Here is a 72,089-nt window from a genome sequence, read left to right as displayed (position 1 = left end):
AGGGGGGTAGGGAGGGTAGATCGTGAGAAGGGGGGGTAGGGAGGGAGAGGGTAGATCGTGAGAAGGGGGGGTAAGGAGGGAGAGGGTAGATCGTGAGAAAGGGGGGGTAGGGAGGGTAGATCGTGAGAAGGGGGGTAGGGAGGGAGAGGGTAGATTGTGAGAAGGGGGGTAGGGAGGGAGAGGGTAGATCGTGAGAAAGGGGGGGTGGGGAGGGAGAGGGTAGATTGTGAGAAGGGGGGTAGGGAGGGAGAGGGGTGATAGTGAGAAAGGGATAGATGGGGGGGCCCTTAACAGATTCTCGCACCGGGGCCCTGAGGTTTCTAGTTACGCCCCTGGTTGGACACATTGTTCATTTTTGCTACTTCTACCAGTCACTCATTCTGTCCTGTCCTAGACACAGTCCATTTCCACTTTACCTCCTGTAAGAGCACCAAAAAGTTACCTGTGAAGGTTTTTTAAATAAAAATATTAGGTCATATTTTTATAGTTTTTGTTATTTTTTTTAAATGTATTGATTTATTTTTTCACAGTTTTAGTGCAATACGGATAGAGATTCCTTGTATGTGTGCCAAACTTGTAGCTCCCAGAGGATGCCTGGACCTCATCTGCTCTGCCGGGTGGACTTAGAAGTAGGCGCGAGGAACATGTGGAAAAATAAAAAGAACTAATAGTGTAATAAGTAAGTGCACTGTGATAAATATAAGTGTTGAATGCACTTACGAAAAAAGGATTGGAGAAGGCTCATCAAGAATCGCTGTGGCTTTAAATCTTCTTAAAGTCTGGAATATATATAGACATACCCAAATGGTGCAGTATCTTAGAATCACTTTTAATAAACAAAGGTAAAAAACTTACAAACAAGATGGCATAACTATAGAACGTTATGCATACAGGCAATGTGTATAAAAAGTCCTGGGCATCCGTTGGTGAATGTGAATGTGAGTCCGTAGATCTTTCTGATCCAAGAAATCTCGGTTCTGTCAAGTCTCAATGCGTTTCGCCGCAGAATAACGGCTTCCTCAGGAGAAAAAACTTTAAAATCGAGTAGAAATGCTCAATGCGTCACCACTACACTACATAAATCGGGAGCCGGACACGGAACATCCTACACTGCACCATTTCTACTCGATTTTAAAGTTTTTTCTCCTGAGGAAGCCGCTATTCTGCGGCGAAACGCATTGAGACTTGACAGGTAGGGTTTTTATCTTTTAATTTATGTTAACCCCTTCCATCTCAGAATACTGGAACAAGGGATAGGGTCCATGCCCTTCCAAAGGGATTTTTATTAATTCTTAACTTACCTCAATGCACAGGGAGTAGGGGGCTTAACCTTCCATCCTAGAGGGAATGGGAAGGATGCTGAGGAGGAGGACATCATGCCCATGCCTTCTATAAGGTGTTTAAAATATATTTTAACCCCCCCACACACACACTTTCATTAGCAAGGGGTGGGAGAGGGAGTATAAATGGACATATGGTGACCCATGCCACCACCTTGATTGATATGAGAACCCCGTTTTTTTTATACTTAAAAATAAACTTACTTAAAATAAATATATCTTACATATTGAATAACCTAAATAAAAATTCGGATTTTGCTAGTTACAGGAAAAGACATACAATTTCACATAGCACTTGCTTACCCTCACATGCGCCCATCTGTATACAACTTACATATTGTAGAGTCTCTGGTTCTTGCATACCCTCACGAACTGTCACACTAGTGAAACTTCAAGTTGTTTCGCGAGTCTCACTGTGGGAGGGCATGCATCTAAAATCCGTAACCAGTTGACCGCAAGGAAATGCTACTTTTATTTCTAACTTATTTTTACAATTACCAAAGGTTCCACAAGATGGCAGCATTGTACATTACATCTTACATTTGGCATGCTCTCCATTTTTGATGTTCAATGTACAAAATACTTTTATATTTTCATACAGTGTAAAAAGCATTTGTAGATATTTTGGCTGTACATCATTAATGGAAAGATGAATGATTAATATGCTGTTGAATATACTCCTGAAACAAGAATGTTTTAACTACCTAGACTCCTCTAATGAACTGTTATATGATTAATAGTGTATTGTGTAGTAACAGTATCTTTGAAATTACTTACACATTTAAATATTTTAAAATATATAAATATGAATTTTATTATAAAAATTGAATAGCATAAATAATATAGGATATATATTTACACTATACGGTCTATAAATACATGGTTGGATGAGTTTTGTCTGAAAGAACTTGACTGGCCAAGCAGAGCCCTGACCTCAACCCCATCGAACACCTTTGGGATGAACTGGAACAGAGATTGAGAGCCAGGCCTTCTCATCCAACATCAGTGCCTGATCTCACAAATGCTCATTCGGGGGGGGGGCGTTCCCAAAGGGGGGGATCCCTGACACCTTCTGTGCTCCCCTTTCATTATAGAGATTTTAAAAAGCTTCCCCTATAGAAAGGACGATCAAAGAGGTGCAACAGTAGTAGTAGGGCATCGAGGCTAGGCAGGCAGACACTGGCAGGCGATAGGCACATGGAGCAGGACTGAATTTCCCCAATATAATATATCATACATATTGAATGCCACCAATATTTATTTATTGTTGGCGTTAGTTAAATAAAATATAACAATAATAATCAGTGAATAATAATAGATGATATGACAGAAAGATAATAAAATAAATAACTTGTCCACAAATGACAGGTTTGGCTAGTAGCTTAAATGGCCCACTGTCTTAATCAACTAAACTCTAGTCAGCAACAGGTAAAAAAAAACAGTCCCTGTAAAACACTATAGTAGTCACTACAGCTTCTCCAACTCACCCCAAAACAGTACATTTTCTGCACTAAAACAAACAATTTAGGTAACTGTCACTGTCTCGCATCCCAACTCTCATCAGTCTGTAACTGCTGCCACGGACAATTTAAAATGTAGTCAGTCCACTTATCTATCTATTGTTTGTCCCTTCTCCATGTAAATGCTGATTGACCAGAGGGAAAAAAGTAAGAAAAAACTCCCACAGGTTGTTGGGCCCATCAATCACAGCCATAACAATCAATGAGACCCCCCTTTTTTGGCTACTTCTATCTATCAGTTATTGATATGTCCCCCCGCTTTATCTTATCAACCAGCGCCAAAATGGCTTGTAGTGGCGGCTAAACATGGAGACAAATGGAGGAATCATGATAAATTTTCAGCACTTTTGCAGTTCGTTTTCGTCAGTTTCGTCCATGTCTTTGTTGACTCGTAGAAACCCAAATTAAAGCTCATACGGAAACGATTGCACAAGTCTAATAATTATTTCATTTAACTTTCCTAAAGGTTGCACATCAGTACTCAATTATTCATGATCCTCTGGTACTCTCCAGGCTTGGACCTCGTGACCTGGCCTCCTGGAGACTTGAACACTGCAGCGATTACACATGCACTATAGCGTGTACTGTAATGGTGTATATATGGATGCCGCTAATAGTGGTCAATATCCCATATGGAAGCTGCATAACAGCTGCAACATATTGCCTTATTTTTGCAATCATGTGTAGGGTGTCTGACATCAGCACAGGTTCACACCAACGCATTTAGTCCGAAGCCCAGCTTAAGTCCCGCATAGTACTGTAGTACTATGGGTCACAACTCAATTGCTAGTATCTGTCAGTTTAAATAGTGTATACTATAGGCTTTTGTATAGGGTTTTTTTTATCACACCATTCCTTAAAACTACAGAAATTACCTTAATTTAGTAAGCAGATGTTAACAAGTTAAGAATAAAAAAAAGTCATTTCATGACTTGGAGTCTTTCCCAGACTGTATAGTGTAGAACAATGGTTCCCTTTTATTAAAGGGTTTATTCATTATGGCTTATGAACCATGACAGTGGGTCAAATGTTAGTTAAAATCCAAGTTTCTCCTGACAAACAGAAAATCTAAAATACATTTTGGAAACGGTAACACTGTTACATTCACCTGGAAAGGGCTGATTTTGCTTTATTAATCCTTTCAGAAAAGGAATATAGAGAGCACCCTCCTTTGGCTAACATAAAAGCCTCCCTTACATTGCCACATTATTTATGAACAGTCCGTTGCCTCATTATGGCCTAATTTCTGTTAATAAAAATCTGATGATCATCTTATTTTGTGACCCTTTTAGGTTAAACATCATCTCGATATGAAGCCTTACTGATATCAGATGAACATCCCTGGGAACTTGTGGGATCCAGCTACTCGGAGCCTATTCTTGCGGGAAGCGGCCATGACATCAGTTGGCAGTCCTGCTGACAACAGTGGGCATTCCTGTCGATGTCAGTGGGCGCTCCCGCTGATATCGTGGGAAATACCACCATTTAAAGGGTAAATGGGTGGTGAGTGGCGCATGTCAGGACCCTGCACCCGCAACCCGGAGGATTCCGGTGTTGTTCCGGAGAATTGGAGAAGCGGCGCTTCCTGGAGAGTTCCCAGACATGCAGCTGAAGTCACCTAGAGGTGGCAGCAGTGATGGGGGCATAATCTGGATTGCCTTCTGGATACTATGGTACTGAAACTGAAACAAATGGGGGTATAAGGGATTTGAGTTGGCACAACTTCTTTGATTGAGGTGGGGTTAAAGTGCCCAATAACACTTTGGTGGGGTAAAGACCTTGTCTGTGCCCCCCTTCTCCTATATGTAATGCACCCTGTGAGTGCCACTATCTACCTTGAAGTAAAACTTGTGGGGGGGGGGTATAAAAGCTTGACTTGAAAAAGAACCATCTCCATTCCTAGGGATTGTAAAATATCCCCCTGGTTATGCAGGATCACTTTTTTTACATATTTTTCAAATTTTGGGGTAATTCAGTGTCCTGCTGTACCATGCGTGTATCTGCCAGTTTCTACCCATTGCCATACTCATACTGTTGTGTCTTATTCCCTTAATCTGAGGGATCAATTCATCAAAATTCAGTCATAAATTTGTTGCACTAAAACATATCCAGGAAAATCAAAACCAGAATTATGCTTGCCATGCATTTATCTAATTAACACGAGAGTGAAAGTAATAATTTTCTCTGAAAATCCTAAATTAAGCATGTGTATTATGCGTAACTGCATATCATCCTTCAAATTTAAATGTGAGGCTCTATATCACTTAGACATAGAGGAAGTAGGTGGCACACATTTCCTTTTATACTCCAACACATAGTGCCAAGATTCCCAATGCAAGGAGCTCCAATATATTGCCATAGACAAAAGCATCTATTCAGGTGATGGTGCAGCACGAGGGAGCCGATACAAAGAGACCTCTACAAGTAGAATCACAGATCTCAATGTCTTTCACAATCAAGGTTGGGTGACCAGGGAGAGACTAGTTCTCTTGTTCCAAAGATTCCTTCCACGGTAGCAGGAAAATGCTCCAATTGAAATCAATTGGAGCACCTTCTGAGCATGTACACAGTCATCTAAAAAGACCACTACCCACAGTCTTCACAGAGACAGCTGACAACGGGTAAGTATACAAAGTACAAGGAAATGTGTTTGGGAATAAAATAGATGGGGGTCAGGCTAAGAGGTAATTTCATATTACTATACCCCCCATGGAAATTTAAAGGGACCTCTTAGCTATCATATGCATTGGAGTGCACATGATGGCTGGAGTAGCACCATTGCTGACATTGATGAAATTATTATATACTTAAAGTGGGACCATGAGCTAACTGACCTATTATTTTAATTAGTAGCTTGATCACTTTTTGAGCATGCCTACACTGGTGTAAGTGATTTTTAGTTTGCAAAAGAAGAAATAAGCCTGTATATACAACTTATGTGTTCCCTTTTGAGCATTGTTTGTGTATGTCTGTAATCATGGTATCCTGTTAGCTGTTCCTTATTATTATTATTATCTTTTATTTATATAGCGCCAACAATTTACACAGCGCTTCATACAATACATATATTCAAGGGGTATGACAAGACGAGAATTGCCAGACTAAGACAAACCGATACATTAGGTGGAGAGAGCTTGTTGATGGGCAGGATTGTGCAACTTTGTACTTAACAATATTTAACAGGTAGATGGAAATTTTGTTGCTAACCCCATGATTGTCAAGACCTGCCATTCATTGCTCTTCTGCTTACATGGGAAGCGATACAAATTGGCTGTAATCATGCCACTTATGTTGAAGCACTAGCTGTTGCCATGGTGATATTTTTACTAGACATATAGTGATATTATGTCATTTTAGTCTCTGCTAACAGTAAAACTCTAAGTAGCTAAAGAAAAAGCCTTGCAAGTGAGTATTTCCATTTGTAGCATGCAGACACACATTAAATAAGTTTGACACAACTTGATTACGCAGCTTGATGGTAAAACTGGAGATGTTTGGTATATCACAGGATACTCCTTAAAGGAAATGGATATACCGTATGAAATGGCGGGATTTTTAGAGCTTTAGCATCCTAGGGAAATTCATAAAAAAGGCAAGGCGCTAACACACAGCTTGTATCTTACTGCTATTTCGCCAAGATACAGGAAGGGCATCGTGACGAAAACTAGTACTATCCTACCTCGAAGATTTGAAAGGCATCTTTTAGGAGGGGTAGATATGTTTACCCATTTGCAGGGAAATTTTTTAGCTTTTCATGTTCTAGTAGCTCTGCACTATACAGGGATAAGCCGTTAAAAATATAGATTTTCTTTTCATACCACTTTTATTTAACAGTTGAAACGTGCAGGGCATCTGTAGCCCATGTAAATATCCAAAGACCTCCATAAGCCTTGTCATGCACACGGATGTGCCTGTACAGACTCTTTGGGGGTTTATTCACTAAAGGGAGAATTCACAGAGCTGCCAGGAGAGTTGCCATTTTCAACTCCCACGTTTCATTATGAAGACTCAATAATAACAAGAGTCTCCAGCAATTAGGACTGAGCTCGTCCTATACAGGGTTAACACCACAACGCTCCTGAAAAAAATTCTCCTTTTAGTGAATAGACTTCTTTGGCTACCCTGTGTAAAACGATAACCGCAAGGTTAACAGCACTCGGAAGTAGATATTACACCAAACAATGGGCACCCGTATTGTTGACCTCAAACACAGTACTGGCAAGCAACCAAGATGTGATGTCCAAAGCCACAAATTGTTGGCCCTATAAAAATAAAAGCTAATAATATTAATAGATTAGTGTGTTTACCACTTGGCAGGTATGAATAGAAAAGCCTTGGTTCTGTCAGATGTGGGTGGTGAGATGAGGAGGATTTTTTATTATTAGTGGTTCAAGTCAGCAACAATTCCCCATCATTCTTTATTGAAAATGGAACCTCAGATTCCTTATGAGAAATAGGAACAGGGGACGTTTCATAATACCACATAAAAAACAAGATGGAATTAGGCAAAAGGGGGCTATTTCCACATCCTGATTTGTATGATTTACTGCTGCATTTTAGACTATGTTGTGAAAACAAACTATTAAAAAGAAATCTTGATCTTTCAAAAACAGAATGGGCAATGTTCACTATGGTGCATGGAAACATTTCAAAATGCTTGTATTCCATAGCAACTCCTCTGTATAAACCAGAGATGGCATCAGTTTTTATCCCTCCAAACAACCTATTGTTTTTTGTCTCAGTGTTTAAACGTCTGGCTGCTTTCCACCGTTCTTCTGCCGGAAAAAGGTCTTTCCTGACATCTGTTCCCCGCTTTTGTGTTGAAGGAAGAAAATAATTACATGTGTCACAGCTCTTCTTAAAGATTTCATCTTGTCTTTTATCAGAATCATCAAACGTTATTTTAAATCATAACCATGAAATACATAACCTTTAAAGGCATCTAATAATGTAAGAAAAATATGGCAATGATTTCTATCTTTTAACTCCTGAAATTTAACAATAAATAAACTATAAACAAACCTATTTGTATCCTCCATTCAGTAATGGGGGTTAAATAAATTTGGCATGTAAAACGGTCTAGACATTGTTGGAAAGTATACCGTTCCACACTTTTCGAAATACCCACCCAGTAGCACTGATTCCTGAGCCTTTATCTTTATGCTCAATGCAAAATAGTTTACACTTGTCAGCAATAAATTCCATTAATCACAGGTCAGCCGAGCCAAGCTACAGAGCAGATCCAAATCCCACTGTGTACCATCGTTTCATGCGATCAGCAGATTTAACTAGCACAATTCATGGCTGAAATCCTTTTTTAGGTCACCTATATTGTCATTAAAATAATTATCCACATCACGCAATGTTAAACCGGTCAGTACGAGCCATACATCTAATTAGATTACTGATGTCCTTGTTTTGTAACCAATTATTTAATATTACATTTCTTTCTGTACTGGTGACTCACTGGTTCTGCTATGTCCCTGTCTGCCAGTTTTGCAATAGCATCATTGTTCCACTTTGCATCTCTAAAATCATTTAGGATACCCTTCCACTGACCTCCACCATAAAGACACCCTTTTTATTTTCATTCACTCGGACAGAAAACGTCCGATGTTTAAAACGTGCCGTCTTGGTAATTCCCTCAAGCGCGTATAATGTACATTGATCTTTAAGTTGTCACAGCAAATATGCGTAACAATAATTATTTGCTTTAGGCGACAAACTGTTTTTTTTTTTAAACTGTTCTAGATTTGTCAGTACCAGAAAAACAAGACTTGTAGAATTGTTGTTACGTAATATGATAAGTGCTGTTTTTTTCATATGTTAAGAATAAAGCAAAAGTAAAACATATCTTTAAAGAGGTAGCCATTTTTTTTATTTGGAGAAAAGCAAATGGGTCTGCTGCTAATATTTTATAACTGGATAACTAAAAAAAAGACCAAGGAGGGGCAGTAGGTATAGCCTTTCTTGATTTCAGTAAGGCCGGTGACACTGTTCCTCACAGAAGACTCATAAAACATTTTTAGTGTTATGGTTTGAATATTAACGTTATTGAATGCATGGTTTAAGGCAATGGTTGTAAGTTTTTCTTAGCAATCTTACAAAAGTTCTCAAAGATAAGGTATATGTTTTTTGCACATGACACAAAGGCTTGGAATAAGCTAGTGATTTAAGTAAATTAGTAGAATGGTCAAGAATATGGCAGTTGCAGTTTACCATTAATAAATGTAGAATAATGCTCAAAAATCCACAGACAAAATATAGACTTGGAGATCCTGTGCTGCCAGCAATAACAGAGAAGAGGGATTTAGGAGTTATTGTTTCTGATGACTTGGTAACAGTAAAAAGACAAAGCAATAAAGCACTAAAAAAGCAAGCAGGCTACTGGGCTGTACAGCCAGAGGGATTATTAGCAGAAAGTGGGAGGTTATGCCACTCTACAGATCTCTGGTAGATTATTGTGTACATTTCTAGTTACCAGAGAAGGGCTATTGAAATGGTTTTCAGGATAAAAATCATCAGGAAAAAACTAAAGGAATCTCAATATGTATAGCCTGCTAGAAACAAGAGACATAATGCAAGTGATAGAAACATTTAAAGTTAACAAACAAAATATAAAAGGGAATTTATTTGAAACGGGGCAAAATGTTACGACAAGGGGTCATAATCTAAACTAGAGGATCAGAGGCTAATATGTAATGTAAGGAAGTGTTAATTTACTAAGTGTGGTGGATAAGTGGAATTGCCTCCCAGCAAAAAAGTGGTAGGGGTTAACACAGTAAGGGGATTTAAACATTCATGGGATGGACATATGGCTACCATGAATCTAAGACAAGATAAAAGGTTTAAGGTTCAAGTTATAAACCACTAGATGGGCCACATGGTTCTTACTTACAGTCAGATTTTATGCTTCTATGGTAGGAGAGTTGCCAGTAATATGCACTTGAGACATGGCTCACCTCAATTATAAAACCCATTTGTTGGGGATCAGCACGTGCTCAATTGTCCCTTTTATCTGGAGCTTATGTGCAGTCTGTTACACATCCTGATGTACATACTCGTCCTGATGTACATGGTTTGACCCAGAGATCTCCGGGTGAAGCACCGCTTGACACACCCTGCACCCTGTCCATTTGCCCTTTAAATGGGGGTCTTTCCCACTGACACCAGCGGGAATTCCCTAGACATCAGCAGGAACTCCCACAGACGTCAGTGGGCAGTCCTGGCCCCGTCCCACAAGGGATGGGCTCCAGGTATGCTGATGTAACCCTTGGCATGTTCCTTGGCTCCCTACTACATCTGACTTCTTGCTTGGTGACTCCCTGTATTGACCCGGCCTGTTTATTGCACTTTTGGTTCCTGATTTGACTTTTTTATTTAGTGAATCTCTGGTACTGATGTGGTATATATATATATATATATATATATATATATATAGTGGACTCTGAATATGCTATTCTGCGTGTAAGTTTCAGTTGTACAATTACTGGTTGCTAATACAAATGGTTCCAGCTAATATCAATTAATGAATGTTCCCAGACCCAATTAGACATTAGAGCTACCTCATCCATTTGTTAGCAGCCCATATGCAATGCAAAGTCAGGATAAGGAGGGGGTTACAGAGAGCTCAGAGACAGATTCTGTCTAATGCTACTAGTTACAGAGTGGCTCACTGATCACTAGATTTTCAGATCTTTTAGTCTGACCTGTGTGGCCACACTTGCTCTATACCAGCATATAAAGCAGTACTTGGTGTCAGAATTAAACGTGTTATTTAATTCCTGGGTATTAAAATTAACAGTTATTATTATTTTCTTTAGATACTTTCATTGTGTGGCCAAGAGCGACTTCAAGAGCTCCACCTTCCACAGGAGGTGAAAATAAAAATTGCTTAAATAACCTTTTTAATTTTGCTAAATTTCATGATGTCATGTATTCTAACAAAATATCCAGGTCCTCTCACAGAAAAACAGTCCCAAAAAAAGAGCCACCTGATACACTATATGGACAAAAGTATTGGGACAGCTGACCATTATACCAACAGGGGCTTTTATGACATCACATTCTAAATACATAGTTAGCCTGTCATAAGGACACAGAGGGGTAAATAAAGGGGAAGTCTCATACAAAATTATTTGTTTTTCACATGCACATACCCAAACTCATACATGCACACATACCCATTCTCATACACACACTCAAAACAAATACTTGCTCGTACATGCACACACTCCTTTGTTTACACACACACTTCCTTACTGATATATGCACTCCCGTACATATATATATATATATATATATATATATATATACAGTATCTCACAAAAGTGAGTACACCCCTCACAATTTTTTAAAATATTTTATTACCGTATTTGCCTGAATATAGGCCGTACTTTCTCCCCCCACTTTAAGTCTTTAAAGTGGGGGTGTGGCCTATATTCGGGGTCTAGCGCCCGACGCCCGGGTCATGCAGTTCCGGGCGCCGGGCAGGCAGCAAGGTTAGGATACAGATCCCCCGCAGCATATCTCTGGGGTGGGGGGGCAGAGTGGCAGCATATCTCGGGTGTGGGGGGGACAGAGTGGCAGCATATCTCGGGGGGGAGGAGGGCAGGGTGGCAGCATATCAATTACAAAACTTTTTCTTTAAAAAAGCACCAAACTTTTAGGGTGCAGCCTATATTCAGGTGCGGCCTATATCCGAGCCAATACGGTATATCTTTTCAAGTGACAACACTGAAGAAATGACACTGAAGCTACAACGTAAAGTAGCGAGTTACAGCCTGTATAACAGTGTAAATTTGCTGTCCCCTCAAAATAACTCAACACACAGCTATTAATGTCTAAACCTTGGCAACAAAAGCGAGTACACCCCTAAGTGGAGTCATCTTCCACCCCTCCATGACGAAATCACAGAGCTGGTGGATGTTAGAGACCTTGCGCTCCCCCCACCTTCCGTTTGAGGATTCCACACAGATGCTCAATAGGGTTTAGGTCTGGAGACATGCTTGGGCTGTCCATCACCTTTACCCTTAGCTTCTTGGTGGTGTGTTTGGGGTCGTTATCATGTTGGAATACTGCCCTGTGGCCCAGTCTCCGAAAGGGAAGGGATCATGCTCTGCTTCAGTATGTCACAGTACATGTTGGCATTCATGATTCCCTCAATGAACTGTAGCTCCCCAGTGCTGGCAGCACTCATGCAGGCCCAGACCATGACACTTCCACCACCATGCTTGACTGTAGGCAAAACACACTTGTCTTTGTACTCCTCACCGGGTTGCCACCCCACACGCTTGACACCATCTGAACCAAATAAGTTTATCTTGGTCTCATCGGACCACACGACATGGTTCCAGTAATCCATGTCCTTAGTCTGCTTGCCTTCAGCAATCTGTTTGTGGGCTTTCTTGTGCATCATATTCAGAAGAGGCTTCCTTCTGAGACAAAGAACTAATTTGATGCAGTGACAGATTTACCCCCCCACCCCTTCAACCTCTGCAGAAATGCTGGCAGCACTCATACGTCTATTTCCCAAAGACAACCTCTGGATATGACGCTGAGCACGTGCACGCAACTTCTTTGGTCGACCATGGCGATGCGGTCGGGTTTCAGCCTTCAGTACCGTGGCCATGTCTCTGAGCACTGAACACCTTGTACTTCTGGACACTCCAGGTAGGTTGCAGTTCTGGAATATGACAGCACTGGATGATAATGGGTTCCTAGTTGCTTCATGATTAATTCTTCTAAAAATTTCCGGCAGTTACTTTGCGTTTTTTATTCTCAACACATTTCTTGCGACCCTGCTGACTATTTGCAACAAAACGTTTGATGGTTGTGTGATCACGCCCCAATATTTTAGCAGTTTCGAGAGTGCTGCATCCCTCTGAAAGACTGTTTACAATTTTTGACCTTTCAGAGTCTGCTAAATCTCCTTTTCTGCCTATTTTGCCATGGAAGCAGTAAGGGTGTACTTAGTTTTTCACACATGGCTTCAACATTTTGGCTTTATATTTGTTGAATAAATCATGAAATGGTATAATGTCATGTGTTGTTCATCTGAGGTTGTACTTACCTAATTTGTAGACCTGCTAAGGAACAGTGGATTGTATATATAAGAACAATTCCTAGTGACTTCATGACGGTGTCATCAGCATACCTGGGAACTCTCCGGGTTTGACCCGGAGATTGCCAGTGAAGCACCGCTACTCAGGTTCAAGACCCAAATCCTCCGGGTCGCAGGGTCTTGACACGCCCCGCTCCCCGCCCATTTTCCTTTTAAAAGGGGGTGTTTCCTGCCCCCAACGTCAGTGGGATCGCCCCCGACGACAGTGGGCAGTCCGGCACGTGTCCCGCAAGGGAGGTCTCTGGTCATCAGTCAAGTCGTCTCGAAATGTATGATAAGAAAGCACTCCCTTACATGCCCGAGGCGGTCTGACTACAGCCCCACCCACAGCGTTCGCCAAGCCAGAGATGGAGCTGATTGGAGGGGAGTATATCACATGTACTTAAATGAAATATAGAAATATGTTATAAAGTTATTATTTATCCAACTTTTTGCGACAAATATTACATAAATCCCTTATAACAGCTGCAGCCCCTTTCCTCTTCGCTGCTTCTACAGTCTACAGCTTCCCTCACAAAGCTTATTTTGTTAATCCACCCCAGCGCCTCCAATGATTCACTTCACCGCCATGGGTCACAGCCTGGTGACGGCAGGCCATTTCCACAAGACTGACAGGGCAGCTGCTTCCTTCACACCACACCGAAAGCCCTTAGCAACCTGTGACGCAGCGCCTCACAGACCGGCCCACTATCCCGCCACACCCCCTGTACTGCGCCTGCGCGCACTCGGCCCCTCCCCACAATCCGACAGCGAGAGCAACGATTGGCGTCACGGCGCATGCGCAGAGGTTTGTCTAGAAGCAGCGGCAGCAGCATCCAGACCAGGCGGCAGCAAGACAGGAGTAGCTCGCAGCATTTGACCCGAGCGCGAGACAGTGAGTACCGGCGCTACCGGTGTTATTGTATCCCTCCGCACCGTAGTTAAGCGGCATCTCCTGTTCCGTGTTGCGTTAAACCGCGGAGTGAGCGTGTGAGGGGTCGCAGTGTGGATGTAGTCAGCGCTCCACCCACTCACACGCTGGGTGGTGGACAGTCGTCCAGCTCATCTCCACCGGCTTGTTCCTCACTATCTGTAATTATCTGTGTATTACTCGTTCTCCGTGGGATTCACGGGGTTAACGACCTATCTAGGGTCTACAACACCGGGCAGCAGTAGTAAGTGCCTCCCTCCGTGTGCTTGGGGGTCATGTATCGCACTGCATGTGCCATTTTTTTAATCTTTTGCTCCCAAACATTGGAGTGTCCGGTTCCAGAGTGGGTTCCTCACCCTGGAACTCATGTACTAGATGGGTCGTTAGGGGCATTGCCGGTAAAATTGTTTAGGAGATGAAAGGGTTAATCCAGCCACCCCCTCAGTGTAAATCAATGTGATGTTCTGTAACCGCTCATCATGCTTACTACCCACATGCCACCCGTTATATAACCCAGCCTGGTGGCGATGAAAGGGCTTCTCATTTATTTGTATAACTACCTTGGCATGAGTGTCACCTGTCTGCCAACTTTATCTTTGGGCCCTGAGGCCTCAAAAAGATTTACTCGATTCCTGTTGTGTGTGCCGCGTCGCTAACGTTATGTTTTGCACCTGTTGTATGAACGCCCGTGTTATACTCCTCCTTAGATAGAAGAAAGGGTTAATCGGTTCCCCCTGTTCATGTGATGTCACCCATGTCGTTTACCCGATCCGAATTCCTGTTCATTGAGGTTTTCTTTGAACACGCGTGTAGTTCGACACCGAACAGGTTTACTTTGCTGACTCTGACCCCCCCCCGTTTGCGTCACAATTACCTTCTTTCAGTGTCCATAATTTTACACATGGCTTAAAACCTATACTGTTGATCATCGTGGCCCCGAAAACATTTGTTGCGTCGCATGAGCCCCCCTTGCGTCGCATGAGCCCCCGTTGCGTCGTATGAGCCCCTGTTATTTTAGCAGCACGAGGCATGTGATTGGCGCTCTCATGGACTATCTGTTTGAGAAGCCAACTGTCTCGGAATGGAACCTTCGCTTTCTTATTTGAGAAGTAACACTTTCTGCGTTTCTTGTTAAACCCGCATTATTGTACACGAACACAATCGGCGATTGCAACACTTACTCTCGGATAAAATTAAGTACGTGGTTGCGGGTGTTAAGAAACCAAAGACCCCAAAGTACTAAACATCTTATGGCTGTTATAAAAAAAATAAATTATATTTTATCTAAAAACTAAGCCTTAAGTTGTGTGGTTTGTCCATCGGGGGCATTGGCGCATGTCTGGGGTCCGAGAATTCTTTTATACTCGCTGTTCCCAATTTTAGTGTCCTGGGTACCTGTGAGAATATTCGGTATCTCTTGTAGTCATTCTAAACATACGATGTGTATAGAGCAGAATGTAATAGTGGGGTCTGCCTGTGTTGCTGAACTTTTAGGAAAGATTTTGGGATGCCCGCTATGAAAAGCCGTGTTTGTTATACTGGGGGTTTTATTTGGTATGTGTCTATGGAGTTGTCCATTATGTATTTACTTTTCAAGCCGGGATAATGCCTCCTCCGCTGGGAGCAGATGGTGGGAGGTTGGTCACACTCGGCTCCATTCACCCCTTTGCATTTCTGCATCTCTAAAGAGCCTTTGTTTAGGGATTTAATTGGGGGGTCGTGCCCATCATTATTAGTGGCGGAACTGATGTATGCATGTAAAATATTCACCATTTATTTTTCCACATTTTATTTCTTTTTGGGAACCGATGCTAACAGCGCACATTTGGTACATGTAATCACTGCTTTGGATACCAAAAGTTTGTATTCGTTTTAGGCGACCATGTAGTATACTTGGGTGTGAGTTTAATAGATTTATTAACGTTTATAGTAAGTTTTTTTTTTTTCTTACGTAAAACACCTGTATTTGTGCAAATGAAGCCTAGCGTGGTGTTTTCACTTAGTTATTTATATAGCATGGCCTTATTCAGTAGTGCTGTACAAAGGATAAACAGTAGCATAATGTTGCATGCATAATACTATGGATTTACAGAAACAAAAGGTAGGGAGAGCCATCATCGACCATGAGTTAAATGATTTTCTATTGAGGATTTCGTCTTCTCGTCAGATGTCTTCTGATCAATATTATATAAGACATCTGGAAAAATGAAGATAATCTGAAATCTTCAGATTGGGCAAACGGCTAGTGGATTGTACAATAACAGCCTCTCAGTGTGAACTTATAAAACTGTGAAATAAAATATATATATTAATATGTTAAGCATTTGTTAAGAGTTGTATACTATACTTTTTCATCTACCACTGTGTCTTTTCTTAGATATCACTCTTAACCACAAAGTAGTTGATCAGGACCCTTCTGTTAGTTGCTATAGTGATAAGACTGTTTAAACCTTGAACCAGACTAAGAAAAAATTCTTTTTTTTTTATCAAATGTCATTTTTGGTGGTGTTTCCTTCGTGAGTGTAACATGTAACTTCACCTACAGACTCATCTAAAACAGGAAATGATAAAAGGTGAAGAATTAGAGTTAACTAACAATCTACAGGTTTGCAAACCATGGCAGGTGGTGTAAGGAAAGCCCAACGCTTCATGGGTTTAGTCTGAAGCTTAAGCATCAGTAGTGTAAATTGTGATTTAGAAATGACGCATGAAATATGGCCTCTGCAGTTTCTCTGTGCCTGATGTTTGTCACCCCATTCCCTTAAGAGCCGGGCTCTCTCCACCTAATGTATCGGTTTGTCTTAGTCTGTCAATTCTTGTCTTGTCAGACCCCTTAAATATATGTATTGTATTAAGCGCTGTGTAAATTGTTGGCACCATATAAATAAAAGATAATAATAATAATAATAATAATAATATGCAGGGCTGAGCAGGAAGACATTCCACCATTGAGCGAGTACAGCGCTGACCACATCCACACCGCGACCCCCTCGCACGCTCACTCTGCGGGTTAGCATAACACGCAACATTTCATTAGTGAACTGTGCACCGCCATATCTTATTAAATGACTTTTTAAAAAGCCATGCTGTAAAGCACCATTTGATATTTTGTTTTTGAATTTTTATTTTCACCCAAGTTTTGTTTTTGTTTTTTTTGTTGACTGTTTTTTCATGACTGTAACTGAAAAATGATTAGAGATCACCTTAGGGTCTCTAAAAATATATTTTTTTTATTACTAAAAAAAATTATTTCAACCCTGCTTTGCTGACCTCAGTATGTAGCAGGGAGTCCAATTAAGCCGCCGGAAGCTTCAGCGATCAAACAGAAGAGAGACCAGGCTGTCGGACAGCCTGATCTTCCATGCAGCATGTCTGAGCGCCTCCGTCAGCTTGCTCGGGAGGCACATGTCGGGCAGGCCTGCTGTAAAAGCTCTTGATAGTCCTTGTTACCCCATATATCCCTGTGTTCAAAAACAACCACACAAAAATGCTCTTGTAATAGCTGAAAACTTTCTTCACACCAAGCCTCAACTTATTACTCACTTGTTTGATTGCTTGAAAGGCTTCTGTTTAATGACTTTCGAGAGCTGGTAGGTAGGTGCTAACTTTTCATGTTGTGTGTGTTGTAGAGACGGTTTGAGTTCTGCTGTCTATATATATGTGGTTTTGAGGGGAACAATAATAGTTTGCTGCTTATATGCTAAATGTGAATCCTTGGTTTTGTTTTAGTTGCACTTCTGTGTTAAGAACATTTGGCCAGGTTCTTGGAGGAAAAGCAGTAGGTATGCCTATTTCACAAGACGTATCCATTGACCCGCTTTCAGAAAAACCAATGCAAGAACAAACACGTTGACTACTCTCAGCCACACTGATGGAAATTTTAGCCCACCAATAACTCTTATCATCCAAGGCGGATGGACAATCAGGAGCCCCACTACACATAGTAATAGAAACATGTCAAGTGATTCGACTTGTTCTCATGCTGGACGCTTATATGCCCCATGTGGATTTAAAATAAAGCACATATGGCGATTAGACTAACTTCTGTGATATTTTTTCCGTTCTGTTTCTATAGAATTAATTTAGGTGCTATCCTCCTACAGGAAATTCTTGGACCAGGTATTCTCGATGTAGACCAGTGGGCTGTTCTCTTACTTGTTGTTCTGCCCCACTACACATAGAAAAGGTCATTTTCAGGAATACTTTGGGAGAAAAAGTGCCACCGCGCATGGATTCGTGCATTCGTTTCTCTTCGATCACATATCTGCTGTGGTTGGCAGTCAAATGGTTAATATATGCTATTTATGGATTGCCTTGGAAGAAAAATGTGCAGACCAGATTTTATGGATGCTGGTAGGGCCAATGACTTGAGTTTGTATGATGGTCATATGGACCCTCTTGGCACGCTAACAGGACCTACACCTGTTTTACAAACGTTCGTTCCATCTGGATGTTGCATCTACACAGAGGATACTTTTAGAATACATTGTGACACGTATAGCCAGTTGGGCTTTTATTTATCAAGTTATGCATCGCTAAGACGTGAGAAATTCTGGATTCATTTTATATTCTTACAATTTAAAACCAAAGACTCCTGACTTGCCCCATGAACATCAGAATTTACAGGACTCAAACATTCTGAGTTGGGTGTGTAGAAAAATACTTATTTACCTGGAAAGGGGAATTGATTTAGATTTGTATGCAAATAAAATTACATAATCTAACAGCACAATTTAATGACTTTCAAGGACATTTTAAATACAAAAGCATATCAGAAAACTGAAATAGATGTGGATGTAGGGGTTACAATCCCTTTAAAAGGTCTTGTTTGTCTTGGGGATGACTTACTTGATTTTGTCCTCCCTGTGTTATCTTTACTGGCTTTCTTTTCATTTTGTTTCCAAGCTTTATTAGACTGGATGGCGAGTGTTTGTTCTGTTTTATTACTGGACCACTTGCACCCCTCCCCTGCATTTCTGTCATTTTACAGTGTTCATAAACTTCAGTTTGTATCCACGCCGTAGCTATGATTGTGATTTTTGAGCGTATGCTTCCAAGTGAATGCCCTAGTTTGCCTTGCATTGGGTTTTGTTTTTTTATGTGGTATACGTTTCTATCCCAGAGCTGTTGTGTAACCTCAGGCGTCAGGGAACACAAGGATCTGGTGGCATGGAACAGATCACATTTCACGGCAGACAAGATGCATACCTTGTTGTAATATACACACATGCATTTTTGAGAGCTTGTTTCAATGCCTGATTTTGGCATTATTTTATATTTGCTTAATATCAAAACAATAAAAAGGGAAGATAAGTGGCAAACCGCAACACACAACTGTGGTCACCATCACACGTTTTTGATACTAATGTCATTATTATATTAAATGAATGTAATGGTCAGTACCTATGTGTGAATACCTATATGATTTAAAACCCGGTAATGCCACCTTTTAGCAGCAGTAACTTCTTATTGTAGTTAATGGTCGGTCTCTTTCATGGTTTTATGACACCATACAGAACCAGTTCAATGCTGTGGCGTTTGGGGCCTTACATCCCATTGGGATTTAGGTTTAGGAGGGTATTCCAAAACTTTACATTTATTGTTTACGCGTTCTGCCGGATCCTGAATCGAAGACAAAATTAAGGACAGATTAAGGTCTGAGTCTTTTTAAATCAGGAAATATAGTTAGACTATATGGGGCTGGATTGTTCGTATCTACCATCAAATTTTATGTTTCAATGAAGACTTGCGCTTGTGTTCTTGATGCTTTCTTGCTTTGTGACGCGGTTTCATTTTAGCTGATGGATAATACGCCTTATGTTCTCCTTTTTTGTTACAAAGCAGAATTTGATTCCTTTAGTTATGGCAAGTTATCTACTATTCCTTAGTAATAGTACTAACAACACGATAATGGACAGTTGGTTTGAGGTTCTATGTTCTACAGTATTTCTGTCTGTCCTCTCCTCTAACGTCTACTTCTCATGCGCGCTTACAAGGTTTCTCAGGTGCTGCCCCCTGTCCTCTTGAATGCTCTCCCCTGTACTATCCATCCTTTCCACCTGCCTTCGGTCCTTCAAAAATCCTTCAAAACACATGTTTTTAAGGAGGCCTACAAACTTGCATTTTAACTCCTTACCTCGCCTGGTCATTTCTTCTCCTGCAATACTTACACTAGTGTGTCTGGTCCATCCCTAACATTGGCACTTTTAGATTGTAAGCTTGTGTTTAGGAGGATCTTCCTCACCTGTTTCTGTAAGTCAAATTGCTATGTTATATACTACCTGTTATGTCTTGTCTACTTGTGCAGCGCTACCGAATCTGATGGTGCCATATAAAACAAATATATGACATTGACAGTGGTTCCATATTCTGTGTAACCATTTTCAAACTGACCTGCATTAAAACTGGAGATGTCTTTATGGACCTTGCTTTGTGCACTGGGGCACAGTCATGCTTCCAATGCATTTTAGAGGAAGCTATGCTTCCAACTTTGTGAGAACAGTTTCGGGAAGTCCCCAAAACTTGTTGAAGCCTTCCCAGAAGAGTGGAAGCTGTTATCGCTGCAAAAGGGGGGGGCCAACTACATATTAATGTCTATGTATTTGGCATGTGATGGCATCAAAGTCCCTGTTGGTGTAATGATCTGGTGTCCTAATACTTTTGTCCATGTAGTGTATGTTGTATGCTGACACCTGATAGGGGCCACTGTTTGTCAGTTTTAAATTGGGCAAGGATGTCTCTGATCGTTTACCAGGTTTTGGAAACCTCTAATCGTAATAATCCCTTCCTTTAGGCTCACTTTACTAAGGGTTTTTTTTATTTTTTTTTGTATATACCATGTCTGATTACTCAGCGCTTCACATAGTGATCTGACCAAAATCAGTGTGAGAAATATGCAAGAATGCCGAAGATCAAACCGTTGCACTGATTCACAAACAAAAATCACACGCTTTAGGTATCTTTAACAGATGACATATGCTTACAACTGTAAAAGTGACAGGCTTAGTCATGGCTGAATCATACTATATCAGGAGTTTGTTCTTTATATTGTAGTAAACACTTGTTTATATGTGTTCTTTACTATTGTTTAAGCCAATAAAACTGCATTTAGCTAGATTTATAGTTTCGCTTTTATGCAACAATGTTAATCTTGATTTGTCATAATTAAAGGTGCATCAGCTGCGTTCCAATAACTAGCACTGTTTATTTTTTACTCATATATCAGAATAGATATGGTGTTTTTTTATGTCTTTAACCCTGAGTTCTAAGGTTTGCCGGGGACGGTGGTATATATTTTTTTTAGTTATGTGTTCTATACTCAGTCTCTGGCTATGAGGGTCTCGTTGTCTGCTGCTTGTAGCAGGGGCACGCTGCGTGACTGCAATATCCATCTGATAAGAACTGGATAGGATGTTCTGCTGCCATGTGCGAGAGATTTCATGACCATATATGGTAACTGCCATAGACACGCACTTTCTACTGGGACCGTTTCACTGTCACCAGGGTTACCTTGTGCCTCTGATATGGTGCTTCTTTATCACAAGCAGAGGGAGAGGGGCATACTAAATGTGAACAAGTGGCACCATGTGTGTATATATTTTCTTCTTCTTCCCTACATTAAGCTGGCTTAACCCTTTAGGTGTCTGCGAAGGGACACATGTCTTCTACACCCCCCCATTTCTCTGTGATATTGTTTGATACCTCTGTGGGGGAAGTGTGAGAAACTGAATACATGACGTGAAACGACTGAGGGCGTATGACATGTTTTTTCTTTTTTATCTATTGGTTTCTAGGACTCATGGTAGAAGGGGGACTATTGTAAAGCGTTTCATTCGGAGACAGCTGCAGCAAGAAGGTGAGTTCGGATTTGTGGGTTTTTATTCATTTTTTTTTTCTCCGATTTTAACAGATTTAGTAATGTGAATTAAGCGGTTGTAAACTTGACTGTATCTTTGTGTTGTGATGCAAATTTTCCACATGATGTGTAAAAGGTGTATATAAAATCTTACTAAACAAGGCCAGGAGCTTGTGTATATTTATTTTGTAAGCACAAAAACCTATGCAAAAAAAGTATATTACAAATAATAAAATCTATTAGATGAACAATATGGTATGGAGATTTGATGTGATTCTCCTTTATTAGAAGCCCACCCTAGACTCCCTCGCTCTACAGGGTCCTGTACGTTTGCTTGCAGGTTTGCTTGCCGTGAGCATGGAAGGTCTCTGCAGTTTTCACTGCTGAACAGTGTTGAGATTTTTAACAAAGACATTTTTGCATGGCTTTTCTTGCTCTCAGAACATAATATATTCCTAGATACACTTTGCTTTTTATTGCTTTTTTTTTTTTTTTTTTAAGTAATTTTTTCCCCCCTTAAAAATAGTGATGTTTAACTTTTCAAATACATTTCCTGATGAAGTTTATTGCTTTTACCGAGTAAATCTGTGTGTCTTTTTCCTGTGTGGTTGTCTTGCTGTGCACGAGAAACCATAGAGAGGATCTCTTCACACCAACGAAGCAGTGTCCTCCCAGCTATAGCTTGTTTGAGACCTGCAGATAACAAGTGGAATGAAATGGTTTAATGTTCCTTTCTCTGGGAATAATTTTTGTAATTTTCCCAATGAAAGCCATGGGGTGTTTTTGACTGAAATGGCTATTTGCCCTCCGTTATGGGAAAATAGTGTGTTTTGGCCCTGTGAGCCTCGAATACATGAATGCATGTTCAAGGATGTAATATGGATTCACGAAAAACAAAAGAGCTGCTTACCTGCCAGTTTTGGCTCAAAGCAGCCAATAATGGACCGGAAATCACTCTCATTGAGAGTCGGAGCACTTTCAGCGCATGTGTACATCCACCTTCACTTTGTTAATCAGGAGACCCGTTCGGTCATCGCATCTCTTGTAAGGCAAATTGAGTTGGGGGGGGGGGAATGGATCAAAGGCAGAGTCTTCTAAATGTATTATATTTTGCATATGGAATACCCCTCCCCCCAAAGGGATTGACTGTTTTTATGTCGCTGTATCATCAGTGGAGCTTTTTGTGAAGAATTGTCCAGCGGCAAAATGTTAGCAACATCTCAGTCAGCAGTTTTAATGTTGCAATTATGCAGGGATCCTGATACTTGGATTACATTAAGATACATTCATCCTTTCTTATGCGTTCCTGCTTTTCCTGACACACCTGAGACGCCAGGACTCCGGCTCTGCCTCACATAGGAAGCAATAGTGCAGAAAATGTTTTTATTTGATGCAGAAACACCTGTTGTGGGTGGGGTGTAATAACAACACAAAAAAAAAAAGTGTACGTGGCAAGAAAGAAAACACCATTTGTACTGCTGCTTCTCTGTTGCTCTGGCAGAACACAAATATACAGAAGGCTTTCTATTGGAGTCCTTGACATCTTGTTCTGCGGACAGGCAAAGACAATCTTTGATGCACAATAAGACTTTTACTAAAGTGTTTGATTGTAATCAAGGCTCTCCAGATTACTTCACTTTTGTCCCCTTCTAAGTACTTGGAGGGATTCAGTAGAACCAGTCCAGGGGTTGACTAATTTGGTTTGGTTCTAGGAGCCAGCCAATACATTGAGGAATCGGGTTTTCTTTAAACGATACTAACATACTTGATACACGCAAACAGGAACATACTTACGTAGACACACAGAGTAAGAAACACACACCTCCCTACCTTTGTTGGCTCAGGGCAGCTCTTCTAATCCCTCGCGGCCCTCACACCAGCTGCACCTGAGCGCCGGCAAATTACATCATCCCGGCGATTGGTCTCGGTCAGCATGCAGGGACTGAGTGAGCGTGGCCTGCTTGTATGGTGGCGGGGGGGTTGGAGGAACTGATGTTTGCACCGGCAGCTTTAAAGATGCAGTTCATACATATAGACAACGCTCCCCAAACCCCTACTTGCTAGGCAATGTTTTCTGGTCGCCATGGCAATGTTTTGTCGAACCCTGTCCTATGCATTTGCACTATTTCCCCACCACTTGCTGACCTAAGTGTTGGCTGTCAGAACCCACCAACACACATATACGCAGAAAGCACGACTTGCACAAATGGAGTGTAATTAATGACTACAGTTTGCATTATAACTTTACAATAAATCCAGCTGTAGTTAATAAGGTTAGGAGGAAATTTTTATAACCTTGCCTTTGTATCTGTCAAAGATTAAAACTGCGCCTATGTAAGTGGATTTTAGCCGATTACGCAATAAGTTTTGATACTTAGCGCGTGTACATTATCTTTAAGCTGCTGATTTATTAGCATCTCTTGCTATTATGAAAATACTTTGTAAGGATCGTAATAGCGAAAGATGATAAAACATTTTGTACTGAGATGGAGTTTCCTGAGAGATGTGGTTTCAGTGCCAGTATTAATAATAAATATATATTCCAGATAAAATTATCTGCAACAAGGGCCGATATGAACTAACCAGCGTAATGCATAGTCAGACTTTCGAGAACTCTCATGGCGTTACACATGCTTTGTACATGACTGTCCAAGCTGTCGGTAGAGGAAAAGCTTACCGGTGCTGTTCCTTCATAACTTAAGGTAAAGCCAATGGAATGGAACTGCAACTTTAGTGAATAAACCCCACAGCGAAAGCTAGTTACCTTATGGAGCTTCATTTTCACACTCGGTATAATTAGGAGTTTTAGTACTTTGATAACTAAAGACAACCAATCAAATGGCTTGTTTTACTTTAAAGATATACTCATATATATATCTCTCTATTGTCAAGGATGTCATTAGGACTGAGTTTTGGATGCTATCTCCTGTGTTCTGTAGCTGGAGGCCTACAAGATGGATCTGGTCTCCAAAGGCTCTTGCGATGCTTCTAATGATCCTGAAAAAGCATATGTTCTATTATATTATGTAATTGATACAATTATGTCAGGCCCTCATGTTGAATACATGTGGCCCTCCGTAAGCTGAACTGCCCTGCTCTGGTGACCAACGTGTCCTATTATCACAACGACATTGAATAATAGCAGCAAAGGCACCTTTGTTTATGCAGCAGGCCATGTTACTGCAAGGCACACCAAAAGGAATGCTCTTCAACTGGTTATCTCCCCAAGCTAGAGAAAACTGACTTCTCATGTCATCCTATAGCTCGGTGTCAAGATATCTCAGTTTCGGGTTTCTCATTGTTTCGTGGAACAGCACCCTTTCCAAGTGATTTATTTCTGAGCGCACAGATAAAAAGCAGATGGATGTATGGATCCCACCATTTTTTCCAATCATGACTGAATACAGAGTAGTTGGGCTTGTTTGGAAAGTTCAAGAGGCCATTAACGTTTTGAACAGGTGCAGATAAAACCATTTATTTAATAAGGCTGAACTATGTTTTTTAGAACCAACACTGAATGTTTTTTGTCCTTCCCCACCCTGCTGTGCGTGTTGTCTCTGACCTAATGCCATTCCATTCCCTCTGCGTCCGCAAACCCACACTGCATTTTATGGCCTCGCAAACAACAAGTGCCGTTTGTTAAGACTCAGACTCAAATAATCATGTTTTAGGGACACGTTATGTCGGATGATGCTCCCAGCCTGCCTTGGATCTTTAGCTGGATCTTCTGCTTTGTAGACCTTTTTTTGTTTGTTTTTGTTATATTGCCAAAATTACATTGACGTGACGTTTATCGTGTAGTAACCGTTTTGGATGTTAATTTGCTGTGAAGTGTAATTGGAAGCACCCGAGTGGGTCACGCCGTAAACTTCATTTGTCAAACATCACGAGACAGAGGCACAGAAATCTGTTTTGCACGGTAAATTAGTCAATGGGGGGCACAAAGTGATGTTCTTTGGCTTTGTATGACGTTCTTGGTGTGCACCGTTCTGCAATACAAAGTACTTCTCTAGGTTTTTCTCAAGTCTGGTTTGTGATTAAAGTATATATTAAAAATATCAACAATGTGGCTTTCAAAATGTTGCCGACACAGAATAGGTCGGTCCTGCTTATTGTCAGGCAATTGCTCTCCTGCCAGCCAGTGTATGTACGGCAGCATATCATGATTGGAACAGATTCAAGGCCAGGGCCGGGGGGCGTGGAGGCCCAGGAGCGAAGATGGTCGGGGGGGGGCGTGGAGGCCCAGGAGCGAAGAGGGTCCAGGGGCGGGCGTGGAGGGCCAGGCCATGTTAGGAGATAATCGGTTTCTGATGACCTAGTATGGAGCAGGTTGCCCCACATGGGACCATTTGGTCCCCTACCCCTAGATTTACTATCATTAGCCCAACACAGATGCGGTGAGGGAGATGTTAAAGGTGCTCTTCCTCCTTAACTGCCAAATGCCCCAGTGGTATATCTAATTGCCGCATTATACACCACATTTCTAGTACTGCTCCATGATGCCCAGAAATCATTCTTTACCGCGTGGAATTTTGCCTTGTTCCTAAACTAAATGTAAAAATTAACATCTGATGCAAAAGCATGCATTGATAAGTGGTTGTCATAGAAACTGAGAGCCTTCTAATAGTTTGTTTTTATGCGATAACACCTTCAGAAGAATGAGTACGGTGACGGATCTGCTCACGTTTCTAAAGCGTATTAGAGAGACCAATTAATGTTTTTGTATAAGCAGAACGCCACATTTTAGGAATATAACATTTTTTTATTGCCAAATTAATTTATAATCATTGCAGGAAATCTACTTAAAGGTCTCTGCTTTATTCCAATGGACAACCCGGTATCCGTCCTACCCAGAAATAGGTTGTGTGTCTATCTTAGTAGATACTTTTGAGGCAACTTCTTGGCTTGGGGGTTCAGTAATTGAGCCTCGGCATACCCCCTACCTCCAGGCCTTGTTGGAGGAAATGTGAGACTTTTGAACTTCCAGAACCACCTGGGCTTCAAAGAGCTTTGGCAATAAATAATTTATCATCAATGGGGTCAGTGCTGACCCTCCCAAGCGGTAATCCAATCCCTATGCTATTAATGTTTAAAGACAGGCTTAGAAGGTATATAGCTGTCGTTCTGCTTTTCATGAATGTCTAGTTCCTGGTTTAAAATGTTGGGGTTTTTTTTTTTTTACAAAAAACGGTGACTTTGCATTAGATGCTAAGAATATACACTTGAGTTGTATTTAGTGATGCCATTACTCTAATTTTCCATTAGTAGTGTGTTCATCGGCTCTTTTGTTTTTTCATTCAAGGTTTTTTTTTTTTTTTTTCACATTGCTACAGAATCCCCTGGCGCTTTAAATCCAATGTTTTAACATGTTACATTTTATGTGAAGATGGGTCTTGGGAAAATCTAATATCCTGCATTATTACGGTTTATTGATTTATACAAAGTCGTCGTATTCTGCAGTGCTCGTGCGTTTGATTTATTGTTTTTTTTGACGTTGATGTTCCCAGACATTTATGGTGCCTGTAGTATAATTATTTTTAGTAACCTTCTACTTACATTGGCATTTTGAAAACTGTAAAAATACCTGTATTTCCCCCTTAAATAATTGTCCTGATTACCGTCTCCGCGACTTACGGGACACTTTGGTTTTGGATGCTGTGCCTGCTGTTTGAGAAGCCGGTAGATTACAATTAAACAGAGGCGCAGACCTAATGCACAATGCACATGAGCCGTGGCATAAGTAGGAATGGATTCAATAGAGGTTAACAGTTTGCTAAATTTATGCCAGGACCCCAAACGTAACCTGAAGCATTGAGCGTTTGGATATCTCTGCTGCAGGTTGCCATTAAACTTGTGTTTTTGTCATTTAACGCATTTTAGTTATTATTAGTAATGTTGTTTTGGGGATTCTACATGCTCCTTACACGACCTTTGCTGTCCCGCTTCGGTTGTGCCGTTGTTCTACTCTCTGATTACCAAGCACCAGCACAAACTGCTGTTGGAAACTCGTGGAGAATCATTGCTCGGGGATAAAAAGCATCTAATTAAAAAAATAATTTTAATGTGTTTTACACAGTTGGCTGAGGGCAGAGTTAAAACAAAATGACATCCCACACGTTCAGACTGAAGCGTCCCGGTGGGATGTCGCCTCCGGGTATGGAGATATCTCATGGCGCGCGATGTGTACTGTAAGAGAAAGCACATGCCGTTTGCAGCAATTTCAGGAATACGCCTGCCGTCTAATGCACTTTAAAACATATGCAGTCATTTTCATGATATCCGCAGAATTTTCCTCTATATATTTAACCCCCCGGCTATTTGCCAATGCAGCATATGTCGCGCATATCTCCTGACGAGTCATATACTTACCGCAAGTCAACTCCAGAGCTGGCTCAGCAAATGCTCTGCTGCAGGGCGATCCTCTTGATTTTCAATGGGAACCTTCCCTGCCACTGATTGGCTCCTTGAAGCAGCCAATTGGTGACTTGAAACAACATAGCATGGATGGGCATTCTCCTGGAGCTTCTCCATAAGGTAAGTAGGTAAGTGCCCCCCCCCTTTCAGGTTGGACAAATGCATATGGGGCTCACTGTGACACTGGAGCATCCCTTTAACTCCATAGTCGGGTACGGTAATGTAATTGGTGATTTTTATTATTATTATAAGCGTATACTTTCACTATATCATCTGTGTGCAACATTAATACCTTCATCGACCCAAGTCAAGTTTCTTCTAACTTTAACATTCTGTACAAAATATAAAACTAGTACAATGCTATTTAAATTAATTTAATTAAATCATACAATGTTAAGTGTTCAATCCTTCCATGGAATGTAGGTATCAAGCCGAGTTTCTCTGTATTAAGTACAAGAAAAACAAACCTGATTCTTGGCGTCTAGATTGCGCACCCGTTTTTAATTCAGTACACATTCGTTATGATTGGTTTTGCTCCCAACAAATTGGTGAAACGGTTTTATTCCGCTGCGATTTGATGCTGTACCCAAACTTTTAGTAATGCAATAGTAATACAATAACTGTTTAGTATCTAGTATACAATATAACCGTTTACTGTGCTGATAACATTGAATATTAAATGGATGGGAAATATTTGTTATTGAAATCCACATTACATTACATTATTGAAGTTCACATTACATATGAAATGTCATTTTGCGCCACCTGGTGGATACTTTGAGAAATGCGCAGGTGGGATTTATTTTCAAATAGCTATCTTTTGTATAGTGTGTGTGTTTGTGATATAGAGCTATGGATATATATGTGTGTTTTAATGTATAAACAGTCTGCATTTTGCACGCTGTTGTCAAGTTAAGAATATAAGTATCAGAAATTCACCTTTTTACAGGGACGGCCATCTTCCGCTTTCAAGGGTATACATGATTATTCCTCTCCATTATGTTACTTCTACCCATTGACTCTGACTGGCATTGTATGGGCGGGTGACCGTAAATACAAAGGCTTTAGAAAAGGAATGTATGTAAGGTTAATTTTCATAGTGATCCCATCCTTTCCTGGGGGGAAACACCCCCCCCCCCAGCTGAATTGAAAGAGATAATCGCCAAAATGATTTGGACAGCATGTCAAAATGAACCCCCTTGCAGTATACATATAAAGCGATGTTCTAAGACATGAATGTTACATAAAAAACATTTACTTTCAAATATTAGTCATGATTCACTTATTTATGACATCACCACAGTTAATTTTCTCTGCCAGTCATAGATTGTAAAATGGCGTTTTTTTTTCATCTTAACATTTGCTTGAAATTAGCTATCTTTTAAAATGTATCAAGGAAACGGAGGCGTGTAAATGACTAGAACTTTATATTTTTAGCAGCGCATTGGTGGAATAATCCTGAATATTTATGAGTCTCGTTAAAAAGCCCTCACCCTGGCCTCCCCGCATAACACAGCATTAAAAAGAATAATTGTTGCCGACAATGGCTTCAGACATATTTTACACGCATGTTTGAAGCTTGTAACAGACATGCATCACTTTTTTAATGGTCCAAATAAGTTTTCCGCAACTAACTCGTTCGATTTTATTACCGGGACGGCTTTATGTTATGAAAGGGAATTCCGTTTGATCGTTTTTATACCTGGAAATGCCTCTGGTGACCAGCAGGGGGCAGCAGATAATAAACAATACATTTCTCTATCGGCTTCTAAGCGCTTTTCATATGAACCATATTGAATGAGCAAATGTCTATGGGCCCGTCTGTGAGTTTTAAATGTCTCCTTCTCAGGAAATCCACCGAGGTAGCATTGCTGGGTTGTCAAAACAGCCGCACAATGTCTGCTTATGTGCGTGTTCAGCTTTGCTGACTTTTCTGGACAATACAGCTCGCTTGATACAATAAAAGCCTTATGGTTGGGTTGTCTTTTTCTGCACGGAGCGCACAACCAGTGTGTTTATTGTAGAGCGTTTCATATATGATTAATTATGACGTGCATTAGGTGTCGTTCCTTTGGTATTAAACCACGCAATGAATGTATTATTTTATAGCATACGTTCTGTAAGGATTACGGTGTTAAGCAGCCTTTGGCTTCTTCATATCTTACCCTCTTTCCTTTCGGGGACCGGGACACCTAATCGGTGGGAAATATCCTAAATCGTTAGGGTTATAATATAGAGTTGGCCATCTTTGATTGGGCTATTAAAAAAAAAAAAAAAAAAAACACACCCCCAGCTTTTCTCATTATGTCCTATGTGAGTGTACATCTTTATAATGCATTAAAGGGTTAATTTGAAAGATGTTGATGCAGATATGGGGCAAGATATGGAAAAGCTTATTTCAGCTGTTTTCTGGAGTTAAGCTCATTTGCTTCCTGTCAGAATCCAAATATTTTGATCACATGTAACGTTTATTTAACCCCTTGAGGACAATGGGCGGTCCCTAAACCCATTGAAAACAATGCATTTTGAGCCCGTACATGTACAGGTTTTGTCATTAAGGGTTAAAAAAATTATATGCATGGATGGTATAGATACAAATCGATTCATCTGTGATATTTATAAAGAGGTTTATCTGTAGTTTCTCGGTCGTACTGGACTCGTGTTTTAAAGCTCACACTGTCCCTTTTGACGACTCTCTGCCATATTAACGTCCTCTGTGAGGTGTCTAATATACATTCTTCCGAAAAAAATAAAAACACTCCGGAGACAGAAGTTATAGGCAAAATCTCCCTTCTTCCTCAATGATCTGAAACTTCTTGCCGGTGTAAGCAGCCAATCAGTAGCAGGAAAGTGCTCCCATTGAAATCAACAGGAAGACTTTTGCACTGGGGTCCAAGCAGACCCCTTACAGGGCATTCAGCAGAGCCGGCACTGGAGCTTTTAGCTGGGGCTGGGGAAAGGGGCAAATGCTTGTGGGGGGATTCAGGCGAATCCCCACATGCCTTTGCAAAACAGACCACATCAAAATTTAAAGGGACCGCGCACCTATCATATGCAGTGAATGGCTGGAGTGTCCCTTTAATAAATCTTTTCTGTTGATGAGGCGGCGCGGGACACTGGAGAGCCCCTTTAATGTTATCCATGTTTGTGAAGCAGGAATGTACTGCGTAGAGGTGTAAATTACAGGGACTGCTTTTCCGGAGCGCCGTGGAGATTTCTGTTTAAGTGTTGTGCGCACGATGGCTGCTGTGTCCCTTTAAGGAGATGGGAAGGTCAGATTTGGCTTGTGCATCAATGAGCCGTGCATTGTATGGTTTTAGAGCTGAAACAACGAATCGATAAAATCGATAATAATCGATAACGGAAATCATCGATAACGATTTCCGTTATCGATTAATCGAGTGATCAATTCGTTGTTGGAGCACTCGGCTCCTTTTACTTACCTCCGCGAGCGTTCCCCGCTTCTGCTACACGCTCTGCAGTCTCCGCCTTCTTTTAGCTACGTGACGGATGTGACGCGTTCCGGAGGTAAGTATTCTTCATGTCTATGTGCACGGATCGCACAGAGCCACTCGCACAGAGCGCCGTGGGTGCAAAGTGCTGGGTGCAAAGTGCCAGGGCTGGGTGCAAAGTGCAAAGTGCTGAATGCTGGGTGCAAAGTGCTGGATGCAAAGTGCCAGGGCTGGGGCAAAGTGCTGGGTGCAAAGTGCCAGGGCTGGGTGCAAAGTGCTGGGTGCAAAGTGCTGGGTGCAAAGTGCAAAGTGCTGGGGCAAAGTTTCTTGAACAGTAATAGTCCACCTCTTTTCAGAATGTTTGGGGTTATTTTGTTTCATAAATATTGTGTTTGGGTTCTTGTACTTTGAAAATATTGTTTTTTATTACATCATAACAAAATAAGAATGTTAATGTAAATTTTAAGTTGTTTTTTAACATCCAGTTCATTAAATTCTTTTAAATAAACGAAAAATTTGCATATTGTTTTTTTTTATCCGATTAATCGATTAATCGAAAAAATAATCGGCCGATTAATCGATTATTAAAATAATCGTTAGTTGCAGCCCTATATGGTTTGAAGCTCTTTAATATTTTTATTCCAATTTCCGGCACTGACGTCCACTCAAAAAGGTAGCCAGTGAATTTCATGCCAACGCTTGTTCGTTTTAAACGATGCCTCGGTGAAGCTTTGGAGTTCTAGTGCGTCGGCCGACGTAGGAAGTAACCTGCTTCCTGAACAGCGGACCAAACATGACCTTCCCGCGGTAAAATGGTTTAGAACCATTCAGTTCCTCCTGAACGGTTAAGCAAACCTCAATTATATGGTTCTATATGAAATATACGTTTTTGGGGTTTTTTTTATACCAAAAGTAAACTTTGCCCAATCGTTATCTTAAGCCTATCGTACGGCCGGTCACTTCCTGATTTCTCAGATCGTACGGGTGCCGAGAGAGTCCAAACCATGTCAATCCCTCACTGCCGGAAGCGAAGACCCCTACTGTGCAAGCCTTACTTTTCCTATTCCTTTTGCCCTGTATTAAAGTGACGGGGAACCTTTTTATTTTTTGTTTTTAGGCTTAGGTTTGCTTATTTGCTTTCTGCCGTGGGCCGCAGATCCTTGCTGTATCTCACGCCAGCCTCCGATGTCTTTTCTTCATTTGGAAGCCGCCATAGGCTGTAACAATGTGTTCTGTTTGACCTTTAACTGAAAACATCCATTTTTCTGTAGCCGCGCCACGGCTTCTAAATAGCTTCTTTATGCTATGGATGCGAAATATTTGAGGGTTTGCCGCTCGCCCAATTTTCAGCTCACACCATTAAGTCCTGTAACCCACGGGCAGGTCGTTTAGGAAACGCTCTTTCACGGCGCCTGACGTGCTCCAGCAATCCCTGAGAGAAAAAAAAAGCCTTGTTGAATTCAATTTGGCCGCTTGGCTGTAGAAGCCACTGTCTCCAGCTCCTGTCTGCCGAGCGCCGTGTGCACGATTATTGCATTTACCGTTTACTAAACATACGTGTGTATTTAATTCACATCGCTCGCCTGATCACAGCCTCCCTGGAGGCTTTCCAGTAAGTCAACAAACTCTATGCACTGGGGTTACCTTTCAGGTAGCATCCTGAACAGTTATATTTTCTGCGTACCCAGACAAGGACGCACAGTTCTCTGCTGTAAATACGATGTATATTATGCTTTACTTTGCAAATGCATACCTCCCAAGTGTCCTTATTTAGAATGGAAAGTCTCTGTTTAGGATCCAGAATCCTCTGACCTCTAGGAGCTCCGTAGTGTTTGAGTATGAGTGGTGGTGATTGATGTGTGATGATCTACCGGCTCATTCTCCTGGCAGCTAGGCGGGGCGGGGGTGGGGGTCACTTGATCTCGCATGAATGCTGAATTGGGAGGAGTGATCAGGTAAGTTGATCAAGGTGTGGTGTCCGTGTGTGGTTGACTAATGCGTGTTTTGAGTGAGTATACGGTGTGTGTGTGTTAGTACTGGCTGAGAGTGTTGCGTGTTTGAGTTCATTTTGGCGCAGTTGGCCGTGCTCGGTAGGGTTGATAGATCAGTGGGTTTGCTTTTACTCTCCATGTGGCAAAATAGGTCAATAGCAGAGTGTGTGCTAGCCTGACTGAGAGTAGTCGGAGTGTGTGCATCAGTGTGGTTAGAGTGCTCTGTATGTTTGCGTTAATCTGGAGTGCAAAATCATTGCGATTCTGATATCGGTATGGAGACAACAGATTCTGTGGCACTGGACATCTACCGAAAAATATATTGGGTTTCTCCTGAATATTTGAGCTTTTATTTGCCACCTCAGGCATTTAATTTATCTAGAATGTCTTAACCCTTTCGCACGTTCTCATGCACACGGCTAGAAGAGTCACGGATGCCGGGTTACCTTGGTTTCTTGTTTGTGCTTTTCCGGATGATACAAGGACTAGACAAATCATCTTTAATTTTGGGAGCCTATTTATTTATTTATCCCCCCCCCCCCACGCTGCGTTCCATCCCTTGAATTTCCAATTCTCGTATGTATTATGCATTTATAACGACAAACTGTTTTGTATTGCATCCACTATAGGTTTGCTGGGATGGGTAATCTTCTTAAGGTGCTTACCAGGGAAATTGAAAACTATCCACATTTTTTCCTGGACTTCGAAAGTAAGTTCAACGAGTGAATTTAACAAAGACTAAAAACTTTCTCTCCTGCTTTTCTCCTGGGCTGAACTGACGAGCTGACACGCCACCGTGGATCAAACACGTAACCTTTGCACTGGATGTGGCCACATGCCTGCATGTTTCTGAAAAGTCTCACCCACTTAGCACTTCTCTTTCTCTCCTCCTTTTCTGTTTTTCAGGAACCAAATGGGAAATCTTTTAAAAGTTCTCACTTGCACAGAGCTTGATCAGGGGCCAAACTTTTTCCTTGACTTTGAAAGTGAGCAAAACCTCTTGCTTGGCTTTGATTTCTTCTCTAACTCTCTAGCTGCATGCACTCCTTTTTAAGATTTGCAGACAATCTAAATGAATTTGTTGTGGGGCTCGTTAACATGGTTTCAATATACAATATAATAATAATCTAAAACAAATAATTATAATAAATTCCACACCAACTTAATTAAGGGCATAGAAAATGCCATTGGTTTTCAAACCATTCCTCAAGGATCACTTATGGCCTAAGGCAGGACTTTTTTGAAGGCATCTCAATGATGCGCTATGTATGGCCAGCCCAGCTATAGCATGGTCTAGCGGGTGATACAAAATGTTTTCTATTATTTAGTGAGAGACGCCCTAGTTCCTTGCTAGCTACCTAACTTTTTTACCTTCTTTATAGAAAGGTATAGACCTCTCAAGAAAATCATGCTGACTTATTGGATACTCCACACATGTACCAATCCCTGATTTTTAAATATTCGTTAGTTGTTCCTTGAGGACTGGTTTGGCATGCACTGGCATATCCTACTTACAAAACAGTTGGAAGACCCTCAAGACCAATATCGTTGTGGTTGTCATAACTGGTCAGTGATAAGAACTCATGATCAGGTGTCCACTGGTGGCATCGGTCCTTATCACCAGATATTATGTTACCGTAGCAAATGACCGGTACTAAAGGGTTTATGATCTACTTTAACTTTTACTCTAAATTTGGGTTGTTGCAAATCTGAATCAAATCTGATGCTTGCCTTTTTGGCAGACGAGATCCGTCAAATGGTTCCTGTCTGCCATCAAATTCTTTTTGTGCGCAAACTAAAATCTATCCGCATGTCTTACTAATGTTGTTGCAAACGTGTTTCCAGGTGTCTGTGTGATTTCTTAGATATTCACTGTTTTTGTTTTAAATAAACATTGTATTGTTTCGAGTAGAATTAATCCATTATTCCCCGCAATTAATGTTGGGTTTATGCTTTTTTAAAAAAATTATTTTATACATTTATAATTGGGTCAATTTATAATCCTTTAAAAGGACCTCTATCTTCTCGACCCCTGGCTAATATAAAGTTTAATTTGCTTTGAAAAACAATTATTGATATTTGACAAGCGTGCAATATGTTTGCTTCGCAGTAGTTTAAATCCTTTCGGATTTCTCTAAAACGTAAGACAATAGTAGTTTTTTTTTTATATATTTTTTTTTATTTTCTGTCTTTTTTTAAATTTTGGATCTCTTGAGTATCACCCAGCATGCTCATTGGGAACGCTTCTTGCATGAAATTTCTAACAAATGTGCATGTGTAACACCTTTCGCTGTAACGTATCAATGTGAATTTGAGAAAAGTATTGCGGTATTTCAAATTCTGTTTTGTTTTCGTTGAAATAGTTCGGTCTCCACTCCGTGTGCATCTGATGACCACAACCATAAACACATTTATTTAGGCTGAAAGGATATTATTTCCATAAAACAAATCTCAGTATTGTAGAAAAATGAAAGGGGCCATGTCCAAGTTCAACCTTTACATTACCCATAATGTTGATCCAATACAAGGGGGGTTATTCACTAAAGGGAGAGCTGACAGGATAGTCAACTCGGTGACTTCACTATACCTTGAAGACCCATCCCTGAGGAGCGTCGGCTGCATGGTGTATAGTAAAATCGGCAACATCACTTCAAAGTCTCCTTACACGTTGAATTATGTATTCAGTGTGCTCGGCCATTCTTGCTGGAGGAGTCCTACAGTGTTGGCCCTTCGTAATGAATATTGAAGTGAGGGCGTATAAGACACAACTCTCCTGCTAACTCTCCCTTTTGTGAGTAGCCCTCAAGATCTCGTCTGTAAATCGGGGAAGGGGTAATTCACTAGAGAGGAACTCCCGATCCTATCTATACTTTTAACCTGTTGACGTGCCTGTCGATGGGCGAGAGATCTCCACCTTGGCTTTTGCCGCTGCTTCTTTGTTACGATGTCTTATTCCGACGCCCACCATCCAGAATATCCCCGAAATGGTGCTGGAGACACGGATCTCTTGCTTATGAAGGAAAGATGGTAGCATATTGTAAAAACTCTATAAGGCAGAAGCCGTTTTATCCTTACCGTAACACCGGTTCTAGATAGATCGCAGATTTTTTGGTTTGTATAGAAGGCCTTTTTGATACAAGACCTTAAAGACATTAGAATTTACTTTTTTTATTTGATTAGCAACAATAAGAGACTTCTGTTGTTTGGAAATGATTACAACGGGGAAAATACTGGTAAATGATCACTACTGAAGTTCTAGTAAAAGAAGAAAGAGATTGTTAGACATATGCGTAGCCTTACCCAATAAAAGTTAAGAAAACATTGAAAGGCTGATAATGTTATGTATATTCATTCCTCTGTAATCAAATGTACTCTTTCTCTGAATAGGCCTTTCTGGTCACAGTTGAAATTCTTGGCACTAGTACACAGAGGTGTTTTGACAATGTTACCTGAGAGGAGCCGTCAAAATGCACGAATTGTTCAGAGTCTGGCATCTACTGCCAAGATGTTTTTAAATGGAATTAAATAGGACTGTCCTTTAAGGCCGCTCGAGTGCCAATATCGCTTGCCCTCATATTATATTTAATTTGCATGTTGTTTTTATTTGGAGTGGTTCTGATTTGCACGTATATAAACACAGACTTGTAGAAGAATAACACCGCTTTCATAAATCATGGCAGACTAGCTCCTCTATACCAATCAATGCTTATCCAGTCATTTATGTATGTGCGCTGGTTAAGACTAGCGATATAGGCGGTTGTTCCCCTGCCAAAAGTATATCGTTTCTGAAAATTATTTGTTCAGGCATTTGGCGACCTGGGGTTCCCTTCTTAGAACACTGGACGTTTTAGAGGGACTAATCCTTTTTTGCGAGATGGAAACATATTTTCTGGAGCGCACACATTAATAAAATAAAAAAAGCACTGCATTGAAACAAAACCATAACCATGGCCCAGTTAACCTACTTGGTTTTTATGATTTTGTCTGCCGTTTAACCCCTTCAGTCCCCTATGGACCTTCTTGCAGTGACACATCCGTGCCGCTGCACGGGAGATCAGGCTGTCTACTGACAGCCTGGACTCCCCCCTTGACAGCAGAAGTTAGCATCGCCTCCGCTTTCTCACCCTCCTCCCATGCTGAAACAGAAAAAAGGGGGAAAAAAGGGTTAATGATTAAAAAAATACATAAATCCCCAAAATAATACAATAAAAAATTAATTTTAATAAACAATAAAGTGAGCTAAGTGATTGTCACTGGCATTAATAACATGTTCAAGAGGCCCCTAAGAGGACCTCTAACTATTTAAAAAAAAAAAAAAGGGTGTGTATAAATAATATATACACAAATAAATATATATATATATATATATATATATATATATATATATATATATATATATATATATATATATATATATATATATATATATATATATATATATATATATATTACAAAAAATAAAGGATATAAAAAAGATAATTAAAAAAATTTAAAAAACCCTTACATCCCATTGCCCTAACACATCTACCCAATATAACCCTCCTGCCCCCGTTCACAACCCCCAAACCCGTTAAGCCATAAGCATAAAAATTCTACGAATAATGTACACCTTATAGTATGTTCCCTGTAAGTGCTGGGAAAGTATGGAAATCTATATAAATTAGGTATTTCTGAAATCAGGACAGAGGGGATTTTCCATCACTTAATTTTGTGAGGATTCAGATGGAAAATGTCTAAAAAAAAAAAAAAAAAAAAAAATTTAGGTGTTTCGCTAGTTTTTACTAAATTTCTCATCCTAAATTTTCAACTAATCATCTAACTATGGTATCAAAAGAAAGCTCTATCTCTGATTGAAAAAAAAACAATATATAGTTAACATGGGTACACTGTTCACAGAAAAAGAGAATAATCGCTGAACCGACAGCGCAAAAATGGCAAAATTGCTCCGGGACTTGAGGTACCAAAAACCCCTGGGATTGAAGGGCTTAAGGCCAAGGTGTTTTGTGTCCCTCAAGTCCTGGAGTTGGACATCGCTGGAATGGTAATACAAAGCCTATCACAGTAACACACTTGGAGCCTAGCATGCCAGCAACATCATCCTAGACACTTGAAATCGTTCTTAAATAATGTAGAGGCAGTTCAGAATGTAATGTCCACCGGCATTGTGATGAAATACATTGTCTGCTTTCTGTTTTCCTCAAAGACGCTCAGCCTACTGATGGAGAAAGAGAAGTATGGAACCAGGTCAATGCAGTTTTGCAAGACTCAGAAAGTATTCTTTCAGACCTCCAAGCTTACAAAGGAGCCGGACAAGAAATAAGAGATGTATGTGCCAAATAACTCCATTAAGTGCTAAATAACTATGCGCTACGGGTCCATCTATCAGCTAGTGTGAGGTATATATAATATGTACATAGGTCTAAGTTATTGATAGACTGCCTAAAAATGTCTATGAAAATATGTGTAATAATTGGAAATAGGGTTTGAAAGAATGTCTTATTACATCAATACTATGGAACCGGTTGAATTTCAAATATCTACTCCTAGATAGTCCTAGGTTATTTTTAAAGGGCATTAAATATTCCCAAAACAAACATTGTGGTTTTGTTCTATAGTGGTTTTATGTTTAAATCTCTCCAGGCAATACAAAATCCAAATGATATTCAGCTTCAGGAAAAGGCGTGGAATTCTGTGTGCCCTCTAGTTGTGAGACTGAAAAGGTTTTATGAATTTTCTTTAAGACTTGGTAAGTAAGCCTGTTAGATTTTTATGTGGGATACTTTTCAGTGGTTAATGTGTATGGAGATCTAAAGGAAAACAGGCTAGTTCTCTGCTCTTGTATTTTGAAGATTGGGCCATTACAAAAACCTAATGGGGAAAAAAACCCATTAAATAGATTCTAGTATTTGTTCATTTAGAAAAGCACAAGTACCGTATTGCTATTTCAAGAATATTTTCCAAATCTTGTAATTCTGAACCCATGTTCTATTTGGGACATCTTTGGAGCTGGCCAATTAAATTTACCCCCATCATACCATATATTTTTTGAAAACTAGACACCCTATGGTATTTTGAATAATGGTATTTTAACACTTTCTATGCACTAATTCTCCTGCTTAACTCTTTCCTCTCTACACATTAATCAGTGTGCCAATCTGGGTGATCAAGACTGAGCTATTCTATTGTTTACCATAAAATACTCTCATAAGGAGTCAAGGTGTTTGTCTAGTGCATTGGGCTTGAAAAAATACCCATGGCCAAAATACACCTGAAAATATCCAAACTAGAAGCATTTTAAAAATTAATTTGCAAACTTAGTTTTAAAATGCTAAATGTTCACATTTTGGTGCATGTTCCCTTTTAACCTAAGTTTATGGCAGCCCTGTTCCTTTGTGGTTGTCCATTAGATAAGTGTTCCATGCGTCAGTCATAGCCTTTCTTGATTGAGAAACTTGCCATATGTTTTTCATTTAAACTATTGGTCCATTAGGATACTTCCCATTTGATGTTGGATATATATATATATATATATATATATATATATATATATATATATATATATATATATGTAACGGAAATATCGTATAGCAAATTGATGACTTGTTCGTGGAATCTGACGCTCTCCCTCAACAATACACATTTGCAAAATTATGTACATTTTATTTTTATTCTGTTTTCCTCACAGAGAAAGCTTTACAGAGTCTCTTGGAATCCTTAACCTGTCCACCATACACTCCTACACAACATTTAGAGCGGGAGCAGGCCCTTGCTAAGGAGTTTGCGGAAATACTGCATTTTACCCTTCGCTTTGATGAACTTAAGGTAATTGTAACAAAATGTGTGCATGGACATCCAACGTGTAAAAACAGTATTTGTCGCTTACTCGTTTACCGTTTTGTTTAGATGAGAAATCCAGCAATTCAAAACGACTTCAGCTATTACAGGAGAACTATAAGTCGTAACAGGATAAACAACATGCATGTGAGTATATGAGCCGCCGGCCTTGGACGTTGCGGCTAATTTATTGGTTCTTCCATAGTTATTTCTTAGTATTGAGTTATGTATCAAAGATGGAAAGTACTTGCGACAGATCTTCAAAAAAATTCTTAAAAAGCAACTAGAATATAAAAAGTTCTCTGTGCGGCAGCGGTTACCGAGAAGGGTCACGTTCTCTGTCACATCTGTATAATGAATTGCCTGTTGAAAGTAAAAGGCTTAGAGATTTGTGAAATAAACCAAATGTAATGGCTCTGGAAAACTGGAGACAAATTGAGCAGATTTAATTTCCTGGCCCTCACCTTACACTTTTAGAGTCTATTGGCAATTGTATACAGTACCCCATCCCCTATAGGGACCCTGTCACTGGAATAGTGTTTAATGTGTATGTTGAGCGGGAAAAAATAAAAATGACCTATACCTATATATTTGGAATATATACCCCAAATCGGATAATGTGTTCTAACTTGATTGGCTGTGTTCTACTATGATGTAAATCAGTTAGTAATGTGCGTGATGTCACGCCTGATGTCACTAAGCTGAGCCAGCTGTTCAGCATATGATAAATATATTTGTATGTAACATAGCTGTATATACATTGTGCTTTTATGGGCTTGAACAAGAACAGACTTTCACCAAACAAGGGCTTAGAGTGGTCCATTATGGCTGTTGAAAGCCAACCCAAGCTCCATCCATTTATCTTGTCTCCACCCATTTAACCCTTTCCACTTGTATGTGTGTTTCACTCCAACAAAAAACATTTTCACACTTTTTTTTTAATACTTAGTACACTAGTGTTGTGTGTTTAGGGTTTCCTGTAATATAAATCCACTCCAGGTCTTCAGGAATTGAGTGGGGTTCTATTAACCCCTTCACGACAAAGCCTGTACATGTACGGGCTCGCAATGCATTGTCCTTAATGGATTTAAGGACAACCCGTTGTCCTTAAGGGGTTAATACTAGATAATTGTCACATGGAATGTTGTTGATTTAACACTGTTTATTATTTTCTCCCTTCTTTACAGTTAGACATTGAGAACGAAGTTAACAATGAAATGGCCAATCGAATGTCTCTGTTTTATGCGGAGGCTACACCAATGCTGAAGACTCTTAGTAATTCCACAACCAACTTTGTGTCTGATGTGAGTTCATCTCTTGGACGGGGAAGCGTTCTGACAATGACCCATAAGGAAAAAGTAATAGAAAGTGTCTTTTATATTTTGTAGAATAAAACCTTACCCATCGAAAATACGACGGATTGCTTGAGTACGATGGCCAGTGTATGTAAAGTCATGCTGGAAACACCGTAAGTTTATTTTATATATTTTTAGTCTGTTTGCAATTTTCTTTGTTTTCTTATATGAAAAATGTAACCCCCAAATTGCTTTACGAACGTAAAAAACAAAACAAATGCAATACAATGGTCCATTTTATAGCAGCAGTGATTTATGTGGAGATGGCCAGCAAAATGTTATTAGCAAAAACCTTAACAGAAAAAAAAAATACTGGGACACTTGTTTTTGCTCTCAATGTTTTATAGACTAGATACTGATCTACTTTAACCCATTCAGAGGTCCTCCTTCAATGTGTGTTTGTCTTCAATTTGTATTTTTTTTATTCCACAGAGAATACAGAAGTCGGTTTACCAGTGACGACACTCTCATGTTCTGTATGAGAGTAATGGTTGGTGTTATAATTCTTTACGACCACGTGCATCCAGTTGGCGCATTCTGCAAGACGTCCAAGATCGATGTAAGAAGCCAGTGTGAATGCCTCTGCGTGTATTGGTAGCCTAACAATGTGTGATCGATTTAATCTGACTTCAAGAGCGAAAACATTATATTCCAGCCCGCTTCAGCACCCAAGAAACGTAACTTGTCAGTTGGCTGACATTTTAACGTGGAAGTCCCATGGGGAACACTGATTTAAGTGAAAAGCTAAAAAAGTGTGTTTTCGGCCACTAAACTTCCTTTTATTTGTTGAAATTGGTCACCAGTGAAGTTAGTTGGGGGACTTTCCCTGGTCAAACACAAGACTGAGCCGATGCTAATGAAGTCTATTTGGCCTTCATTAGTAAGGCTGTATTATAATGACTTGGCCTACAATAACAGGACTGGGACACATACTAATAGTAAGACTCCTTCTAAAGAAACTTCAGATCAAAATTAATATAATACTCCATGTTGACATAGGGTCAAATTTAGGTAAATTATTTTATATTTTATAAAACATTTAAATTAAACACACCCACTCACCTTATACTTTGTGTGGCTTTCGTCTGATACAGTATGGCTCATTTCAGAAAAAGTTTTAATTAGGATTGTAAGGTATTTCTTTTAAGGTTGATTGTTGGAAGGAGATATTCTAGGCCTGTATATTATGGGAATTTATAAACAAGTAATGTTCTTTCCTCCAGATGAAGGGTTGTATAAAAGTTTTGAAGGAGCAGCCCCCAGAGTCTATGGAAGGCCTTTTAAATGCACTCAGGTACAGTAATACAATATATATATATTTTGGTACATATGTGTATACAAAAACAAATTATTACAAAGAAAATCCATATGTCAATACATTTTGTGTATATAATAGACGGTTGTGATCACATAACGTGGCATTTTTTTTTTTTCGTGCTTTACCTATCCATACCATCAATAGCATTTTGGTAAATTAAAAGCACAAAGACAAATGGGAGACCAATATATATATGCAAAAAATACTATACTATAAAACTATATGGACAAAAGTATTGGGGCGCCTGGCCATTACACCCACAGGAACTTTGATGACATCACATTCTAAATACATAGACATTAATATGTAGTTGCCCCCCCCCCTTTGCAGCTATAACGGCTTTTCCACACCAAACTCATGCAACCGTGTCTCTGCAGAATTGTTTTAATTTCCGTGATGTGTTTATGAAGAGTGCTGCATGGGTGGGCTTTTCTGTTAGTGGTCTTGCATTGCAGAGATGTGTGAGCTGTCAACCCATGATATCCACTAGGTCGACGAGAAGGACCAAGTATCGGTGATCTTTGACTACGGTCAAATTTCTGCTGTCTCGCAAATGACGCCTATGGGTGTCCTATAGCCCGGTTTTTGCATGAATACAAAAATGCTTTAGGGGAGTGATCACTCTCACGCTTTGATTCTTTATCATTCCAGGTTTACCACTAAGCACCTGAATGACGAGTCAACTTCGAAACAAGTCCGGGCTATGCTTCAGTAAAATCCTACGAGTATAGAGGATTCTTTTACTGACCTCAGAAGATGTATATGTTTACATAATTTAATACAGATTTGATGTTAATACTTATGTGTATTTACATAGCCATTACCTTACTGTCATTGAAACGTAGACTTGTATCCTTAACTTTAACCTGACTGATTTAGCACAAACTGCATTTATTTCCACCCATTATATCTGATTTGCAAAATGAACGGGAGGAATTCCCTTTTTTTTGCTTGTTTTTTTTTTTTTTTGTATTTTTGTGTATGTTTTTTAACCAAAGTGCTTAAACAATTCTTTAAAATAGTGTGAATTTGTTGGTTGTACCTGCTGTTTGTTTTTTTTTTTCTGTTTGTCAAAGTTTAGGCACTGCTGTTTTTTCATTTTTTAGTTTTTTTTCTGTTACGTTTCCAGATACAGGTCAGATGCATTATAGTATTAAAACGGTTTGCAGAGGCTAGTCCTAAAAGAAAAAGAAGAAAACCACATAGAAGAGAAATGCTAACAGCAGGGGGCGCTGTTTCCGTATTGCACAGGAATTCCGCACGTCTGGGTGGAACTCAACAGCTTTCACATTTTAGATTATACTTCTGTAACAACCTTTTATTTTTACCACTTCCCTATTGACAAAATGCCAGTTTCTTAACCCTTTGTGAGGCAGAGGTATTTTACTTTAAATGTATCTTGTCGAACAGCAGGCTGACCTGTGGATTAATGCTGCTAACCAATGCTAGTTCTGAAACCTTCCGTTCTACAAGAGTGTAATAACCTTCAGTATATAAAGAGGATCATATATAGATATATATATGTATATTATTTTGCATATGCAAATGTTTTGACTGCTGCCCCATTGCATTACCAAATAAATTGTCTTGTGATTTTCCCAAATGCTACATTTTTAAACATGTTGCGTGTATGTAAAATGTATATACATGTAGTATTACTGCTGCTACCGGAAAATACTGCTGAAGTTTAAAGTACTCTTTATCCTGTGTTGCACCTGTGGTGCGTTCTAGCACATCAGCTGTCACATATAACGTGTGTGTATGTGTGTCTATATATACAGATATATATCTATATCTATATATATATATATAGATAGATAGATAGATATAGATCTATATATCAATAATATACATACAAGAGAGCACACGTAGGATTTGTATTTTAAAGGCAGAAACAAATATATACAAATATAGTGGTACTGCAAAAACAGACAACGTTTCAGTCCCTTTTGATAAATGTCCTCTGCAGAGACTGAAACTCTTTAACTACTTTTTGGGGGGATTTTTTTTTTTTTTTTTTGCACTACCTCTGTGTTAAAATTACAAATTCTAGGTGTGCTCCCCGAAGCACACAAGGGTATAACTTTATTGAAATGGTGTTCAAGATCACTATATAATCTATATACTAGACATGTGCAAATGGTCTGAAAACTATTCCTGACAATTTTTTTGGTTCGCTTCTGGCCCATTTTGGGCAAAAAATTTAATTCCCTGCCCATTCGGTTCAGCCAAAACTTTCGGGAACGAAATTCGTTGCCCAGTGCCCACATTCACCTTCACACTGTCTCTCACTCATTCTCGTTAACTCACACTCTCTCTACAGGTTTCTCTACTTCTCTGCCGACCACTTCTACTTCAGCCTTTTTTCCCCTCACTTTATCTTCTATCTTCTACCTTCTTTTTCTCTATTCTAGAAGATAAAGAAGCAGAAGTAGTCAGCAGAGAAGGTAGGGAAACATTTAGAGAGTAAATGAGAGAGTGAGTGAGAATGTGAGTGAACGTGGACCCACGAATGTCAGATGAACATTTGGAGCTTTTGGCTTAGTTTTTGTCCGATTCCTGGGGGGGGGTCTGGCCTAGTTTGTATGAATCGACGAATTTAACAAAATTACATAACTTTGCAATTTGTACCAATCCAAATGCCCAAGTCTACTAGATACATATACACACACATATATATATGTATATGTATGTGTGTAATTTGGGGGGGGGTTAACAGAACATTTTATTACCCCCCCCCTAGGCCTTTTGCCCTCACTGCTGTGGATTTGCATATTTGTATTTAATGAAATGTACATTGAATGCATTCAGATGATTTCTCATAGCTTTGAGGCAAAACGGACAAAAACCAAGAACTAAACAGATTATTGCAATGTACTGTGTCAGCCATAGAAAATGCATAGAGGCAAAACAAAATATTCTGCAATGCAGTGTACACGATGCGTCTTTGTCTTGAGACAAAGCTATGCCAGCTGCTACAATTGAAAGAAAAATCTTAAGTTGTAAAATGAGTCTGCCACAAATAATTAAAATATTATATATATATATTATAATATATTGATCAGAGCACTATTCATGTTTGGTGGCCTTACAACTATCACAACCAATAGTGGTCCAATCAGCAGGAACACTTCATTCGTGGCTTTAGACTACTTCTCCAACTTTGAACCAGAATCTTTGTACCGGCACCCAGTATGCCTACGTATTTTGTCTTTTAAAGATTTAGCTCATTAAGCAGTGAATGTGCAAATTCTCCTCCTGCTCTGATATTTTATACAAGTTGTAAAACTTAAGTGAAGCTGGTAAAAATGTTCAAAATATATATATAATCTGACATTGGACAGCCAATGGGAATGAATATATATTTTCCTTGGCTGACCTTCTTTATATATATATATATATATATATCTCACTTATGTGTATTCCCCACTTCTTGTTTGTGTGTTTTTCAGCCCTCTGGCCTGTCTTAATGTTTATTGAAAGCATCCAAATATACTATATATGTTACAGCAATGTACTGTAAACGATTAACCACTGATAATAAAACAAACTGTAAAGAATTGCAGTATTGGAGAGAAGCACAATAGCCCATAGGATTCTATGTATATGCTTATTCTAATGAAGTAAGGTATTTGGTTAATGTTACCTAGACCTCCTGTTAATGCAGCTTTAAGATATTAAGCACAGTGCTTACATTTGTGTCCCCCGAAGACGCCTGTTGCCCCAGTCTCATCTGCCTCCAAACTACTCTGTACTGGAAATATGTTACTGTATTTGCACAGATAAACTGTTTATAAACATAGCCCTTTGGTGCTTAATCAGAACAAATTAACTGGATTTTGGGTTTACTAAAGCTAATGGTTTTCTTCACTTGGACATCGTGTGAATTATTGTAATAAACTTAAACCTCTCCAGTCTTCAAATCTGCCTGCCCTAGTGTTTCATTTCTCACTCCTTAAAATAGTTATAGGTGTGTAACCTGGCTCACTGTGTGCCCAATGGAAGAGTTGGTTATCCTAATTGAAGCAATCATAACATATGTTGTTAAAGGGGCTGTTCCACTTAGAGAAAACATTGCACCCTGCAAGAATTAAATGCCATTTGACCCACAGAAGTCAAATTCCTGCCCTCCGATGAGGCACAGACGCTGCGAGTCTGTGGGGACATGCATAGAGATCACGGTGGGATTGGTGCAGCGGGATCGCTGGGAGGAGAGTGAGAAACCATCTCACTCACCCCCCTCCCATGCTGAAAACGAAAACTAAGGGAAAAAAAGGTTCATTTAAAAAGAAAAAAAAAAAGAAAAAAATCATTAAAATACAATAAATAATTTTTTTTAAAAAAACTGAGCTGAGTGATGTCATTGTGACATCACTGGCATTAATAACATGTTCAAGAGGTCCCTAAGAGGGCCTCTAACCATTAAAAAAAAAATAATAATAAAAAATAATATATATAGAAAGCAAATAAAATATAAAAAAAAAGATTTTTTTTTTAAAAAACCCTTACATCCCATTGCCCTAACACAACATCTACCCAATATAACCCTTCTGCCCCGTTCACAACCCGTTAAGCCATAAGCATGAAAATTCTATGAATAATGTATACCTTATAGTATGTTCCCTATAAGTGCTGGGAAATTATGGAAAATCTATATAAATTAGGTATTTCTGAAATCAGAACACCTGAATTGATAAACTTGGAGGGGATTTTCTATCACTTTACCTGATTTTGTGACGATTAGGTGTTTTGTTTTTTTTCTAATTTTCGCTAAATTTCTCTTGCTTAATTTTCAGCTAATCATCCAACTATGGTATTAAAAGAAAGCTCTATCTCTCCTTAAAAAACAATATATAGTTTACATGGGTACACTATTCGCAGGAAACGAGAATAATCGCTGAACCGACATTGAGGTACCAAAAACCCCTGGGATTGAAGGGGTTAAGCACAGTAGTGTTAGCAAATTGATCCAGGGAGCAATCTGATTGCCACTATGGAATCAAGAAGTATTCTTTTCCCTGTTGTGGCATAATTGGTAATTGCCCCAAGTGGGGTTTTTTTGGCCTTCTTTTGGATCAACTTTAGAACTTGGTACGTGTGAAAGGTTGAATTTGATGGACTGAAGTCTTTTTTTCAACCTACTATATACTATTATATTTCTTTTAAGTATTGTGAGCGCCTAGAAACTCATTCAAGTGTATATTGGAATTGCATGAGCCCTACCTCCTCTGTACCGTAATTCGTGAAGATAAATTTCAGGGTATCTGCTCATGAAATATAACAATTATTTCTGGATAGAAAAAAACACATAGTTCTCCTTTTATTCAGGATGTTCGGAAATCGGATCTTATAAAAAAAATTATGTTCCAGAAAATACAGTTTTACTAGCTTCACAAAAAAATAGTATATGTATTGGGGGGGAAAAAATGGCCAGTGTACAAAAAATAAATAAAAAATGAATAATAAACTGGTGCAGAAACAGAAGCAGATTTTATAAGCTATGTTACCCCTGATAAACTTGATAATGTATCCCAAATGTGCGATTTGGTCCCGGGCCAGGCTGGCTGGATTAGAGGTTTTTGTGCTATTTTTAATTCCAGTGCTTAAGAAACTTGACATCATGTTATAAGAATTCTAAGTAAATCTGTATCTAGTTATTTGTAGACTAAAATTCATCTTAATATTAATTCATATAAAACATGTGTTGCCACAAAGATGGCAAAGAATCAAATCTATACAGGTAAAACAAGACGGGCTTGGATTGGAGTGGGGAACCATGTTGTTTCCTCTTTAATTAACTAAATTGCGTTTGCAGGTCTGTGCGCTCTTTGAAATTCTAGACTTCAGCGCTTGGTATCCAGTAAACTTTATTTGCCCTTTTATGCCCCTTATGCATAATAAATATGGTAAAAGGCGAAGTAATGTATACAACACAACTTTGTATAAATGTTTAAGGAGGTAGTGTAATTTATGGATCTAGTACAGCAAGGAAATGTAAACATGTATGTGATATGCATATGGCTATACTGAATATTAAGACAAGATCAAGGACTGATTAGGACCTGGCTCACACGTTTGAAGAATTGGACAGACTTGGTGGACTGAATGGATCTTATCTGCCATCAGATTCTATGTTTCTGTAACAATAAAATGTGCGTCTAGCGAAAGGTCACAAATTAAATTATATGCCTCCCTTGTTTACCGCAGGATATACCACGACTGAATATTGGGAGTAGATGTATTTTATTTGAACATTGGTGAAGAAGCCCCTTAGTTTGGGTTTTGCTACCCTATTGGGTTTTGGAATCATAATGAAAATATATATAAATTAAACCATCCTAACATTGCACTCCATATATTCAGTCAAAAATATTCCCATTCCATATGAAAGTTAAATAATAATCCCCCTACATTATATTGAGTTTAGTGCAAAGAAGTCTCTGGAGGGCATAGCCTCCATAAGGTAAATGGGGGGGGGGGGGTCAAAATATCACTTGTAACCTGCCCATCTTTTAGTGAGACACTGGGGGGGCTTCATCGACCAAAAGAGTGATCTGCCCCCTGGTTTTGTGCCTGGGGACTGCCACCCCTCTTGACTTTCCACCCTAGGCCTAGTTACCCTAGGCAGAGATACGTCACTGGTTGGCGCCCTGGTGTCTTCCATGAGAACGAGTCTGGTAGAGGGACCTTCTGTGATGAAATGTCTCAGGTAAATGCCCACCCTGCCCATTGTCCATATAGTCCTCTGCATCTTCTTACAGATAAAGTTATGGGATCCAGAAATATCTGAATATATTAAAATGTACAAAGTAAGTGAAAAACACCTTTAATAGCTCTGCAAATTTGACATACCCCACCTCAATTAAGTGTCTTTATAGCCGTGCCTATTACTTTCCAAAAGCTGCTATATTCTGACTTAACGTGAAAGACACCCAGCACCATCAACTGCTAGAGAAAGCAATCTCTCATTTACCATCAACTGTCAGAGGGTTTTTTTTTTTATCAACTTCTGAGCACAAAGCCATTAGTGCATCCTTAGCATCCTCTTTGCATCTGTAGTGCTGCAGAATATGCTAACGTTTAAAATATATTTGCATTAGTGATGTTTTTGTCATTAACCAGTTACTGGGCCTTGCACGAGACATAGGTATTACAAAATCTAAACGCTAATGTGCTAATTACGTAATCATAGTGTAGCAATAACATGTGAAAACATGCTAGTTTTCTGACAAATGCTGCACGTGAAAAGCCACCCACGTTATGAGGCGCTTTAGGATTTATAATTTCGAGGTTACAATAGGTTGCCTATACCTTTTTATATACCAGGCTTTAAACGGTTGTTATGGAAACTAATAGTTTTTAAAAAGGGGGTTAGTACCTTTCATGGCTTCTTCATAGAGAGAATGAAATATTTACGAATTGTGAGCCTGCTATGTGACACGATGTAAAAAAAAAAAAAAAGAACCTTTTCTCAAATACCTAGACCCGTCTGCTTTCAATTGTTTCCTCTTTGAGTCTAACTCGCAACACATGCCTTGTGGAAGCCAATGCTGATGTGATCGTAAAACTACATCCTACATTTCTATTTTATGTTCCTTTAGGATGGGGCTTATATACAACCGCTGACATGGGCAGGATAATAAACCAGATATATATATATATATATATATATATTAATATGGTTTTGTCTTGTCACTGGCATTGTTAAAAGATAACATATACACTGCTGTCTGATTGTGTCCATTGAATTCATTTTAAAAAGGAACAGCTGCAGCTTTCAGTATAAGTAAATTATTTGGTTCCTTCTATAGCTCTATCTATAGTTTGCGGTTTTAATATGTTCTTCGGCGGTTACATTGCAAAAGTCACATTACAAAAGTTTCAGAAGTTACCTCCCTCCCTGCGTGAACCAATCAACAACAACAAGCAACATAAAAATAGTTTAACCCCCAAAACCCATTGAAAACAATGCATTTTGAGCCTGTACATGTACAGGCTTTTTCATTAAGGGGTTAAAGGTGGGGAGGAATGGTTTTGCAGATGCTGCAAACAGAATGTTAAGATACCTGTCATCATGCTAGAGATACTAGGTGGGTTTTAACACATGCATTGTATATTGCCTATTTTAAATTAACACCATAATGTAGCATTTAGTGCGTAAAAATCTAAAATATTACCATTTGGCGCCTGCAGAAATTTTTATTTTTCATGTTCGAAAAAAACATTTGCGCGTCTTGGGTTCGGATGAAATTCGACCAACATTTTCGTTTTCGGAAATCCCATTCGTCTGGTTGCCATGGAAACAATAAATAAACACATTCAAGTTTAATAGGGAATTTGAGACCTATGGATGGAAGAAACAGGGTCAAAGCTAGGTTAAGGATAGTAGTGGACTGGTTAAATAATCTTAATTAAACAAATTAAATCAGTTAAATTAATTACATTAATTAATGATCTTAATTACATCAACACTCTTAGACACTGTGAGAAATGGCAGGCTGACTCTCACCAAATCTCACACCGAAGAATCTCACTCTGTAAAATGCTCACATACGGCACAGAGGTGAACGGATCCCTTGCCTGCTCTGCTCTTATATAGGCTCTCTTCATTACTAATCTGCTTTTTTTTTTTTTTTTAAAGATCCAGCACAGCCATTGGACACACCCTTAGCATTATGTGACGCAATGTCCCTCCTCTTAGTGCAGGCAACATGGCGAGATTCTCTTCCTCTTAATGTAGTTAAAAAGGCAGCCACAGCGACGGAGCCAATGAACGAATGCACGCATTCATTTTTCATTTCTTTTGTCCAATGTTGCATTCGTTGGTTCGTTATTCGGCATGTTTCGGCACAAAAACGCATTCGCACAAAAACAAATGCGCAAGTTTACAAAATATAGACCTGTTGCTAAAGATGCACATTAAAAAAAACAGATTTAAGGTTTTCTAAAGGATTTTTTACATTTGAAATAAAACTCGGTGCTAGAGTATGACATCATATCCATGGGCCCCTAGCTAGCGCTAGCATATTGATAATCATGGATCTCCTCCAATAAACCACAAGATACTCAAAAATCATTCACGTTGTTCTGCTTATTTTTTTTTTATACGTCCATTAGCTTGTAGCACTGAAGATTCCTTACAACCATGTTACGTCTATATAAAGCCAAATATCTTAAGTGAAGCAGCCACGTGGCATCTCCAAGCCACATGGCATCTCCCAGTCACATGGCATCTCCCATCTACATCATACCAGGTACTTTTTAAAGAAGTACTTAATTGAAAACTGAAAAAATATGCTTAATATATGTTATATTTATGCAACAATTGGCCCCGGGTATTATCTAGAACGTGATAATTCAGTTGAATATGTACAATATTGCAGCGCATGAATTAAAGAGATATACAATTATCTCCAGGGAAGGGCTGGACTGGAGAGAAGGGGTGAAATTGACTTCCAGGCCAGTCCAAATTATTTAAAAAAAGGCTAACTATCCTAGGTGGGAGCGCAGTGGGGTTGTGTTTCTAATTTTTTGTCTGTTTTTTCCTTTTATTAATAAAATTTAGATTCTGCATGGGTTGTACTATGTACCTTATTCACAATAATTATCTGAAAGACACAAGTGTTTGCAAAATCCGAGAACATTTTGGTAAAAGCCAGAAATGTCATGTCTGACAAGGCCGATAGAGAAGAAGGGAAATTCTTTATCTTGTTCGGCCCTAATGGATACACAATTGGGAATGATGAAAGAAATTAGCAGAGCCACCTTGATTACAGGGTAGTTATTTAATTACATTATGAACAGATGGCTCAAATCAGCTAGTCTTGCTGAATTAGCTCCTAGAAACACTGATATTCCCAATGCCTTTTTTTAATATTATTTAAGAGAAAATAGGTATAGATCCAAGCAAATGATTTTCTGTGATCAAAGAGTTTTCTGTTTAATACAAACAGTCTATTCATGAAAAGGTCTGGATCCACAGGCATTCCGAGTCATCTCGCGGTAACTTCAAAGTTCCAGAATACACCGTTTTTAGTTCAAAAATCCTTTAGAAAAGGAAACCGTTTAACATTCCTACTTCCTGGCAATAACCACAGATAAGCTGTTGGGAGATCTTTACATTCTCAGTTGTATGGAGCTGATCATAGATATGCCTAGTAAAAAATAACGAAAATAAATCAGAACAATAGGTAATCATTTGGATTTCTTTTCCAGTCTGGTGGGGATGTCTTTACACTCTGTTCTTTTCACGTTCGAGGATTCTCAACTCATGTGAAAGCAACATATGAAAATAATAATAATTACACTGAATATTCTTTTTCTGAATATTCTTTTATAGAGAGTTAGTTTTTGTAAAATAAAAATGAAATCCCCGGAAATAACATTCTACCGAATATCAGGGAAGACAAAGAACAATACTGAATATTTGATGCCTGAGTAATTATTATTATTGTGACTACTGCCAATAGTCCTCAGAAATGAGGAAAGGGCTCTGTCTACTACAATTTGAAATGGTATGGCCCAGAGAATGCTTAATGTTCCTTTATTTCTACTTTTCCACATAATCAATGCTTATTCCACATATTGTATGTAATTTGCATAATTATCTACAGACCATATTATAGTTATACCTAGGAACTCTCTGAGTTTGACCCGGAGATTGTTAGGTGAGCACTGCTTCTCCAGTTCTCCGGGTCAAGACCCAAATCCTCCGGGTCAAGACCCAAATAATCCGGGTCGCGGTACTGACACGTAGTACAGGGCAAGGGGACAGGACTTCGGCTCCCCAGAGCTTTCCCTTGTGGGACACGGCCAGGACTGCCCACTGACATCAGTGGGCGGTCCTGTAATGTTGGTGGGAGTTCCCACTGACGTCAGGGGCGTTCCTGATTACTACAGTGGAAGTTCCCACTGACATCGGGGGCGTTCCCGATTACATGAGTGGTAGTTGCCGCTGTCATTATTGGGAAACACCCCCATTTAAAGGAAAAATGGACGGGGAGCGGGGCGTGTCAAACCCGGAGAGTTCCCAGGTATGCCGGTGAGCCAGTGGCCAACATGCGTACCAGCTCCGTCACTTCAGTGGCAGATAGGGTACTGCAGTGCTACATGAGGGTAAAACATAACATTTGGCCTCTTATATCCAACCATTGGCTGCATCTACGCCATTTGGCGGCCACCGCCCTTAAAGCGTTATCGCCAGTATGGCAGTGCCAGCCGTGGAAAGAGATGCAGAGATTAGGGGGGTGATTCATTTACCTGGTAAAATAATTTAGATAACCGAGAACTACAATTTTGTCTTGACTTTCAATTCATTAGGATGATAAAAGATTGTCACGGTAAGGACAATTAAAGTTTAACATTAAACAAAAATGTAAATTAATAGAAGTTTGTGTTTTTCTGTAGCTTTTGTTCTTAATGTTTCCCTGATAACTAACATAGGATTCACTTTACAAAACATAACATATCAGAAACCTTTGGATCTTCAAGAATCTGCCTATGGGACAAGAAAACAAAAAAGAGTTAATATAGCCCTAACACATTATTTAATATGATATTTTCCAAGCATTCAAAATACTATTATAATAAAAATGTAAATATCATATCAATCGCTTTCGTTGTTGTATTTTTCCCAAGCATCTGGTAATGTTGTTTCACATCAAAGCTTATATTTGATGCATACCGTATAACAATCTCCATGAACATCTCTTTATGGAGAAAAGTTTAACCAGGGCTCTGGTTAAGAACATGCTTTACATACTTGTGGATTTCGGAACAAATATTGATGTTTACATTTGCCTGTTTTGGTAAATTTTGTTGTCTTCATCTATTTCAATAAGACCATCAAATTCCTTAAGAGGTGGAAAGTGTACTTCAGAAAGTTTCCATCAGGTTATGATGATGCTACAAGATAGAATGACAGCTACAGCGACAGCCTTCCTCAAAGATGGACATGGAATTGATGGATCATACTTAAAGAGACGTAGAGGGTTGTAATGGTGGATCACTCAGCACTTATATTCTGTTGGTTTCTACTTTGATTGCTGTAGGTTTAGAACCATAATCACAGTTATTCTATATAATTATGGTCGAGGAGACGGACGACGTGGAGCAGAGACTTGTGGTCTTTTACAGTGTGGCTTTCTTTAACTTATAATTTTAATTAAAATTGTATTTAGAAATTGCAAGGGATAATTGTGCATAATATTTGCTTAAGATAGAGATACCTGAAAACCATTAGAAAGTTGCACTCTAGAACCACTGGAAAGAAACATGAGTTTATGGCTTCCTCCACAGCCCATCAGGTCACATCACTTTCCAGCACTTAGTGAATAGAGAAGACCGCCTTTAAAGGGACCACGTCGCTGGACCAGATCAGTTCACCGCAATGTGGCACTCTTTCATTTCCCAGTGGTCCCAGTGGCGGACACTGGAATTCTTTGAGGCGGACACAGATGTCCGTGTACGGTATGATAGAGGCTTATTTAAACATGCATGCGATAAAACTAAGACTTATGTATATATACGGACAGACTAGATGGGTTCAATGGTCCTGCTGTCAAACTCTGTTTTTCTAGATATCCGCAAACAGGGAGAAGAAGAAATGTCGGTGCGCTAAACTAGTCACAGGCTCAAATAATACAAATGTATAATACGAGGCCTACCAAACAGGTGTAAGCATGCTGCAAATACAGTGTATCGGCTGTACAATGTATACAAAAAACAAAAACTGTCTGCACTTCTTACCCTAATAAAGTTGGCAACAAATATATAAACATAATATAAATGAGAGGTTTTGGTTATATGAATTGGCCAAAGCATAATTAAGCTCACCCGCCACGTCAAGGCACACTCTCAATAGGGTGAGAACCCCGCCACGTCAAGGCAGCCTATTGAGTGTGCGCCTTGACGTGGCGGGTGAGCTTAATTATGCTTTGGCCGATTCATATAACCAAAACCTCTCAGTTTTTTTGTTTTTTTTTTCTAGATATCCCACTAAATCATTTCTCAACTTTTCTCCCTCTCCTCAGACTCATTAAATCCAAATGAGGTAAGGGGATGCCCCATTCTGTGGTCCCAAATTAAATATAAACAGAAAAAGGAGTTTGGAAGCTCCAAAGTGGAATAATGTTTGAGAATTCTGGAATAGGACATCAGTTATTTTAAATGACTCTTACAACGTGATCAAGTAAGACCTTCTGCTATCTCGTGAAGTCACAAGCCAACTAAAATTATGCAAGCCCGAGACGTTGGCCACAAACGGCTGATTTGCTTTTCACATCAATGAAACGCCGAAATCTATTAAGTAATGTTGATTTACTTTTTACATCAATGAAATGCCGAGATCTATTAAGTAATGTAACTCACACCGCTATACAATTTGTTCTTTGCTGTTTCAAATGTCTGTTCCATGTTTTCATTAGGGTTTTGTGAGCAAGATCCAAGTATGAGTCATAATGCCTTCCATTGCCAAAACGTCTTCCTAAATATAACACACACCCCATAACAGATATATACAGATAAAAATCCCTGCGTTTACTGTAATCGTTTTATGTAACACTGGCTTTTACTTTTTATGTGCAGAACGTATGGATTTTCATGGTGTGTTGCAGTATTGCTGTTCGCTGTAAATTTAACTCCAAAGCAAGAATAGATTCTGGAGTTTAAAAATGATGTGTGGGATTTATATATTAAAAGTAGCTTAATAATCATTCCTGGGTACATTGCGGGGTAGGCTACCAGAGGGCTAGCATTACATAGGCTGGGAGTGGGGGGGGATTGGCTGGGAGTGGGGGGGGATTGGCTGGGGAGTGGGAATGACTAAACACAGCTTCCCTGCCTCAGAGAAATAGGAAAGTGATCCGGAGACCCCGGGAGATACGGTTTCACCCGGAGACTACAAGTCAACCCCTCGAGATTTCCCAGGTCTGTTATTGTCACCCTCTTACCTCCTCTCCCTGCTGCTACTACCGAGGAAGAAGGGTATCTACATGGAGTCTGCTGCCGGCAGACACGGAGCCCCGCAATTTCAAGCTCAGTCGCATGTAAGATGGCACAGCCAGCAACTTACCGCGCATGAGCGATCAACACCAAAAATGGTCGACCAGCACAGCCAGCTGCTCACTCCGAAAAAAAGGAACATCCTCTTAATTTCTAATACCATATGGACAAAAGTATTGGGACACCAGACAAATATACCAACAAGGACCTTAATGATAACGCATTCTAAATACATAGTTGGTCCCCTTTGCAGCTATAACAGCTTCCGTTCTTCTGGGAAGGATTTTGGAGAGTTTCTTTGGGAATTGTTGCCTGACCAGTAGTTGCCTGGCTGGCAATCTCCATTCTTCTGGTGTGGAAGAACTTGACCTCAACCTCATCGAACACTTTTGGGATGAACTGTAATGGAGATTGTGAGCAGGGCCTTCTCATCCAACATCTATGCCTGACCTCTCAGATGCAAAAATAAACATACATGCATACTCATATACATAGCATACACTTAAATATATGAAAATGGTCAATTTCATACTTGAAATATTTTTTCATACTATAACGGTGGTTTGTCCCAATCCATTACATGATGTCTTGGGACACAGTGATATTAGGAACTATGCGTTTTCAGTTGTATCTTATTTTGTCTCTATTCTGAGCAAAAAATATTTGGGCCTGAACCCAACATGTGCAGCGTGCCCAAAAATGGCACCATGAAATACAGGGCTAGTGTGCAATAATTCCCAGGGCTGGTTTTAATTCTCTGTCTGGCCCTGGCACTGTTCTTAATCTACTCCTTTCCTTGTTGTAAATTATTAAAATTGAAAATACGCGGGAATCCAAACATTATTCTACCCAATGCTGTATATTTGCTAGAATATGACACTACACAACTACATTTGCATTACTTTAAGAAGCATCGCTTGTGAGTATCTTTTAAAAAAAAAAGGTTTTCCAGCAACGGGGGAGGGGGGCAGCACTGCATTTAAGACCACCTGGGCAGTGGACCCATAGCTGCTTATGAGGCAGAAAAAAAAAAGATATATTGTTTTTATTCTTCTAACTAGAGTAATGTTCTAAAGAATAGTTAAAATGAAGCCACTATTTTGTCTGCCCTTACAATTAAAACTCCAGCTCTGTTCATTGATTAACTATTTAACAATTGTTTATAAATTACCATGCCGTCTACACTGAAAACGGTCTCTCAGCAGGAAGCTGTCTTGTGACCACCGTGTGACCTTGCAAAATGTTGCAAAGTCTTTTCTGGAAAGATGAATGTCACAAAAAAATACTAATTCAGAAAAAAATAAACCTACTCTCAGTCATTCATCGACGACATTGTATTTTTTTTTTTTGTAGTATCATATATTTAATTAAAAAAAAAATAGTGTATTTATTGGAAACGCAACCTTTTAATAAGCTCTTAAGTGTAGGTAGGTGTGTCATGACATACCCTTTCCTGGGCTCTAGATGGCGCTAGTGCATCAAAAGCCGGGATCTCGGTCAGCTGGTGTGCGTCTGGCTGGCAACAACAGCTGAACGCGTCTGGTGAGCTCCACAAAACACAGACAGCACAAGACAAAGGAAATTGCAGAGAACAGCGGAGCTGCAAGAGGACGCCCCATCATCAGCATCACCAGCTAATCTGGCTCTAGTGATTCATCTGCATTGCAGATCCTATCAGTTTTCTTGCTGTGACAGCAGCCGAGCTAGATGCTGATTAAGGAGATTCTAGGGGGCTCTTGGGGGCAGATATAAACACGGGGAAGGAATCCGCAACCAGGGGAAAAATACACAGATTAGGTTCAGGCAAGGCTGTAAGAGGCAATCTAATGACAACTGTGTTATTCTAGGAAAACCATATTACAGTGCCAAGGAAGACTCGAGGAAGTTACGCTAGTTTCCCCTAATCCGTCAGCTGTCGAGGCTTTGGTATCCTAAATCCTATTAATTTAGAAATGTATATCATATATTTGTATTACTCACGATTCTTCTTCTTACAAGGCCACCCATGAGCTCATACAAACTGGTTCTAAAGTTCTTTGGAGTACCGGTTCCTGCCTGGTTTGAGCAGAAAATATTTGATGTTGTTAAAGCTACCTCTATGTATTCTGATTGCCCCCCTCCGTTTTCTTAGCCTTGAAGAAGGTGTGCAGGGGTTTAATGCGACATTTTCGATAGTATTTATTTCATACCCTTTATTTTCCTTGTTTGGTATATTTATTGACACAATCAGACAAATAATTACGCAGCATATTTAGGCTCGAAGGCGTCAAACTACCGACTGGTGTTATTCAGAAAACAGCAAAATATTATTCAAATTAGGATGGTCTCTTTAAATGATGCCTTTTTGCCTCGTATCTGAGTACTTTCTCAGGCTAGTGTTTATCAGCAGATCCTGGGAATATCCAGAATACTTAAAGTGCTGCAAGAGCAGAGGCATAAAAAAAATCTATAAATCATATTTAATACAATTTCCCCCAATTATTTGATATTTTACATATCTAAGTATGAAGGAATTTTTATAATATGGGCGAATGAAACCTGTATAAAAACACACTTCTTGTCTCCCAAGAGGATTCAGCGATGAAAACGCTTAAGCAAGAGGTTACCGAAAATGAAAATGTCTACATGATATGTGAATTCCAACACAGCAGGAGTTTGTGGCTATTCCGAGTAACCAACAGGTAGCTCTCTAGGAAGCTCCTACAATTATTAGCCACACTTTCACTAGCCAGACATGAAAAAACTGTACCACAACTGCAGCTGGGCAGTGACCCCTGACGTAGGGTATGAAATGACCAGTTGCAATCATCATGCGTGTTGGTTTCATGCTAAGGACTATAACAACCACCTAACTCAAACCCAAGCAATAGCCTAAGTATCTCCCGTGTAGACAGAGGAGGTACAGCAGCAACACCTCAAGGTCCTGAGAAAAGTTCTAGGTTCTCTTATGTTTTGTAGATGTTCCACAGGCACATAATTCAAATGTGATGTGTACCTTGTGCAGGTTCTATATAGACCTCATAGCTTAACTGTAAGGTCCCATACTATGACCCCCTACGTGTAACAACCCAGCGAGGTCTGCTCCTGAAGCGAGAAGTTGTAGGTGACTTGAGATGAGAAAAAGGCAAATTCATTATTCTACTTAGAACTCCGGGATTTGCCTTTCTTAACGCATACTTAATTTGGTAAGATTCCAATTTCCACCCCACTGCAAGTCATCCACAATTAACATCTTAGCGAATAAACCCCAAAATCATCAGGCAAAACCTGGAGAGTTAATATCCGTGTTTTTATTTATTCAGGTCACAAAATATTTATTTTTTTATAGTGTCTCTCAAAAGGGTTATCATATATTTAATATACGCTTGGAATATACTATACATTTAAAGGTAGAGTGTATGATTTTTTTTAGTTGTGTGTGTGTGTTTTTTTTTTTTTTTTTTTTTTTTTTTTTTAACGGCAGCAAAATATTTTCCCATGCTACCAAATCACAGATGCGTGTAGTAAAAGGAATCAAACATTAACAAAGTCTGCCTGGGTATAGTTACGCTAATTATCGAGGGCTTTGGTTTTATCTGATATTCTCTTAAAGTTCTTTAAGCTTTTCATTGCTATAAAAGACATATAACACCAATTTTTCCCCCATAGTAATAATAATAAAAAAAGATCTGAATTAGATGCAAGTAGTAGCTCCTGGGGACAAAAAAAAAGGGACTTTGGAATTTTTGCTCTTAAAGACTGGGGACAACAATTGGTTGGCTCGGCGCTGTTATAGTTTTTATGGTATATATGTTACACATTTTAATGGGTTTGTAATGTATAATGCTGCTTTGGGATCAGTTTACTTTGAAACAGCTTAATGGCCCACTGCTGTGAAGTTTGGGGGTCTCACAACATGGTAAGTATGTGGGAATTACACACTGTTAAAGGGTTGCTGAGTTATGCCATTATTTTCCTAGATCTATCTAATTGAAATTCTTTGACTTGGGCAGACATCCTGTGAGCAGTAACTCGCCCCGATGTAGAGTTAAGCCATGGTATTTTTAGCTTTGTTCCAGAGAGACGGCCAGCTAAAACGATCAAGCTTTTTTTTCACTTGCTAATAAGTAGCCTGCACTTAACCCGTGGAATAAATAACGGACTTCGAGGCGCCCTTTGAAACCAAATTATTGCCTTGACGAAAAAGGGTTAATGCATTATTCTTATTCTGAGATCATTGATATTTTTATATAGTACCATGTCGCTAATTTAATTAATGAATTACCGTATTTGCTCGATTATAAGACGACCCTGATTATAAGACGACCCCCCAAAATCTGAATATTAACTTAGGAAAAAAAGAAAAAGCCTGAATATAAGACGACCCCAAAGGAAAAAAGTTTTACCGGTAAATGTTAATTCATGTAAACTATTACATTTTTTAATAAAAGCTATGATTGAGAAAAAGTATTTTCAAGCCTGCCCCCCAGTTGTGCACATCTGCCCCCAGGCTTGCCACTCCAATATGGCACTGTGGCCCATGAAATGCCTTTTAACCCTCTATATGCCACTGTGCCCCATGATATGCCTTTTAACCGCCTATGTGCCACTCTGCCTCCAGAAATGCCTTATACCCCTATATGCCACTCTGGCATTTAGGGGGTTAAAAGGCATATTATGGGGCAGAGTGGCATATAGGGAGGTATAAGGCATTTCAGGAGGCAGAGTGGTGTTCAGGGGGTTAAAAGGCATTTCATAGAGCACTCTGCCTCCAGAAATGCCCTATGCCCCCCCCCGTCCATCGCGCAGACCTTCCCCGGTTGTCAGAGATCAGAGTTCCCCACACCGGCACCGACCGACAGTCAGGGAAGGTCTGCGCGATGGACGCAGACAACCCCCGCTGCTAGCCACACCTCCATCCGGCTGCACCGGAAGTTGTCTACGCGGATCGCGTGGACGTCAACCCGCTGCCCCGGTATACAGCAGGAAATTGGAAGCACCGGTAAGTGTGTGTGGAATGGGGGGGTGTTAAATGGGGGGGAGACCCCCTGCAGCGGTGCGGGGGATCTGGATCATAGTCTCATAGTCAGACCTCTATTTGAGGTCTGATTATAAGACGACCCCGATTAGAAGACGAGGGGTATTTTTCAGGGCATTTGCTCTGAAAAAAACCTCGTCTTATAATCGAGCAAATACGGTAATTAACTTAAAATTATCATCAATTTTTTATGAATTCTTTGCTCACAAACTATTCGGTGATCTATGGTGGGATTTGATACGTACAGTTAATACATTGTATTTTTTTTCTTTGTTGTAACATATGTGACACATTTATCCATAGAGTAAATAAATTAAATATCTGAAGTCACTGCAATCACCTGCAATGTGACAACAGGATAGATAGACTCTGGAGGTATCGATGCTTCTGCGGGACTCTGAGTCACTTTACTCATTCACCAGGAAAGGGGGAGTGGCTTTCTGCCAATTTTTCTTGCACTCTCAGCCAATGTAATGCTATCTGTGGCTAGCCTTGCCTTTGTCCTTGGTTAGCCCCACCCCCACTTCTAACCACGCCCTTTAAGTCACTAGGCTCACAGTCATGTGCAGCTAGCCCCATCTCCTCACAAAGCTTCGGGAAATCTACTTTCATAACTTCCCACATACATAAATAATCATACCTAGGAGCTAGATCTGGCCTGGGAACATTCGATTTTATCATTTGTTGTTAATTGTCTCCTGAAGAAGCCGAAGTGCTATCGGCGAAACGCGTCGAGACTAATAAATTGAAGATTTTTATGGCTGTTTACCGGAGTATCCATTCGATTTAGCATTTGCACATTACTCTTTGAGTTGTGCTACTTCATCTCTGTAAGTGCAATCTGATTTACTTTTTTTGGTTTTGAAGATACTGCACCATTTTGGTTCTCCTTGGTCTTTACAGCTTTCAAGATCTTTTACATCTGAGTCCGTTTGATGAGCCTTTTGTATCCAGCCCGTTTGTGAGATCTTACACCCTATTTAACTATTTTTTATTTTACACATTACACTATTGGTATTTGTTTTTGTTCCCCCATGTATATGCGCTCCATATTTTGATGCTGGGAACATCCAACACGACTTTCAATCTGTGGATGGGGAATTATGGTAAGGCCCACTTGCTCTTTGTCATGCTCCACTTACTTGTAGCCCTTTTTCCAAAGTGTGAATCTACGACCGCCTTGCGGAGAAGCCTCTCAACTCTTAAGCTTGGTGACCCATAGTGGATCTAGGAATGTGTGGAGCCAGGCCATTCACACCATGGAAAGTTTAAAAAAGGGGTAGGTGGGACCAAAAAGAGCAGGAAGTACAGAAGCCCCAGAATCCTGGTTATCATCTATGATACCGAGAGGCTCCAAGCCAGGTTGGAGAGACCCAACAAGATTAACGGAATTGGATGGATTCTGTTGTCATAATTAATCTTTAAAGAGATGGAAAACAATATGTACAGAGAGAAAGAGAACAATATGTAAAGAATAATATATATATATATATAGAAAATGAGGGAAATGAGGAGATTTACTAAGGGAGAAAACACAACGAGAAACGCTGAAAAACAATGTTCCCAATTCACTGATGTGCTCAAGAGATTATTCACTGCTAATCGGTTACAGTGATGATAATATTCATTCTGAATACTTCATTAACGATGGTAAATCATAAATTGAAAATCATGTCAACAAGAACACTGCGGGGAGATAAAAATAAACTCTGGCAGAAAATGTTCTTGATCAGTTGCTTATTTTAAAGCCAGAAAAAAAAAAGAAACAGATTCAGATTCCGTCTTTAAAGACTAATTAGAATTACATTTCTTTTAGGCTTGACAAGCTTTCTCGCCTCATATGAATAAAATTTGGTGCTTAAACTACATCACAGACTGACACAGAACAGAGCATGGAATTACAGAGAGAGGCTGTCAGCCATAACTATAAATAAAGAAACAATAAAAAAAAAGAAATCAAAAGATACCGAGTTAAGTCATAGTATAGAACCGATGATGAAAATGATAACAAATCACAATTTCTATAGTGCAATTTGGCTTGTATTTCACTTGGAAACTGCTCACCAGGGCCACCTTTATACATAATGGGGTAGTCTATGGAGATATCTTTTATAACCTGTCATTTCATAGTAGTCACCACTTAGGGCATTCTGACCCCAGTTTTGTTTGCCGTACTCCATCACTTGCCTTCCTGGGCTTTTTCCACCTAGGCCAGAAATCTCAAGTACCAGTGCTCTCCGACCAAAGGTTGGTGCTGTTAGAAGACTTATGCATTCGGATTCATATGAATTGTACATTTACCTTATTTTAGTAAATTCGGCGATCCCAAAACGAGGCAAGACCCAACACGAAAACGAACACAAAGCTCAGAATTTTTGTCCAAAATTCGTAGGTCCGCATTCACTCACACTAACGCTCTAACTCTCTCACACTCGCATTCTTATTCATTCTCTCACGCTCTCTGAATGTTTCCCTACTTCCTCTTTCCCTTCTGAATCTTCCTCATCTTTTTCCTTTTATATTATCTCTTCTCTTCTGCATTCTATCTTCAATCCTTGATCTGGTATCTTCTTTCTTCGTAGACATCTCTGCGGACATAACCCGGCAACTTCTGCCACAATGGCCTCTATTCGGGGAAGAGGACATCACAGAGAGTGCCAACTGAGGACAATATGGCGGCACTTGCAGTGACGTCCTCTTCTGATCCTCCAATCAGAAGAGGGCATCACTGCATGCGCTGTCATTTAGCCCTCAGGTGAACTGAGGGCAATATGGAAATAGTTGGCAGAGTGGAAGTGATCGGTAGAGAAGGTTGGGAATCATTTAGAGAACGTGAGAGAGTGAACGAGAATGAGAGTGTGAGAAAGCGAATGTGTGCACTGGGCAACGAATTTCTACCCATATTAAAAATGCCGAATTTTCAGCTGAAGCGAATGGGCAGGGAACAAAATTTGCTACCTGAACACGAACGGACCAAAAACAAACCGAAAAATTTGTCCAAATCGTTTTTTTTTGTCCCATTTGCACATATCTAATGTTTAGCATCACACTTTTATTATTATTTTTACTCATTTACTTGTCAGTATATCATTTTCTTCATCTTGATTTTCTTGAAACTTAGTGAATATTAACCAGATTGTAAGCTTGTGAGCAGGGCTCTCTTTACCTAGTTTATCAATCTGTCAATTCTAGTTTTGCCATACGCTTTGAATGTACACATAATAATAATAATATAATACCACAACAGCACAAAAAACAGCACAACATGGAAATTTTGTTTTTAACTTCAAAAAATAATATTAAAAAGTTAACAAAAACCAAATTTTTAAATAGATTTTTAATGTAAGACGTTCTGTTCTTACTTGGGTACAGTTCAGAGGAATTCCAAGCTTTGCGTCTGTTTGTTGTGGATTTCTGCGCTTATCACAAAACACTAAAGTGTCAATTCCTGGGAGGTAAAACAGCTATCAACAGGGGAGACAGTAAAATCTGTCAAGAGTCTTTATGTTGCAAAAGAATCATTAGTTCCCTTCTGAGAATGGTTTTGTTTATTTTCAGGACTGGTTTCTACATTGCATCCTTTTTTTTTTTTCTTTTCTGCTGGTGAGAACATTTTTGAAGCGAAAAACCGTAAAAGTACTTATCTCCACACAGCAGCATGCTGTTTAGCTCACACGTCTTTTTTCTCTGGCGCAAGGTTTATAGCTCTAACAGGCATTATGGTTTATTATACTTGGGGTTCGCTGTGCTTTGAGTGAAGTTGTTTAGTGTTGTATTGATAAAAGGCTAGTGTCTGTTTAACCGATAAACCTTGACCTGTAACATGTAATGTATGTATTTTCATTGTTATTGAATTTTGATTATAGATTCCATATTACTTTTACAATGAGGGAAGAACATAACTTTGGCATTTTCACGGAAAGTTTAAGTGACTGAATTAGGTGGAAGGTGAGGGGCTGATTGGGTAAGGATGATTAAATTGTAAGGAAGGTCATGTTGGGAAGTCAATAGGGTAGAGATCTTGAAGGTCAGAGGAACAGATAGGTTCTTTCTAGAATGCAGGTTTTGGCGGATTAAAGTGGTTATTAGCAAGCTTTTGAAGTTAGACAAAGTAGGGAAGGCCCATCATTAAAATGCCATGCCAACTAAAGCATTTTAACCTGAATTCTATCTTTTTGTCTAACCTTTATATCTCTCTATCTATCTTTTTCTCTCTTTCTCAGGGCCAAAACTGGTTTTGTCTATAGAATACACTAAACACATTCACCTCCTACATGCTGCACAAGTGGACACAGAGATCCTAATCTCAATCCGGTGCTAAAATCTGTAATCAGTAGCATAAGTGAACATACTGTATGCAACTCCTTGAACAGCATGAACCGTACTCCAAGTCAGAAGGCTATAAATAAACATTTATTCCACCTCCAAGCCAATCTCGTCATACTGCCAACAACTTGTGTCTTCCCTCAGCAGGTCTGGCCTGAAAGTTTCATTGGTCCCAAATGCAGCAGGGCCGTTTGGGGAGATCTCCCTGCTAACTAGGCTCTCTGCTAACTAGGCAAGGCCTCGAGTGTGGTTGGTGCTAGTGGTAATATTGGCACGTCTGGAGGTGCTCAGCTTTAGAACGAGGTGGCCAAGTGGGAGCTTAAATGGAAGTTTGTGCTGTAACACCATAGAACGTCATCGATTTTCTAGCTCACTGGATCGGTGCTACTTTTGCGGCTTGGTTGGATAGCATTACAGTGGCCAGAAATTGGGACTGTATCATGGAAAACAAGATAGTTGAGAGGTATGCACTAAATGCAATAGGAATTAAGCATGAGACAAATGTCCTATAGCGCTTACAGTCTAAAGAGATTTAGTGCACTTATAGGAGTCAACCAGCTTCAGGTATAGAACCCTAATATTTATATTGAATGTGGTCCATGAATGGGAAATAATGAGAATATATTATTACAGAGAGTCCCTTAAACAAGCATAAATTATGAGGTAAAGGAAGATTCTAGAATGTGTATTTCCATTACAATTATTTTCCTTTAGCTATTTTTCTGTTACTTTTTACGCAGTGTTCACTAATTATGATCACAGATTTTACAATCATGTTTTACAGGTTTTAAAGGCCAAAATCAGACTGTAATTTACACCTATTTTCTACTACATTATGGAACCGTTCATATAAACATTGTTAATCGCGACATTATCAAGGTGGCAGATCTAGTTGAAGGGAAGATCTGATTTTCTTCCAAGATGAAGACGCGTATGAATTAACTAGTCGATTTGGCATCACAGCTAAGTAGATACACTGAACGGATTATCAGTTTACACCTAGTGATTTATAATTACCTAATTGGAAGCCAAATCCTCTAAGAGGGCAAGCTGGGTGATTTCCATTCAGACAAATAACCCAGGCCACACTAATTGCATGGTACTATTCATGGGGGTCATATTCTCTGGAAATGTCTGGTGTCTTCCGGTCACTCCTAATGAGCCACTGCCCGCGGAGAGGTTAGTGTGCCTTCAGCTTCAATGTCATGGTAGCTATTAACACTGACAGACTGCCAATTGTCTCATAATACTTCTCCCTGTAGCTTTGAATAACCTACAATGATTCAGCCGGTTAAAGTTGACAGACTGGCTTTAAAAATTTCTTTGCGCAGAATTCCGTAGGTCATTGTGAGTTTACAGGGTTGAACTCCAACAGTGATGAATGGATTTTAGCCAACAAAATCTAGGTTGAAGGCCACACATTGAACCAATTGCTCTACAGAGAAAAAGCAGTTTCATTTGTAAAATCGAAGAGACGGCACCTGTCTACCTATACTCCATCTATAATGTCACTTGAGTATTTTGTCTTCTGAAACATATTTTCTGGAAATATGATTGATCGCGATTATAGTTGGCGTGTGGGTCAAACGGAATAATCATCTTAGATTCTGATGCTCGGGACTGCCTTTTCTAGTCACAAAGAAGGAATGGAAAATTCCAGTTTCCCCATCCATGTCCAGAGACAGGGACAAAAGAAGGCACTTCTTTCAGCCTAAACCATGGAAATCAGCACAGGGAAGACATCAAGTGCAACTGTAAGAAGTTGGGCAGAAAATACGACATTAAGTTCCTGACATTGAGGTTGCTCCAAGAAAAAAATAATCTACAGATGCCCATGGTGGTTTTCTCAATATTCCTATTTCCTCTTAATATATGAGACAGAGCTGAATTTCGATAACATGAATGATGTGGCCAAACATACACGACTAGGACTTGTTCAAACCAGATGTTTTCCCCTCCCCTAAGGAATCCATAACCTGGATAGGTAATAGCCACAAGTCCCCTAGGGAAATGGTGGTGCACTCCTAGAGTGAGTGCTATCTCTTTTGTGTGTTCGACAGCATGCTGGATGTTGTCGTTTCCGGTTTTAGTAGTTGTAGTTTTTTTATGGTTTATGGGATTAACGATTACTAGTGGCTACATGGACACCCCTGTATTAGAGGCCTATAAACATAAAATAAAGTTATTATTGGATACAATATTCAATGTTTTCTCTACATTTGAAATATCTAGGATGATATTTTAAAGACAGCGCAGGTTTTGGCGCAATTTGATATAAAGTGTCTCTATATTGAAGTTAAAGGAATAGTACATTTATGCCTTGGTACCGGCAAAAGTACTTACAAAAAAACTCAAGCTATCAGTAAGTATATGTAACCCTGGTATCTGAATACCTCCAGTTACCTTGGATACAAACTTCCAGATCATAGAGCGTACCCTGGAGGACTGGATATGATTTTCAGCCAATAGGAAATGAATGTGTCTTTCACAGGCTGCTCTGGAGGAGCCAGAGAAAAGTATGGCTGCAGGGAAAGTAAGAGAGGGTAGGACCGGAGTTGTCTCTGACAGAAGGCAGCAAGTAACCTCTGTTTCCGCCAAGGGCCACAACATCTATGTGCATCACCGTTACCCCAGTGAACTAGAAAACCACAATAATGGGTTCCTAATCATTTCAGGAGGGAGGTTTTGTGTATGCGGGGTTATTAAGATTTAAGTTGTTGATTTGATTGATATAATGATGTTATTACATTGTTTATGTTCTTAGTCCTAGGACACTATACTCTAATACCCTGGAGTATTACTAGGTGGAGGCACTGCCAAACTAATATATATATATTAACCCCTAACTCTCAACTATGCAGAGGCCAGCAGCCAGGGTGTACGCATCTTCCACGATGCCATGGCCCAAGGAAAAAGGTATTACATAAATGTGAAATATTTTAGAAATTACAAACTTCATACAAATTTCATATAATCATTAGAATGTTGGAATCTATCTTACATAATAACTTTGTTTCTTACCCCTTAAAGCTGATAGGTAAGATATAGATGACACCATGATTGAAGATAACCATACCTTTGAACTTGTGGGTTCCGGCTACCTGGAGCCTACCCTTGCCGGACGTGGCTTGCACTGCCATCATGGGAAACAACTCCATTTTAAGGGAAAATTGACAGGGAATGGGTCATGACCCCGTTCCTGCGACCCGGAGAATTTGGGTGTTAACCAGGAGAACTGGAGAAGCGGTGTACCTTCCCATCAAGTTATCTCTCTCTCTCTAATGGTAGGAGAGGGAAAAGGAGAGAACTTCAGTACAGGAAAATAATTTTTTATGCTAGTTTTGCCTCATTTAGCTATAAATGCTATTATGCTAGCATTTGATTCCACCTTTAACCCCTTCAGGATGAAAACACTTAACATTTTCAACATCTCTGCTATTTCCCTCTTTCTCATTAAATGTATCCACACAAATTATATATTCTTTTTTCCAAGGACAAACCTTTTAACCATTTTGAGGTAAATATTATTTCATTATCATTTAAAAAAATATATATATTGTACTATAACTAGAGAACAGCAGCACAGAAACCTGCTAGGAGACTCTATTGGGGTCTGTACAGACATCTTGCCATCTCCTGTGCGCCAGCATTGTTTTAGCCTTGGCAACGTGAATAATTTTAGAGAGTAATTCTGGTGCAAAGTGGTAAAAGTGCCGCAATGATGGTCACAATTATGTCATTAGGCAACCGCTGGTTATCTCCAATCCGGCACCTGGTGATGGTAACTGCGCCACTTTGGGCAACTTGCACTAGAAGTACTTTTTATACATAGCCACTCAGTTTTAACATTTTTAGTCACCTGCATTGCAAAAAAAAGATCAGTTTGCTCTATAGCTGACTCGGTTCCAACTTGCTGTTTTTAAAATGCTAGTTGCTTTAGTTCTCTTACTTTTTCCCCTGTAACTTCAAAAGAATTTCACATACGGTTTATATTTGTGCGAACACACGGCCATTCAGTGGTTCATATTAAATTTGCTTCCTGCAGGCCTAAACATTTTCAGTTTGGGTCCATAAATTTAGTATGAGGTATTTGAATGAAACTTTACTTTTTTTGTTCTATGTATTTAGTCAGCTTAACACATGCTAAGTTTATTCTTAATTACATGTTTAACAATTGAGGGTTAAGATAGAAATTGGACATTTTATTTTATTTTTTTATTCCAAAATCATTTAAAAGTGTATTTACATACATATTCATAAGGTAAAGTTTACTTTGCAACAGTATAGAAACGGAATTGATTATTTCTTTGTTGGTGTACCAAAAATTAACCTATGAGGTTTGGAATGGTAATGCATTTTTTTATTAAAGATAAGCCAGCCTAGAGCTACTAAGAAAGCCAACAATGGTTCTTATTCACTATTCTTAGTCTTGGTATGATGGTTGTCTAATGAAGACGTTATGTTACTGCTGTTTATAGGTAAGGATATCCCCTGGCATTTCAGCGACCGGGGACTATATTTCCAGTGATAATTGGTCAATGTAAAAGAAAAAAGAAAAGTGGCAAGAAAATCAGAAAAAGTCTGTAGACAACCTAGTAGAATACTACTTCCATGGTATTGGGATCACATATAGGGGAAGACTGGCAAGGGAGGGGGGATGCCCCCTGGACTGCTCTGAAATAAAGGAGTTTGGGACACTGCCTAAATATTTGGGTGCTTTACTAGCAATTCCCCATATCGCCACGATGGTATCTGATTCCTTTCTGTGTTCCTTTATTTTTATGCATTGGCTTTCTGTTAAGGTGTTTTGGATACGACATGATAGTTCATGTTGGCAATGCTGTCTTCTAAATGTGCTTTTAGGCTGCTTTATTACTGGCCCATATCGCTCAAATGCTCTACCATACTGAATGTTGCCACCTCTCCGCTGATCCGACATGGGGTGCTAATATTATATGGCTTAACACAAATACATTCAATCGGTTGCTCCTACATATTTTGTAACACAACATATTAGACTTTTTGAAAGATGTCCCGTCAAGGACCAGTAAGTGAACTCATTAAACAACACGCAACAGGAGAATCCATCCAATGTAAATATGCTAAAAAATCCTGATAGTACCCTTATCATTATTGCTGACCATATCTATGCAGTTGTAGTACTTCTGTGTGAAATCTTATGGGTCTTAATGTCAATGGACAGATTCCAGGGTTGGACTGGTGATCACAAGGTCGGCGTTGACACTTTAAGGCCAGCAGCCCCCTGACAGCATTGGTGAACAAAATCCTATCCATCCACCGGCCGCACCTACGCTGTCAGGCGGCTGCTGGGTTTGAAGTGCCAGTCTACAAGTGATCGCTTCATATTTTGCTGTGATTTAGTGATACCTAACAACTCAATTGCTGCTTTCTTCACTAGTGTAACACCATTGAACACCCTGCTTGCAAACAAGTGAGTTAACTCAGGATATGCAGCATTTGCATTCTGTAGGTTTTCATAAGGAACTTCACATTCTACTATAATTCTCGCCATTCATGGGGTGAACCTTCATGACACCTACACAAAAACATAAACTACATTGATTAATCAATTTAATAATGTTAAAAGCTGTATCGGTTACAATTCCCTTTAT

At 39.5% G+C, this 72,089-nt stretch overlaps 1 protein-coding gene across 3 annotated transcripts; it reads left to right on the top strand.

Annotated features, from left to right (window-relative positions):
* Nucleotides 1-13,742: 13,742 nt before the first annotated feature.
* Nucleotides 13,743-44,720, top strand: CYRIA (CYFIP related Rac1 interactor A). Of its 3 annotated transcripts, none has more exons than XM_053459298.1 (12): nucleotides 13,743-13,857; nucleotides 21,687-21,748; nucleotides 34,512-34,591; nucleotides 38,809-38,930; nucleotides 39,246-39,351; nucleotides 40,291-40,427; nucleotides 40,509-40,586; nucleotides 41,627-41,743; nucleotides 41,828-41,907; nucleotides 42,227-42,353; nucleotides 43,018-43,088; nucleotides 43,764-44,720. In XM_053459298.1, the coding sequence occupies exons 3-12, from the start codon at nucleotides 34,519-34,521 to the stop codon at nucleotides 43,825-43,827; spliced, it is 975 nt and encodes a 324-aa protein (XP_053315273.1). In that variant the 5' UTR covers nucleotides 13,743-13,857; nucleotides 21,687-21,748; nucleotides 34,512-34,518; the 3' UTR covers nucleotides 43,828-44,720. The 3 variants fall into 3 exon arrangements, with proteins under 3 accessions (XP_053315273.1, XP_053315275.1, XP_053315274.1); XM_053459300.1 differs by lacking the exon at nucleotides 34,512-34,591 and adding an exon at nucleotides 34,235-34,314; XM_053459299.1 differs by lacking the exon at nucleotides 13,743-13,857 and adding an exon at nucleotides 18,045-18,079.
* The last annotated feature ends 27,369 nt before the right edge of the window (nucleotides 44,721-72,089 follow it).

The sequence above is a fragment of the Spea bombifrons genome, chromosome 3, assembly GCF_027358695.1.
Source record: "Spea bombifrons isolate aSpeBom1 chromosome 3, aSpeBom1.2.pri, whole genome shotgun sequence".
NCBI lineage: Eukaryota > Metazoa > Chordata > Amphibia > Anura > Pelobatidae > Spea > Spea bombifrons.
This window is presented reverse-complemented; position numbering and strand designations above follow the sequence as displayed.

What these genes read in the sequence shown, in the direction of transcription:
- CYRIA (XM_053459298.1), top strand. Translation starts at nt 34,519, where the DNA reads ATGGGAAATCTTTTAAAAGTTCTCACTTGCACAGAGCTTGATCAGGGG. An exon ending in TTCGCTTTGATGAACTTAAG is followed by an intron (nt 40,428 to 40,508) that starts GTAATTGTAACA and finishes CGTTTTGTTTAG; the next exon opens with ATGAGAAATCCAGCAATTCA. An exon ending in GGCCTTTTAAATGCACTCAG is followed by an intron (nt 43,089 to 43,763) that starts GTACAGTAATAC and finishes TTATCATTCCAG; the next exon opens with GTTTACCACTAAGCACCTGA.